The sequence below is a fragment of the Lissotriton vulgaris genome, chromosome 5 (genome assembly GCF_964263255.1).
Source record: "Lissotriton vulgaris chromosome 5, aLisVul1.2, whole genome shotgun sequence".
In the NCBI taxonomy this organism is placed as follows: domain Eukaryota; kingdom Metazoa; phylum Chordata; class Amphibia; order Caudata; family Salamandridae; genus Lissotriton; species Lissotriton vulgaris.
Genome location: NC_141693.1, coordinates 1,498,706,386 through 1,498,778,474, shown reverse-complemented (window position 1 = coordinate 1,498,778,474; position 72,089 = coordinate 1,498,706,386).

Here is a 72,089-nt window from a genome sequence, read left to right as displayed (position 1 = left end):
TCAGGGACACACCTTTATAAATTGTTCTGAAGAATTCTCACCACTGTAGTGGCCGCCTTCTTCAGGAAACGGGGTCCAGTTAGAACACCTTCCTGACGTTCTGCTTGCGGGTCCCAAAGTATCCAACACGCAATCCAAGGTTCTGGAATCTCCAAGAGGGTCCTTGAAAGTGTGAAACTTCAATACCACAATCCACTTGAACAAACCCCTTACAAATCCACTGGTACTGCAGGCTTTGAATTCTTTGTGGGGCTGTCCAGGTGAGCTCTGTTAACCTGTAGCTTACAGTGAGTTCACTGTTAGTCCTTTGGCAGCAAGGTAACCCACGGGGCTGTAGTTTCAGATGGTGCAGTCTTCATAGGTCAGGCCTTAGAGTTCCTTGCACAGCAAAAACAAACTTTCCAGCAGGGCACTTCTTGCTTCATTCAGTTTCAAGCAACAGATCTGGAGGGCTCTGCCCCTCTCAGATACTTATTCAAAATTCTCTGGGTCAAGCACCAGGTCACTGCTGACCAATGAGAGCAGGGCAACTCCTCATAGTTATGACCACATCCTGTAGAGTGTGGCATTAGTTTGTCCCAGAGTGCATCATTCTTCCAAATCCATAGTGGCTGAATTTCCAGCAAGGAGGTAAGAGCTGACTAAACACACCCCCTGGGAATGCTTATTTCCATGGACTCTCCCCCTACCATCTGCACATACCTTCCTTAAGCCTAGTCCTGACTCTGGGTCAAGACTGTCCGAGTGGACTGAAACCCCGGCCTCCCCTCTACCTTTGAAGAGCATAGTTTACAATGCCACCTCCTGACCTGTCATTCATTTAGACCAGCCCACTGCCCTCCCCGCAGTGTGATTAACAGTTCCTTATCAACTGTTCAAAGCAGCCTGGCTAATCCACTTAACTCTGACCAATCGGGCAGACCACTGGAAGGCTGTATTTGGACTTACAAACAAGAAAGTCTTATAACTTCTTGTATGTACACTTTAGGAGAAATTCAACAATATAATATTGTTGGATTTACTACTACCATTCTGGGAAGTCTTTGAATGGTCCGGCTAGTCCTCTCCTATCAATATTTATTAATCAATTACTTCCTACTATGTTAACCTATGGGTTGTGGGGTTTGCAATGGGGAAAATGACTGGGGCCACTTTTGTAGCACCAGGGCTTATAAAACCATATTTTATAAGTATGTCCCTAATTTCTACAGGACCCCCATCCCCTGTGCACCTAGGGGACACTTCGGGGGTTCCGAATCTGCAGAAATCATACAGATTATCCTTACCCAATTCTTCTAGCATCAAAGTCGAATTTGAGCAGCTCTTTAACACAATGTGGGGAGTGAAATGTAAAATGTCACTTTACCCAGGAATATACAAACTCATTTTTATAAAGGCGCTCCTTATAGATAACTGACCCCCCACCCCTGGGATACCTAGGGGTGACCCTGGGGGTCCCTATTATGCACAAACATGGTAGGTGTTTCATTTTTAAGGGCCCCTACCCCTAAAGTCGACTTTGGGCACAATTTAAGGTTTAAAAGCTGTCCTGGCCATCAGGGATGATTTTAAACTGACCTCAGGCTTCAGCACTGCACACATGCTAGTGCAGAAAATCTGCTGTCCTCCAAACTGCCATGCCCCAGGATACTGGAGACTTCTAGGTAGTTTCAATCCCCTGCCTTATTACATACTAGGGGCTTATGGGGTAGGTCATGCCAACTACAGGGGCACCCCACCATACCATAGTGTACCCTAGTGTATGTTGGGGGTCTCAACTGTATTCTAATGTGTTCCTTTTAGGTTGGCACTGGCACTGGACTTGGGCCTGGTTAAACAGAGCCCAGGGTCAGTCAGAGTCAGTTACCACCAGTTCCAGTCAGCAAAAAGTTGGGGGGTGCCCAGGGCACAGGATGACTTTGCAACAGTGTCCAATATGCTCTATGCAGAGTAAACAAGAAGTTCTTTTTCAAGGGTGCGGATTTAATCACATCCCCGCATGCAACCACAGATAATTGCCATAGTGCTGATACATCCTGTGACTGCAGCGCCTTCCCTCATATCTCGTTTGGTAGGGTGAAATCCTCTTGTCCCTCATTGATAAGCGCCCAGTACCAGTAGGCTCCTTCTTTCTTCTCAAATTTTTGTTGGATCTTCGCTTCTAATTCTAAGTTTCCTGGCCCATCTTTTCCTAGGGTTTTAGCCCAGCTTGCTAACTGGTAGTAATTACATTTTTACAGAGTTCCGTTTGTTAAGTCTACAAGTTTTTCCCAGTCAGTAATGTTAGTACGAGTTAATATTTGTCCCCATTCCACTATTCCTTTTTCTTTCAGTGGAGCTTATAGCACATCCTTTCATTGAGGCATGCCAGGTGAATCCCAGATGGGGGCGTAATGACTATGATAGGGAATCTTCCATAAGCGTCCCATCTGGACCCTCAATCTAATGGCTGCTCCCAAGATTTTCAATTTAATCTTCTTGAAAAAGTTGGTGTGACCGAATTTGTACAAAAAATAGTCCCCTTCTAGACCTGTAATTGCTTCCATATACGCTGGAAAACAGTTGAGTGTTTTAAACAGCACTCTAATATTCTTAAAATGGAACACCCTATAATATTGGAGAAGGTCTGGGCTAGCTATCCCTCCATGTTCCTGTTTCCTTCTCAACTTCTTCCATGAAATTCTGACTCCCATGGAGGCCCAAATAAAGCTATTGATTTCGCCCTGTATTTTGGCTATTGAATCTTTTTTAAATTCTAACGGTTTTGAGTTGAAAAGGTATGTAAATTTGGGTAAGATCATCATCTTTACCAGATTAGACCGACCTCTAAATGACAGAGGGAGCGAACATAGTTTTTTGACCTCAGATTGTACCCTATTAAAGTTTATCTGAGCAATCGTCTTGATTTCAATTTTACAATTTTACTTATTTTACAATTAAGATCCCTAAGTATTTGATTTGCAGTTTTTCTAAAGGGTAGTTAGCCTGAGTGTTCCAAAACCTGGCTGTTTTCTTCCATTTAGAGTTCCGCGGTGAATAGATATCCTGCCGCATTCCTCCGGCTGTTATGTGATTGGACCTGTCTGCAAGCGCTGGGATGCCTCGTTGCTGGGGTAGCCATGCGCTATATAAGAGTCACGTAACATAACATAACATAACATAACATTCCAACACATTATTTCAGTCTTTTGTTGGTTAATTTGGTAGCCTGATAGGCTTCCAAACTGCTGTAGTGTACCTATTATTTCGGGAAGACAGCCAGTCAAGTTGTTTGTGTATATCATTAAGTCGTCTGCGTAAAGCGCGACTTTCTTTTCCCATTTCCTACAGCTAAAAGGAGATATGTGTGGGTTGCATCTTAAGGCACAGGCCAGGGGCTCAATGTAGAGATTAAATAATATAGGGGATAACGGGCACTCCTGCCTAGTACCTCTTTCTGTATGTATTCTCTCTGTTAGGGAAAAGTTAACCAACACACATGAAGTTGGAGAGCTGTACATAGCTCTAACCGCTCTTGAAAAGTTATTGCCTAAATTATAAGCTTCCAATGTGTTGTGTAAAAAACTCCACTTGACCCTGTCAAAGGCCGTAGCGGCATCAAAGGTAACGACCGATAGGGGAAGGTTTTCCTCACTGGCTAGGTCTATGGCTCCTATCAGTCATGTGTGAGTTCCTGAATCTGTCTACCCCTTATAAACCCTTTCTGATCTGTGTGGATTAAATGTCCTGCACATGTTCCTAGTCTCTTTGCCAGTAGCTGCGTAAAGATCTTGGAGTCACAGTTGAACATAGAGATCGGCCTGTATGACTCGCAGCGTTTAAGGTCTTTACCTGGTTTAAATATTATGCAGATAGTAGCTTCGCTCCATGATTTAGGAGGTATTTGTCCTCTTATAAATATGTTGTTGCACAGATTGGTAAGTTCTGGAACCAACACCCCACGCAATACTTTATAGAATTCATTAGGCAAGGCATCATGCCCAGCTGCTTTGGCACTTTTCAGACCTTTAATCACCTCGTCGACTTCAGATTCCGTAAATTCTGCATTTAGTTTCTCCTTTTGATCTTCTGACAGAGTTTGTTTAACCCATTGCCTAAGATATTCTTGAGTTAAAGCCTCGCTATTTTTTGTATCATCCTTGTATAGTTCTGAGAAAAATTCAAAGAAAGCATTTTTGAAATCTGCTTCTTCCACAAGTGGTCTAATACTCTTTGTCTCTTGAATGCTTGTGATTTTGTTTTAGTTAGATCGATCTTTGTTTTCCAAGCTAAAAGCTTGCCACACCCCTCCCTGTATTGATAATGAGCTAACTTACTCGCTTCCCACCTCTTCTTAATTCTAGAATCTAGCATGTTTATTAGGTTATTTTTTGCCTTAATCAGTTCCTTCCTAGATGTTTCTATTTTTTCAGCTGATGTTTCCTCATTAATATTGTTTTCCCACCTGTGTATTTCACTCTTTAAACTCTCTATTTCCTTCTTCTTTATTTTATTTCCGTGGGCCGTTAGGCTGATCATTTTACCTCTAAGCACCGCCTTGTAGGCCTCCCATCTAATCTGACTAGTGGTCTGTTCCTGATTGAATTGAAAATATGATAAAGTTGCATCCTTAAGAACCTCTATTATTTTGTCCTCTAAAAGTATTACTTTATCTAGAGTCCACCTTGGCTGAGTCCAAAGTTTGTCAAACTCAATTTCCAATATTACTGCGGAATGATCTGACAAGTATTCAGGTAAATGCCTAACCTTTTTAACTTCCCCCAATAATGCTTTATCTATTAAGAAGTAGTCAATTCTAGATGAATGTCCCAGTTTTTTTTTATTTTTAAATGTAAACAAATGGTTTGTTTTTTCTCCCTTATCTCTCCATATATCTATTAGCCCTAAATCTTCTTGGTAAGTCTTAAGCCACCTCCTAATTTTAGGCAAAGTGTATCTATTTTTTGGAGGACTCCTATGTAATACCGGGTCTAACAAAATGTAAAAATCGCCACCAAGGATGATGGGCCCTGGTGCATCCAACAGGTGTGCATAAAGCTCCTGCAATGCTAAAGGATCGTCGATATTGGGCCTGTAATACCCTCCATTCACTAGTGTTCTGCCTTCTAGACGTATATTTCCAACATCCCATCTCCCTTTTACGTCGACTTTATGAGCCTCCAAAGTTGCCTTTGCTGATTTATTTTACAAATAATGATTACACCTGTAACACAGCATGTTTGTTTCGTACAAATATAAAAATCTACCCAGCGATGGCCTTCCATTATTCCTTCCCATTCGGATAACAAGAGATGGGTTTCTTGAAGAATAATTATGTCCCAATCTTATTTTTGAGGTATTCTAAGATCCTTTGCCTTCTTGATCTAACTCTCAAGCCATTCACGTTCCATGAAAGAATTTTGATTCCCATGATTTAAGGTGGTAAGGGCACATTCCCTCTTAGCTTTGCGTGATCGGGACCAAGATTTTTAAAAAAGATTTTCCCCAATATGCTCCCACACCATGTGCACCATATTTTATACAAAGACCGTGTCACCCCCCCCCCCCTCCCCATTTTCCCCTCCCCTGGAGAACCCTCCCTTTACTCTTCGGCAGGCCTGTCCTGCCTTTTCGAGAACCCTAACCCATGGGCAGATTTTTTATTTTACAGTCCGGCTTTTCGCACCTTAATTTAATCTATCAGCGCTTCTACCTCTTGTGCTCTTTCAGGTTATACATGTGATTATCCTACATGATCCTCAGCATTGCAGGAAATTTCATTTGGACATTCGCCCCCAGGGATTTTAGCTCCTGTATGTATTGACCTAACTGCCACTGGCGATCTTGTATCGTCTTAGAAATATCAGATCTTAGTCTAAATGACCACTCATCCTTTTTTTTTTTTAAACATTTTTATTTGCATTTTAGTGTAATTCCACAATACAATCATGTCATCTTCAGAGCACATTTCCCATTCTCCCATCCACCACCCCCCTCCCCACAATTCTCGAACTAGTTCCGTGTCCGTGCAATCCGGCGTCCAATGCGCCAAAATATAGTAGTCTCTCCTGGTCGGCCTGTGGCATTTCCCTAGTTGGCTTAGACACATTTCTATTTCCCCTCTAAGTATATGGCCTTCAGAGTCCCGCATCCAACCTGTGATAAGTTCTCCATTTACCCCGAACTTTACGGAACTTCTTCGGGCATCCCCTCGCCTTGTAAGTGACCCTTTCCGCAGTCATGTACAGGTCCATCCCTCTCCTCCATTCCTCTAAGTCTGGTGATTCAGGCGCACCCCAGTATTTAGCTATGTCTCGTTTGGCCACTACCAACGCCAGGGTCAAAAAGGTCAGGAAGGGGACGCGTCAGATCTATATCATTTGTCATCCCTAGAAGGGCTAATTTGGGCTCTGGGGCAATAGGGGTCTCCAGCACCCCACTCAATTCCGTAAATATAGTAACCCAATATGCATGGATAGTAGTACATGTCCATATGGTGTGGTAGAAGTCGCCTCCCGTTGCCCTGCACCTAAGGCATCTAGTGTCTTCCGTTCGTCCCATTTTATGAAGCCTCACTCTGTCGTAGTATGTTCTGTGTAGCACATTAAACTGGATAAGTCGCAACCTAGACTTAATGGCCACCTCCCTGGGGTGCATTAGTAGCATGTCCCAATCAATGTCCTCCATGTCTCCCACCTTGCTCTCCCATGTTCTCCTTAGTTTCTCCATGTCTCCTAGCATATTATTTGTCAGTGTTCTATATGTGAGGGACACCATTTTTTCCTGCACCTGTTCCTGTAACAGTCTACCCTCTAGAGGTGCGTACTCCAGGAGTCCGTCTAGTGATATTCTTTCCGCTCGCCAGGCGTGTCGCAACTGGGCGTATTTGAAGAACTGCGTGTGATGCAGTCCGAACTCGGACCGCAGTGCTTCGAACGACTTCAAGTCTCCTCCTGCCACTATGTCGCCCAAGGAGGAGATCCCAATATCGTCTCATTTCCGAAAGCCATTTAGCTTATTCAATTCCGTGAGCCACACACAGTGCCAAATCAGCGTCTGGCGGGTGGGATTCTCCCCCCAGCCCGTGCGGCTCATCGCCTTTTTCCACAGCTGTAGGGTGGTACACGTAGCGGGTAGAAGCTGTCTTCGTCGATCTCCCCCATACAGGTAATACAACAAGGGACGGGCTGAGAGCTTATGTCTCCCAACGGCATAGGTAGGGTGATGAGCCGGCGCATGCATCCACTCGTTGATCGGGGCAATATGTTCCGCCCAGTAGTATGCTTCTGAATTCGGGAGCGATATCCCTCCGCTGTACTGATGGCGTTGAAGCGTGCGGAGTGCCACTCTGGATTGTTTACCTAGCCACAGGAAAGACCTAAATTCCGCATGTATCCTCCCGAAGACTTTGGACGGGATAGGGTAGTACTCATTCTGTAGAGCATATAAGAATTTGGGGAGTGTGATCATCTTAAACATGGCCGCCCGGCCCAGTATGGTGAGAGGGAGCTGCCTCCATCGGTACGCGTCTTCTACAAAATTCGATATTATTCGTTCTACGTTTCGTTGGTAAGACTGAGTGCGTTCTAGGATGACATATACTCCAAGGTATTTAAACCTCTCATCTGTTGTCAACAACCTTCCAGGAAGGTCCGGCCAGCTTCCCTGACCCTTAGGATCATAGAGGACCGACTTGTGCCAGTTTACCTGGTACCCCGCATGTCTACCATACCGCTCCAGTTCCAGAAATATTTCCGGAATTGTGGATTCCGGTCGAGTAACGTATAAGAGGATGTCATCCGCATAGAGCGATATTTTTTCATCTGCAGAATCTAGCTCACTCTGCCTAAATCCCCTAATGGTTTCATTCTGGCGCAACCTAGCAGCCATCACCTCTATCGTGAGCGCAAACAGGAGGGGTGACAATGGGCAGCCCTGTCTGGTCCCGCTTTGGACCAGGAATTCCCTTGAAATAGCCCAGTTCACTCTCACTTTAGCTCTAGGTTCTGTATAGAGCAATTGAACCCACTTCCGGAATATGGTGCCAAAGCCGAACTTTTGTAGGACGCCCTCCAGAAATCGTCAATGCACCGCGTCAAAAGCTTTCTCTGCGTCAAGGGAGAGGAACCAGTGTGGTTCTTCCCTTTCCCTTACTTCCTGCAGCCAATTATGGGTACGTCGGAGGTTTAACCTAGTAGCCCTGTTCGGGAGGAACCCTGTTTGATCGAGATGTACTAGGTCCGATACCACCCGGCGAAGGCGCATAGCCAGGATAGTTGCCAGTAGTTTCGCCTCTATATTCAAGAGGGAGATAGGGCGGTATGACGTGCAATCGTCATGAGGCTTCCCCTCCTTATGGATCGGGACTATTATTGCCGGCCTCAGATCTGGGGGAGCCTCCCCTCCTCCATCGTCCCTTCGAAAAGGCCCTTTAGATGACGTGTCAAGAGGTCCGCCATACGTTTAAAGAACTCGGCTGGGAACCCGTTAGGGCCCTGGGACTTACCCGGCCTGAGCCTAGCCAAGGCCTCGGTGATGTCCTCAAGAGTTATGTCATCCTCTATGCTTTGCTGGGCCTCAGCGGATAGTGTCGGTAATTCAACTGATTCCATGTACCGTAGTGCCTCATCACAAGTCCCCAAATCTCTAGCTCGGTAGACGCTTTCATAATGGTTTGCAAATGTCTCAGCGATAATAGAATCCGACCGTATCAGTATTCCCTTAGTGTCTCTGAGTTGCTCCACCCATCTCGCAGCGCGCTCTTTTTTACTGAGCCACACCAGCAATTTGCCCGACTTATCCCCTATATCATGTAGGCGATGCAACGTGGCAAGCGCCTGGGTTTTGGCCTCGCCCATGACCAACTCTGGGTACTGTCTCTGCGTGTCCGTCAGTCGCCTGAGAATCCCCGTCTCGTTCGAGACCAGATATTCGCTCTCCAGATCCAGGATGCTCGTCTCTAGTGCCACTGTGTCAGCCTGGAGTTTCCTCCGCTCAGCCGCTAATCTATTCTGTGCCCTATCTTGCATGACCGTTTTTAGAACCTCCCACAATATGGACCGTCCCTTCATTGTCCGCCACATAAACCTTCACGTCTGCCCTCATGCCTTTCAATATGCTCACATTTTGTAGATCCCACGCCGTCAATCGCCATGAGCCTCCACTCCTATCTCTCCCCAACCCCACTTTAGCTAAGAGTGGCGAGTGATCAGAGATCCCCCTTGCCTTATATTCCGCCGTGTCGTCTATTGCCAGGTGTTGCCTGGACATAAATATGTAATCCAGCCTCGATAGCACTTTATGCGATCCCGAGAAGAAGGAGTAGTTCCTCTGGTCCGAGTGTAACCATCTCCCGTCAGTGAGTCCCATGTTTGTAATCATTCGGGACAGGGGGGTCCGGGTCTGGTCTCTGGTCGTCAGTCCCGTCCGATCCAACCCCGGGTCCATCACATCATTAAAATCCTCACCAAGGATTTGTATAGTGTCAGCCGTGTCTAGGAGTATGTCTACTACCTTCTTAAGCGTGTTGGCCTGCAGTTTCGGGGGGCGTATACCGAGATTATCGTGTATTCAAGTCTATTCCAACTCCCCTTCACCCCCACGTATGTCCACTGTGTATCGATCCATGTTAGGGCTATGTGGAACGGTGTAGTCTTCTTCAGAAGTATGGCCACTCCTCTCGAACCCATGGTGTAACCTGCATGTGCTAGAATCTTGTTGTGTCCCCTAGCTAGGAATGCACAGTTCGTCCCTTTGAGTTGTGTTTCCTGCAATAGTGTTATGTCAGGCCCTATCTGTTTAATGTATGAGTTCACCAGCCCTCTCTTCACTAAACTGCCTAGCCCGTTCATGTTCCACGTTAGAACACTGAATCCCCTTTGGTCTATGGGGTTCCTCCTATTGTCGTCTGGGAATCTGGCGTGTGTGCGGCGTAATGCAGTCAGCCTCTTGCGAGGAGGTGTCGTCCGGAAGACTTGAGTGTGCAAGTAGTATGACATGATCGTTACCCCCCTTCCCGTCCCCCCAACTCCCCCCGCCCCCAAGTACCTAGGACCCAATCAATAGGAAATTTTGAACATCCCCAACTGTCCCCCGCTCCCCCCTCCCCACCTTCCTCCCCCCTCAGTCCCTCCATCCACCTCTCTCCTTGTTAGGACTTATTGGCAGGAAAAGGTCTGTCGCCCCCCCTGGTGTCTCTCCCCTCTTCTGACCTTCCACAACTTGGCACCCTACCAAACTCGGAAGGATACTTTCTTACAGTGTCCACAGTTCTGAGGTAGTTCGTAGTCAGAAAGGGAAAGATACAGTAATGATTAACCAAACAGTACTTAAAGAAAATTAACAATTGAGAGGCGTGGGAGCCACTTGCGTGCTGTCCGCCGGTCCAGCCGATATCTCGTCCATCCAGCATACTTCCGGTTCAAGGATTGAGTTCCTTGTCCTCGCCCTGCACTGGGGCATTGCCTGTAGGCGGGTCCTTTTCCATCTTGTTGATAGCAACAGCTATCAGATGAAGTGACTGATCTTCCTCCTCATCGCTCCCTGTCATAGCCCCACACGTATCATCCTCTTCCTCAGGACGATCCTTGGTGGCTAGGGTGCGAAATCTCTCTGTGTTGGTGAGCGTTCTTCTAGCCAGTGCCATGTGTCATCCGGATGAGTAAAGAAGTGGGTCTTTTCCTTATAGATCACCTTAAGTTTGGCTAGGAAGAGGAGCATATACTGTATTTTCAGATCCCTGAGTTTAGCTTTCACAGTGTCAAAGGAGCGCCTCATCTTCTCTACCTCTTGGATGTAGTCCGGGAAAATCATTATGTGTGAGTTTTCTACTCGCATCTCACCCAACTTCCTGGCTTCTCGCAAAATCGTGTCTCTATCTGTGAAGTTGAGGAACCTCACTATGATCGGTCGGGGCCTTCCCCCAGCCAGAGGTTTCGCCATGAGTGCTCTGTGTGCTCTTTCAACGATGAAGCAATTAGAAAACGTCTCTTGGGGTAGCGTGTCGATCAGCCATTTGCGCAGGAACTCCGCCGTGTTAGACCCCTCGATTCCTTCCCTAATGCCCACAAAGCGGAGGTTGTTGTGCCTTGGCCTGTTTTCGGCATCATCAACCTTCCACAGTAATTGCTTATGGGAGTCCTTCAGATCTTTGACATCCTTCCGTAGGGTATGTATGACGTCCTTCACTTCGTTCAGCCTCGTTTCCGCCGTAGTGACTCTCTCCGCGAGGTTTCGGAAATCCTGCCGTAGTAGGTTAACCTCCACTCCCACCTCTCCTATTTTCATCTCTAGGGCCGCCCTGGATGCCTGGATGTCTTCCCTGGACGCTTGTATTGCTCCCATCAGAAGGGCCGTGTCCGAGTTCGCCGTCGCTCCCTCCATAGCGTTAGTGGGGGGCGCCACTACAGACTTAACGATGGGTCCCTGCTTTGGGGCCCTAGGGATTGCGTCCTTCTTCCCCATGCCGGCCCGGTCTCGCAGCCGGGGGAGGGGGAGGGTGAGGCCTGTGTTCCTTGGGGCGCTCCGACTTCCACTCCGGCCCTCCATTGCTCTTCTCCTCTGTGGGCTTCGTCTGCCCCTGTGGATGCCTGCCTTGTCCGCCGCCCCCCTCCTTCCCAAGATGCCAGGGTCTTGGCCCTTCTAGGGGTTGCTCTCCGCAGTGCCGTGTTTCTCGCCTTGTCCAGGACTCGCAGTGCAGCGTGGCCTTCGTGAGATAAGGGTACTTCAACACCGGGATTTACGTAGTGCGGCCAAGTTCGTAGCCCTTTCGTGGTCCTGCTCTGCCAACAGTCCCTCTGCCTTGGTTGCAAGAGTGACTATAACAACTGGAGGAGACGAGAGGAATTATTGCGTCCCAGTGGTGTAGCAAGGCCTATTCCACTTCCCCCTCTGAGTTGCAGCGCTTCAGTGCCTCTAGGCTCATCGCCAGTGACTTTTGCGGGATCAAACCGCACTGTGGACCAATCATCCTTTTTGTAAGATCCTGCACTTATCACCTCTTTTAGAATTCTTTCTTTTAGTGCATAGGTTTTAAAGTTTACAAGGATCTTCCTGGGATTTGTCCTGTTTTTATTTTTTGCGAAAGGGTCTCTGTGGACCCTCTGAATATCCTCGGAGAGCTCCTCAGTTTTAATCCAGGGGGAAAACTCTTTTAGAAGGTTTATCACAAAAATATTTATGTCTCCTACTTCTTGGCCCTCTGGAATGTGCAGGAGCCTCAAGGTATTACGTCAGGCCTGATTTTCTAGTGACTCGATTTTGCTTCGAAGTTCTTTTTCACTAGCCTGCAGGGCACCCATTGTTTTTTCATTATGGGCGAGACTTCTGTCTAGCTCTTCCATATTGGTCTCCAAGGTGGTGACCCTTTCCATCATAGAGTTAATCTTGGTCTCTAATGTCTCACATACCCCCTGGATTCTGAGTTGATTTTTTTCTGATATCGCAATGCTCAATCTCATCTCCATGATCAAAATTTTCAATGAATTGATCTGTGCTTCCCAAATATATGTCAGATATTTCACTTACTTAGGTAATTACAGGGCCCTTTTTTGTTATTTTCCCAGTCTTGGTCCGGTCCCCTGGCTGGGGGCTGTGTATTCCCCTGGCTGGGGGCCTGTGTATCTGTGTATTTTCCAGTATATTTTCCTCACTCTCCACTTCCTTATCTTGCTATGTTGTTGCTAGCTCACTGAAACGGTTGGGGCTGTGTGGGATACCTGCAGTTCGATTTTTCTCTGCCATTGTAAGTTGTGGTGAGTCCCTTTCTGCGTAGATAACTACACTCTCCTTCTCTGGGTTTTGATATTTTGAGTCTTTAGGAAGGGTATTCTTTACCTTAAAGTAGTTGCGAAGAGAGGGGGTAATTTTAACCTTTTGTGCTACTACTTTGGACTGTATTGGAACTATTTTTGACTCCAGGGTTTGTGTTGGAGACACTACTTTGGTTTTTTCTTTAATTTTCTCCCTGTTCTCCTTCTCTTTTTGTATTGCTTCAGAATTTAATGCGGCTCCTGAGAAATTCTTGATTCTTAAACAATATCTTTTTCCTCTCTTAGGCAAATTGTCTACAAGGTCAGTAGCACAGTCAGTAACCAAGTTATCAGTAACCGTAACAGTGGTCTTACCCCCTTCCACACCCTCCTTTACAGCCAATTCCTCTATTTTTACTGTTGTGCTTCCCAAATATATGTTAGATATTTCACTTACTTGGGGAAATACAGGGCCCTTCTTTGTTATTTTTCAAGTCTTGTTCCTGTCACCTTTTGAGGAATTAGCTGCCCTGCTGCCGTCTGGTTGTTCTCCTCTGCCTGCCAGCTCTTCCCCCTGTGTCCTCTCCTTCTCAACGGCCCCCTTGCTGCCGGGGCTGGCTGATGCCTTTGACCGATAGGAAATCCTAATAGCAGACTTCCTGCTCTATCTGAGCACCACCCCTGCCTCACTCCACAGCGTGTCCCTGGGTCTCTCCGCCCTCCCAAGGGTTACAGCCGGGATCTGGCTCGAAGCACGGAGCCGACCCCACCCAATTGCTGCAATTCGAGAATCCACAGTCTCGAGAGACACCGAGACCCCCCCCCCCCGCAATCCGCGTTGATTGCAGCCGATCGGCGTTCCCGGAAGTAGCCTGCGTGCAGTACAAGCTGCGAGGCTGACCGAGCTGACCGAGCCACCCGAGGTAAGCTGCTAATCTTTCCCTTCCTTTTTGCACTATATCAATTTAAACAGTTTACACTTGCAGTGCCGTGTTGGTCCAGCCCCTTATTGTCGCTGCCGACCTGGTATTCTGCCCATGGGAGTCGGGAGCTCCCGACTGGCGTCCATATCTAGCCGCCATGTTCTCCTCTGAAAGCAGCCCACACTGCTTATGCCACCTCAGACACTACTTACCTATTCTAGAAAAACCAGAAGGTTGAAATTTCAAAGAAGCTGGACTATTGGTGGTACTCTAAAGAAACAAAAGAAACAAAAGAAACAAAATTTTGTCTCGTCTTTAAATCGCATGCTAAATTATGAAGGATGTCAGAGCATGCCTGCTTCCACTTACTTGATGTTTCCCAGGTTATTCGATATACAACAGCCACTGCTGAACTAATTGCTTCCAATTGCTCCAAATCATAATCGATGTTTTACGGCGTTCCTGTCCGTAACAAAAGTTGAGAAGACTTAACTAAACTGATGCTGTAAAAAACGAACTCGCACTCATCCTCTTTTAATTTTGTATTAACAACGTTGACATACCTCAAGCGCCTTCCGCCGCTAGTAAGCAACACCCCCGTACGGCTTCGACTTCTGTAAATCAATCTGCTGCGCACTGCTGTTTGGAACGACATAAACCCCCTATTAACAGGCTTGTTTACCTAGTTGTAACATACAATATCCTCTATTATTCCCCATAAGGCATACCGGTTTTAATCACGGCATTCCCTTCACCATAGCTCGAACGGATAGTTTAGCAAGCGTGAGTGACGTACAACATAGCTTCATGTTGAAACGTGTGAATACGTTCCCGGATGTCAGGTATTCTGGGATTTGAAGTTCAGAGCGTAAACTCCTCCAAAAATTTGGGCATACTCTTGTCAAAAATTAAAATTAAAACGACAACTTCCACGGACTTTCTAGATATGTTGTTCATATCATGCGAGCCTGTAGCCATATATGCCTAACTCCTGCGTGTTCTATCAATATATCAAGCGCATAATACCAGCACAACCTCACAAGTAAATTGAATCTGCACCCAGCACAGACCTGCAAACGCAATTATGCCAACTGGACCTGGAGGGGGCACAAATGGTGTTGTCCTGTCCCCTCTAAGTTCTACACCCACATCTGTATATAAACATCTGCAAATTTGAATCTAAACACAAGGGGACCTTGATTCAAATGCCGAATATTGAGGACTGTGGGTTGTTTTTTTAGACCATGGAGTCATATGGAAAGGCCACATAAAAGATGTGATGTATCTATAGTTTGTATAATTCTGAGATTTCATTCAGACCTGATACTGCTGTGTCAAATTTCACAATAAGCATGGCCTCTCTGTGATAATTCTAATTCAATGTCGCCCCCCTCAAGGGTCACGTTCCACTTTGTATAATGTTGTCCAACGTAAGTCTCCTTCCGTATGGGATTTTTTTTGTCCAGTGGTTCACCAGAGGCGCAGTTTCCACCTTCTTCCTAATGCGGGACTTATGTTGTGAGATCCTCTGGCTTATTTATTGATTTGTCTTGCCAATGTATAACAATTCACATGGGCTAGTTATTCCATAAATTACATATTTTGTCTTGCAATCTATGAATGCTTCACGTTTCCAGTATACACCCTTATGTGAAAATAAGGATACCTGAACCGTTTGATCACAGCAGACATATGTGCCACACTCATGATGTCCTGTTTCTGGTGCGAGTCCCATTAGTTCCCTTAGTGATGGTTTGGGAGTTTTTTTGATCGCTACCCTCACTACATGATTACAGATACTACTTTCTTTTTTGAAAGCAAAAAGTGAGGCAGACGAGAAGTCCTGATCCAAATTCTTAATCAAGTGCCAATTCTGAGTGATCACTTTTTTTTAAAGGTTGTTTGAGTTTCAGTAAAAAGTTGTAACACATACTTGGCGTTGCATAGGTGATTTTTCTCGTCTCTCTAGAAGTGTTTCTCTAGGTGTACACCATGCGAGTTTCATCGCCGTTTTAACCAATTTCTTGGGATACCCGCGGTCCCGCAAATTCTCAACCAAATTATTGGCTTGCAGGCTGTATTCATCCCTGTAAAATCAATTTCAGCGGATCCTTAAAAACTGCCCATACAGCAGATTTTCTCTCAAACTTCTCGGGTGGTTACTAGAAAACAAAAGTGCTTCGTTCCTGTTTGTAGACTTTTTATACTGAGTTGTCACCAGACCCCCTTCAGCTGGGTATACTTCCACATCGAGGAAAGATATTTTGTGTGCTGAATGGGAAATACTAAATTTAATATCCGATGTTCTTAGATTAAGTCAGTTGTAAAAAAACATAAGTTGTTCCTTGTCCCCTGCCAAAACCAGAAAGATATTGCCGATGAAACGTAACCAAGTTGTTATATATTGAGAAAATGGATTGTTATTATAAACAGATGTGTCCTCTGAACATAGACATGAATAACACAGCTAGTTCTGGAGCACAAGGGCACCCCATCGCCACACCTTTTGTCTTGAAAAAGAACTGAACTCCAAAGGGAAAATAATTTTTCCTGAGAGCAAAATAGGCCAAATCAACAATAAATTGTGTTGGAACTCTGACAGGTTTATCTCTCTTTTCTAAAAAATGAGTAAGGACTGCCACTGCTTCATCCTGTGGGATTTGGGTGTTCAATGCGGTGACATCAAGGGTCACCATTAAATCTTTGCCATGTTCAAACGGTACCGTCTCCAATTTATTAATGAAATCTGTTGTGTCTTGGAGGTAAGATATAACATACCCAATAAACTCTTTCAAAAAGCAATCTTAGAGATTGGCTCAATCAGGGACCCGCACTCAGAAATTGGTCTCCCCGGTGGGTTTGTCTTGTTTTTACGGATTTTTGGTAAAACATAATAAACTGGGACCCGAGGATGTTTATTCTGCAAAAAGTTGTATTCTTTCGGGCCCAAAAATCCTTGTTCAAAGACCTCTTTCAAGATGGAAAGTAGATGTCCTTGAAGCTCTAATGTGGTGTCTTTTGGAATTATTTTATAGCATTCCGGGTAGTTCAATTGTTTCAAAACCTTATTGGTATATTCAGTTGTTCCCCATATCACAATTAAACCAACTTTATCCGCCTGTTTGATGGTAACAGAGGAATCATTTTTGAGTGAGACAAGCGCCTCCCGTTGGTCCTTTGAGATGTTATGTTTTACATGTTTTGTTAATGCAAATTATTGTGAATATTTCATGACGTGCACAAGGAAATCCAGGATTAACCATTGCTTTGTTTGGCGGTTGTTTGGGGCTTTCTACAGGTTGTAGAATTGATCTATATTTTCCCCTAAGACGACTATTGTGTGTGGCGATTGAATGAGGAGATTGGATTGAATGAGAGTGTTTGAATGGAATTGGAGTGAAGTGGACTTAAGTATGATGGGTTAAAAAAACTTTTGTGCAGTTTTTAAATTGTGTAAAGTTCTCACTATTTAAAATCATTTTTGTCTATCACCTGTATTAGTATGTTTCCTTTTTGATATAAGAAAACGAAAGAATAATTTGCGTTATTGAAATAAAAGCTATTGATGAGCATATGGATGCATTGCTCTATGGTTCTTGCGCCATTTTTTAGAGTGATTTAAATTGTTGATCAGTATTGGCATCTTGGTTGTTGTTTTGGTTATCTGGAGCCTGGCAGAAGAAAAAATTGGTGCAAAACTCAAAATGGTGGACAACTTGATCAATCGAGGCAACCATACCACCAAAGCAGTTGCAATTCAACCTGTTCCGGCTGACTCTCCTTCTGAAATTGTTTCTCAAGGTCCATTGCCATTCTTCTGATTGGTTCATACTTTTTTCTTAACCCTGAAGGCCTTCCTCTTGTGTTTCATCCCCACTGCCTGGTCTTTCACAGCATCCAGTCTTTAACTCTGTATTCTCATAATTCCTTTACACTGTACAGGAGGGCCATTGTTACCTCTCTTGCTCATGTGTGGCCAAGACACAAAGCCCTTGGATTAACCTAAAATGTGCTTAGATTGCTATTTCTGATGGAATCACGAGTGCATTCTTTCCAGTTTCGATAATTATGTTCTCTATATCAGATTACCACACTTCCTTCAGTTTAAATGGTAATCATGGATTTTTTAACTCAAGTTTACCCACAAATTTCTTAGCTTCTTAAGCAGAGCTCTTCAATCTTTTTTGCTCTGAGACCCTGTAGGCAACCTTGTTTGAAATCTGGTCACCCTCCAAAGTTTTATGGCTCGAATCGTGGGAATGTGAAGGGCAGAGATGTGTGCATAATGTGGTTTTTAAGATCATTTCGGAGGTACTTTTTCAATAACTCAAAAAATCCACACAAAATATCATACTTGAAAGCAAAGTCCATTACAACCCATACTCGGGTGTTGGGAGCCTGTTACACAGCTGGGTGCCAATGCAACTGCATCTGCTGTACTAATGATAGCTGCAGCCCTGAGTAGCATGCTGTCTCCTCTGCCTATTTCACCCCTTCTCCACCATATATGACCATCACTCCAATCTTGAAGCAGACTCTTTGTCCCTTTCAGAAAAAAAAATAACTCCTTGGCGTTGCCCTCCTCTTTGCAGCAAGGGTTCCCTCTGCGCTAATGTTAACATGGAAAATGAGCCCCCATGCCACTTTGGTAAAGAAAGTCATAACTGTGATTCAGTGAGCCACTCACACCTCTTGGAACTAGTACCATTGCACCTACTTTGCCAATGATAGCTACTCCCTTGCAAACTGTACAGTCTCCTCTGCCTTTTGTTAAAAACAAGAGCGCCTGTTTTGCCACATCCCCCTCTTTGTCATCTCTCAGAGGCCCAGCCAAGGTGCCTTTTTAGTTTCCCCGCCCTTGAGCCATTAGTCCGAAGCCCAAACCAACACGGGCACAGAAAGAGGACAGTGTGCCCCAATACAAGCAGGGAACGTTTAGTAAAAGAGAAAAACAACCTAATTGGGGTTTGGTTGTACCCTCACTCCACTGGGCACCAGGGCGACTGCACCTGCAGCCCCACTGGTATTCGCAGCCCTGTGAAGCAGGCTGTCTTCTCTGCCCAGTCTGAGGCCCAAAGCAGGTTTCCTGCCCCTTTGTACAAACAAGCATTTGCAATGCAATAGGTCTCGCATTAGGAAAGTTTGAGCTATTGGTATTGTAAATGACACATTTTTTATTTATGTTTTGTTTTTGAAAATAGCGAAATTAATAGCTTTGTCATTTACAATGCCAATAGTTATAACTTTCGCAAATGTGACACCTATAGCATTTGTAATACAATATGTGTTGTATTTACGTGACTTACATGTATTGATATTACAAATAACAATGGCTTTTTTTTTTTTTCAATAATTAATACTTAAATGAAAGTTATTGTAATTTATAATGGCACTAACTTAAAGTTTTGTAAATAACTTTTGTGACGCTTACGTTCAGTGTATTTTATTGTGACGAAAATCCAAGAACAGAAGTGAAATATTAACATCTTTTTGTTACATTTGTAATAAAGCTTGAAACATTGATAGAACATATGTAAACCAGGTGTTGTTGAATGGTTGCACAGATTGATGCTGTGGCGGCGCTGAGTGATGTTGTGATGGCGAACAAGTGAGTGATGCTGTGGCTTCAGTGATGCTGTGGTAGCGCTTAGTGATGTTGTGGTGCCCCTGAGTGATGCTGTCGTGGTGTGGAGTGATGCTGTATGCTATGCTTTGTTTTGCTATGCTATGTTTTGTTATGCTATACTATGTTTTGCTATCCTATACTTTGATTTGTTATGCTATGCTTGACAGTGTGAGGGTGTGGGGGTGTGAGGGTGAGGGTTTGAGGGTGAGGGGGTGTGAGGGTGAGGGGGTGTGAGGGTGAGGGTGTGGGGGGTGAGGGGGTGAGGGTGAGAGGGTTGTGAGGGTGAGGGGGTGAGGGTGAGTGAGGGTGAGTGAGGGGGTGTGAGGGTGGGTATGGGTGAGTGATGGTGTGTGAGGGTGTGAGGGTGAGGGGGTGAGGGTGAGGGGGGTGAGGGTGAGTGAGGGTGAGAGGGTTGTGAGGATGAGGGTGAGTGAGGGCGTGAGGGTGGGTGAGGGTGAGGGGATGAGGGTGAGTGAGGGTGAGTGAGGGTGTGAGGGTGGGTGAGGGTGAGGGGGTGAGGGTGAGTGGGTGTGAGGGTGAGGGGGTGTGAGGGGGTGTAGGGGTGTGAGGGGGTGAGGGTGAGTGAGGGGGTGTGAGGGTGAGTGAGGGTGTGTTAGGGTATGTGAGGGTGAGAGGGTGTGAGTGTGAGTGAGGGTGTGTGAGGGGGTGTGAGGGTGTGTGGGGTTGTGAGGGTGAATGAGGGTGTGTGAGGGAGGGTGAGGGTGAGTGATGGTGTGTGAGGGTGTGTGAGGGTGTGAGGGTGTGAGGGTGAGGGGGTGAGTGGGTATGAGGGGGTGAGAGTGGGTGAGAGTGGGTGAGGGCGAGTGAGGATGAGAGGGTTGTTAGGGTGAGGGGGTAAGGGTGAGTGAGGGTGAGTGAGGGTGTGTGAGGGTGGGTGAGGGTAAGTGACGGTGCATGAGGGGGTGTGAGGGTGAGGAGGTGTGTGAGGGTGAGGGTGAGTGGGTGTGAGGGTGAATGGATGTGAGCGTGTGTGGGGGTGTGAGGGGGTGAGGGTGAGTGAGGGGGTGTGAGGGTGGGTGAGGGTGTGAGGGTGAGTGAGTGTGTGTGAGGGTATGTGAGGGTGTGAAGGTGAGTGAGGGTGTGTGAGGGTGTGTGAGGGTGTTTGAGGGTGAGAGGGTGTGAGGGTGAATGAGGGTGAGGAGGAGGATGAGGGGGTGTGAGGGTGAGGGTGTGAGGGTGAGGGGGTGTGAGATTGAGGGTGTGTGAGGGGGTGAGGGTGAGGAGGTGTGTGAGGGTGAGGGGGTGAGGATGAGGGTGTGTGAGGGTGGGATGTGTGAGGGTGAGGGGGTGAGGGGGTGTGGGGCTGTGGGGGCGAGAGTGAGAGGGTTGTGAGGGTGAGGGTGTGTGGGGGTGTGAGGGGGGTGAGGGTGAGTGAGGGTGAGAGGGTTGTGTGGGTGAGGGGGGTGAGGGTGTGAGGGTGAGTGAGAGTGTGTGAGTGTGGGTGAGGGTGTGAGGGCGAGGGTCCGAAGTTAATGGTGGCAGGGCAGACATCATAAGACAGAGAGAAGTGGTGACTGCGTGGTGACTACGTTAGTCAGTTTCAGAATCAGGAGGGACAAAGTCAGCACAGTCTGCGAGGGATCAACGTGTCTAGAGGCAAAGCATAGCGGATGTAGCATTGCAGCTAGCAAGTCGAGTGTTTTCAAGCTGTGTCCCTAGAGAGATGGCAACACAGCAACAGCATTTGAGGAGCTAGGCTACTGTAAACAAGCACGGTAGACTTTCACTTTCGTCCAGAAACAAGCTCTCGGCATTGCTGTGGGGGGTGCTGAGCAGGAGCGCATTCCTTTGAATTCTGATGCGAGGGACGGGGGAGCGGCAGCCTTTGAAGTCTGATTGGGGGAGCGGCAGCCTTTGAAGTCTGATGCGAGGCACAGACAAATGGTGGTGTGACGTGGCTGGCTTGTGCACACGCCTGTCTCGGGGAACATCCTTTACAACACGGTAATGACACCGCAGTGCCATTACAACGCAGGTTTCACAACGCAAGTCGTTACCACGACTTGCGCTGGAGAGCGCTCTAGGCTAAGGAATAGTAGATTTCCTATTCCAGCACCTTCCCTACTGTAAGTAGGCTGGTGTTGGAATAGTAAATCTTACTATTCCTAAGTCCAGCACCCTACACCGCAAGTCGTGGTAACGACTTGTGTTGTAAAACCTGTGTTGTGATGGTCTGCGGTGTTTTATACTGCGTTGTACCGTCATACATCAGCCTGTCTCACATGCACTGTGTTTAATCCACAGTTTTGGTAGAGTTTTCGGACCAGTTACTAGAATATCACTGCAATGCTTAGGCATTGCTTAGCGAGACCTAATAAGAGGGGGGGGGGGGGGGGGGTCCTCCTGGGACATTAATCTGAAGTCCTGGGGGCCGGACAACCAAGTCTCTGTGTCTGAATATGACTTTGATGGTCTCCCTGCCACCGTCCTTCACATCTCAAAGGCCATCTGAACAGAGTTTGAAGTGGACAGGATTTATGGGGATCGATAGGCTTGTGCTTTGGAATATATAGTACCGACTGTGCACATACGTTTTGTAAAAAAACAACCTTGTTCTAGGCAGCTACACAACCTTTTACCTAAATGTGTCCTACCTTGCTCTGCATAACAGTTCCAGCACTGACCTTTTACCTAGTTATGTGCTAAATAAATGTCGATCAGTTTCCATGAAACCAGCCTCATTTATTAAGCATGAGGATTCTTAGAAAAGTCCCTGCACATGACGCGCATAACAGGATTAACATACTCTGTATAAAAGTCATGCTCATCTTCATCGTAGGCGGAAAGAACTACTTTGAATAATTGCAGGTATTGATTTAGGCTCATTTACATATTCGTACTCACAACATATCAATTGTGTAGGGAACCCAGAGTCTATCTTTAAGGTATAAAAGAACCATACCACCACTAGATAGGCAGAGGAGAAGCTTACACGCTGACACTAGACGCTGAGGTCCTGGCCTGCAGAAGCTACAACACGCAACGGTCTGCCATCCCTAGTGGGTTGTCCATCTAGAGACCAAGACGGGGTCCTTCGATCTCTCCCATCCGGTAATCGGATTGGCTCTTTCCTGGGGGATTCTTGGCTATACACCCACATACATGGTAGGTACACTTATATAGGGTTTGCATCGTAGGAGTGTGCTTAATTGCTGTCATGTATCATATGTCTGCATATATTCAGTCTTTTAGCACCATGGTAGAATTCTACCTTTTATTTACCCTGTTGGTGCTTGTAATCTTAAACATCTGTTTCTCTCGAATGATTCTCGCAGCAAGAATGTTTTATACAAAAATGACGCTGGTTCAATAAATACTTATTGAAAACGTTCCCATCATTAATTCTGTCTATCTCTCTGAGACTAAGTGAGCACGGTTGACTGAGCGAAAAGTTCTGCACTGTTTCCACGATCCCTGAAGGATCAAGGGGTGTCATGTTCGATAGCTGCCAGAAACTATTCACTCCTTGGTAAGGTTAGGGGGCTTATGGTGGCGCTGTGAGGTAGCTGGTCTAAAGGCTAACATATCCTTTGTGGGTGTCTGGACTCAGGCTGGACACCAATCCCGTAGTTTATTTTGTCTAAACACGCAGATCCTATGAGTTTTTAGGAAGTACACAACACTCCCCTGAATGGTTAATGCAAACCCTGATGTGTCTCTGGGTGAAAGTGAAGGGAGAGTTGATGGGGAGAGGTTTGGGGCCTGGGGAGTCTACTGTGCTGTGAAGCTGTAGGAGGGACAGTGTTCTAAAGAAGAAACAGACCTTCTCACCAGGGTGTCTGCTACCTGAAAGAAATATTAATGTTACCTCTGTTCTAAAGTACTGAAATCAGGATGCCCATAAAGTGTCTGCATGAGAGTTTGACTCAATCTTAACCACTGGGAATTACTCAGGACAGCATTCCATGTATGCAAAAACACAGACATGCATTAGTCTTAAAAACTCCTACATTGAATGTCATTCACTTAAAAATCCAAAGATAAATAAGACAAAATGGAATGATGTCCTGAGTAATTCCAGGTGGTTAAGATTATGATTATGTTATATACACATAGACACATAAAACATTATTTAATTCCGGAATAGAGACAGCTTTAGCTGTTCGTCAGCCTCATGTCATTAAAAAACTCCTCTATAAACTCTGGATATAAAATATATATACAATAGACATGCAGATCTAGGACTTTGGCTCAACCCTCTCGATCTACTGGTCAGTCTGACTGGCTTTCACTTTGTGCTTGCACCCACCAGAGAAAACATCACGAGGCAATGAGTCAGCCCATTCCAGCCCTTGACTGTCTCATATTGTGAACAACAGCGTTTTACCACATCACATGTGCACCCACCTAAGCAGTAGTGCATTTCCCTGTCATGGATGGTGTGCCAATGTTTTTCTTAGCCAATGGTTTTTCTTTCCATGCTTTATACCTTTTTATTAGGTCAAGCTGATGATCTGCATGCGCTGATCTGTGAGGCATGCAGTAATCTCTCTGTGGGGTTAAACCAATCCCACCACTTTCCATTTGTTGTTTAATGTGCCTTTCGAAATTCCTTTCATTTTATTGGTGAAAAGCTCGTCTTTGATCTGCCCCTGCCTCTTGAGCGCTACTCGTGTTGTCTTTGCTCCCGCCCCTCTCACTGTTTTAACCCAGCTTCCTCTCTCTTTCAGCAGATCCCTCTGCAAGGGCTTTCTCCTTTACACCCCTGTCTGTTTTACTGTGCACAACCGATCCTGATAGGCTGCCCCGGGACACCAAAGGTGGCCACCTACGAGGGCGGCCACCCTTAGTGCCATAGGATGGCACAGACCCTGAGCGGTCTAGTGGTTGGGGGGACCAGTGGTCCTCCTGTGATGTCACTTCCGGTCTTGGGGGGGAGGGGTTGTAGGGCTATATAGTCCTGGGGGCGAGGGTCTAGCGCCCTCTTTGTCCCTGGCTGCTGCTCACGTTACCCTCGCCCTCCCCTGCCCTGACCTCGGACGGGTGCTGCCCATTGCTGTTTTTTTTTTCTTTTTTTTTCGCATGAGGTGAGAAGGGACTTTGGGGGTTCGTGGCAGGGTTAAAGGTGGTTGGTTTCGAAGTGGAGTGCGCGGGGGTCCGTTCTGCAGGGTCGGTGGGTGGGGGGCTCACATATGTCGTGTGTCACCCTGCTGCGCTGCGTAGCTGCTCTTGTTGGGGGGGGGAGGGATTGGTGTGCTGATAGGGATGCGAGGTAGGCTGCTGGTGCAGCGGAATTTTGTTCTTCGTGTGGGGGAAGGGGCCGGGGATTCCTGGGGCCCTTGTGAGTTGGCGGGCGGGAGGCCCCCCCTCACCGATGGTTCCGTTACGTTCTCCCCCCTCTCGTGTGCGACTGTTATTTCGCACGCAGCCTCACTTTTCCATCAGGCATTAACTCTGGGGCAGTTTTGGGTCGGCGGCGAGCCTCCGCGATCTTTCTCCTACCTTCCGTGCTGCTATCTTGCACGCGCCGGCCCTAGGCCTCCTCTTCTTCCTGGGGCGGGCGGCGGGTCACGGGGGTGGTCGGGCTCGGCCCCCTTGCTAATCCCTCTGTCCCGTGCCGGGAGGGAAGGGGCGGCGTCTGCAGTCGGGGCCCAAAGAGTGTCTTTCCTCCTGCCTTGTGCTCGCTCTTTGCTCCGCGGCCTCGCGGGTCCCTGTCCTCGTGGTGGGGGCCCACGCTGGACTTTTTTTAGGCTAATTATTTGCCGAAGGCCAGTTTTGCTTGCCAGGGGCCAGTCTTTGCTTCGCGCGTGCTCACCCCCCACGTGCGTGCTCACTTCCCCCCCGTGCGTGCTCACCCCCCCCCCCACGTTACCAGCGCGGAGGGGAAGGGGGATTCTTAGGCGTCGCGATCCTGGTGGTCCGGTGGGTTCTCTTTAGCATTTTTGCTGTTATGCAATTAAGTAGCGCGATGTCGACATGTAGGCGTCGGTGCGCTTATGAACTATAGGTGTTACGCTTGGATAACGGTTAAAAGGTATTGATTGCTTTCAATTTCTATTACTGCAGGACTTCATCCAGATGAGTGTAGGATCACACATCACGACAAAAGCGCAGAGTAATTTGGTTTGTCCCACTGCGGGCAGTGGGCCGGTTTTAATGGATACTGGCTGCAGGTTTCCTCCCCAGGAAGTTCTTTTGCCTTTTAAAATGTAGTCATATTTATTCTTACTTTAGCTTGTACAGTCTGTACTTGCTGCACTTGAGATTGTGTGCCTTCTGCCGGTGTTGCTTCAACTCCACGGCTTGCTAATTTTGCTTGTTCCTTTCCTGTATCAGTTATCTCAGGCAACTTATCTGGTTAGATAGTCCTATGCTCTGACACTTTTGGGTATATTCGTGAATGACCGAAGTACTCTAAATAATAATTAACAGTAATGGAATTTGGAACATCTCTGGTACTACCTCAATTAGTAGTACATATTTAGTGGATTTATTATGGATAGCTAAGGTGGTACACCCACGGCTTAGATCAGGTAGCCTAGGTGGCTATCCAAGGATGAGTTACTGATGGGTGAATTGGTCTTACTTTATTCCTCAACTGCGACGTGGCAAGATGGAGGTAAGAGAGTCGGGTTTTAGGTCTGGAGCAAATTAGGGAGCATAACTATAGGCTGAGTTGATGCAACATCCATGCTCCAGTTGGGTTTGTAATTTACATCCATAGTTACACATGTTGAGCTATTTTCCACCTAAGGTCAACACTTTCCCATCCCAGGGAGCTCTCTTTCCAGCTTCCTAGATAGAGGTAGGAGAGTTGTGTTTTAAATTTGGAGTAAATCAGGGAGCTGACCTAAAGGTTGAGTTGATATACCATCGTTGCTCCTGTCGAGTTGAGATTGGAGAAATACATTACAGGAGTTACCAACCTACATCACAAAGGGGATAATGTGACTGGGGTACTGGTAACTAAGCGCTGAAAGTCAAGTAGAGGTTAATTACAGTGACACATGGCAGACAGTCTAAAACATGAACTAACGCTATGCGGCGACGGTGGCACTTGTGCAAGTACCGGAAGCAAACACATAGTCAAAGGTGGCATACAGTGTGTTACAGGAGTATTGTATATGGGCATGTTGCACACGTGTACCAAGCACAGGTAGTAAGATTATACTGCAATAAATGATAGACTTTCAACAACATGAACACACTGGGCAGACACTTCCATAGTCAAGTGAAATTTAATGTCATGATTGAAAGGTCTGCATTTAGATATTGGAGAGGGCATGAAGTAAAGTTAGACGTGTCTTCATAGGAGAATAACTTTGAGGTCAGTTTGGAAGGCCCGTGAGGACGACGTGTTGCTGGAAGTAATGTAGGGGGACAAGTTAGAAGTTACTCAATATCACATACAGCCATGCAATGTAGATAGCTCAACTTTGAATTCGATCTGTTAATATCTGATGGTTAGTATCATCATTGATCAGTTTAAGAGTGTACGATGGGTGTTGCCGGATTTGTGCCTTCATCCATCATTTCTGGTATGTTGTGCTGAGGCGATGGTAATATTGCTATCAAGGAATCTAAAGTTAACCCACAACAGCCTGGGACCACAAGGATGTATTTGCTTTGCATAATGTTATTAGTACATGAATTCTTTACATCTTGAAGTGGAACTCGTGGGGAGCAAACATAGATTTATCCCATCTGTAAAGAATTAATGACGGATCTATGATTCAATTAGATGCTTGCCACCGATTAGACTGTTTATTATTACAGAGGGGATAGGAACCTGGTTTGCAGGTCTCTGCAGCTCCATGCTGATGGCGTCAGTTAGCACAGCCTTGGCCAGATGGGTCAGAACACTTAACAGGGGGACAGAACTGACACTACCATAGGTGATCTCATTATTAAGAAAATGCGAAGTTGCGCGTAGCAAGGTGACTACATGAGAGAATAGTAGAAGAGGTCTAATCTGGGCACTGCAGGAAGAGAATGGGTCAGGTGTGCTGATTTATATGGCTTAAGTAGTACGAGTGTGGTACAATTGTACATTCTTGGCAGACAGTCAGACGTAAGAACAACGTATGATGCATTGGTGCAACACGTGCTAGCGCCGGAACACAACTGACTAGAAAGGTAGCAAAGTGTGTTACCAGAGATTGGTGACTAGTGCATGCGTCTATAGAGGACCACACTAGGTTATAGGTCTACACGGCCATATTGGGCACACTCTCAAGGCGTCTTTTCTTGGGAAGACACCTCCAAAGTCAAGGAGAAAATTATCTCGTTACTGAAAGGTCTCCCTTCAAATAATAGAGATGACAACTTCAATTTTGGAAGTGTGCAGGTAATGCAGACAAATTAGTGCTCGTAACTTCCAACCGGCCTGGGTAGCGTGTGAGGCATTGAGGGCCATGTCTCATTGCTGAGAATGCGGATTGTGGATGGGAGGGGTGTGCTTTTGATCAATGTTTTCTGTCTCCAATGCAGGAACCGCGCTGGAGAACATCCCTACCCACAGGGGGGCTACATGAATTATCAACAGGTATAAGGATCATAGCACACTGGGGCAGTGTGCTAGGGTCTGGGACTCCCAGGTTCTCCCCAGTTGTCATTAATATCCATGGGGGAACGCGCCTAATTACACATGAAAGTAATAAATTGGTAGTTCACTGGAAGCCGGGGACATATTAGGTAGCCTGGTGCAGTAATTGGATGTTCCCGCTTACTGTTGAGTCTGGGCAATGTGTTTTACGGCGCAAGAATTGAGGTGCTCTCTCTGGGTGCAGCGGCATAACAAGGACTGATCATGCATTTCATGGGACAGAGAATTGGGAATGTATTTTCAACTAAACAACTGGATCATTTGGGCATCTCTTGTGCATTAATGGATTGCTGTGCCATTTGCTCTCTAATATTTATTAGCTGTTGGTCAACAGAGGCCCCATCCACTGAGGGACTGGTGGGTGCTTGATACCTGTGGCACATTGGAAAACCCATGTTGGAATTACTCCCTTGGTACAGTCTGATTAATTCAGAAGGGTGGAATGTTGTTTTCTTCCACGATACCCACAGTTATTGTTTAACAACATTAGGCTATGACCAAAGAGCTACCAAGTTTTACTTTCCTGTCGGGCCACAGCTCCTAGGTGACTGGACAAGTACCCTCATGGGTAATATGGTTGAAGATCGGTCGGGTCCTCATTGTGGGGTACATGGAGGACTTCTTAAAATCCCAGGTCTCACGGGGCCAGGCAGTTCTGACTGACTGTGTAATTGTGTGATACTCTGTCCCATCGGAGCTACTCAGTCTCTTTCAAGTCCAGGCAATTTTACGTCCAATGTTTCGTGCATAGGTCACTGTCTCACACATGCACACTCCAGCAAGGGAATGTCTGACTAAAGCAGCCTTATATCCGTGGTCTGCCCAGAACCTTGTGGGTCAGATGGGCGTATTTCTGACATTGGGTCTCCATCAACTTCAATGTTGTGTGCTAGCAAGAATGTGTCTTTCTTAGTCTTCCAATGTCTCTCTTCATGCACTGAAATCATGGAAATGTCACACATAACGGTCTTACGCGTGTAGCCCTGAAAAGGGTGGCTAGCTCGTGGCTGGCTATGCAAGAAAGCTTTAACTGAGGCTTCCTTACCTTGGGCAAAGAAGCAGCTTTGACTGTTGTAAGTATAGTGCTCCTTTTGTAAATTACAGGGAGGCTTTTGACAGGTGGCAATACACCAGGCAATATTCAGTACATTACCCGAACTAACTAGACAGCCCGGCAGATTAGTTGGGCCTGCACAAGCCGCACATTAACTGCTGCATCCTGGCCCACGCTGAGACAATCACTTAGTTGTACCACAGCACTGCCAGTTTCATTTACTCTGGCCCATTGGCACTATGGGGGTGCATTATCAGGTTACACAGAGTGTAGGGCCTGCATTAGCCACTCACATACTCACATACCTCCTCCAGTCTGATCCCTCTAAGACCGCTCGGCTATGCCTCCACTTTGAATCATGGCAAAAAACACAGTTGATGGACAGAATGTATGAATAAGGCTGTTACAGTAAGCCTCTAACTTGTTAGTTCATGGGACAAAGGTTGACACATGTCGGGCCATGTAAGCGATTGGTTGAGGCTGGTTTTACATGAAGGGTCCAGAAATGGGCAGGCAATTTTAGCAGCAAAAATCAACAGGGGTTGACACGCAATGGGGGGCCCGTGGCTAGGTGCTTGGGTGAGCTTTCACCTAGATAGTATTTAATTAGTTGTTTTCAGGTTCCAATTAAGGATTCCTCCAGCAGTGTGCACATGCCAGGAAGTAAGAGGAAGGATTAGTTCATCTAGTTGCACTACTTGTGTATATATAGTTGTATAGGCTGCTTGTTACAAGCTTCAAAGGGTCCATCAAAGGCCAGGCACAGGGGGACGTCTTGTTCAAGTGTTAAACATGAAGAGATCCTCTACACAGTGTTTTAAGCCAACACCAGAACGCAGTTCGCAGGCATAGTTGAGAGGTGAGGGTCCTACAATTAGGTTCCCTTGGGTTTGAAAGTACGTGTCTTTCCAGTGAGGCTGAACAGGCGAGGAGTTGGTTAGCCTCCAGTAGGGTCGGCGTCATGGGAGTGAGCCGACTGGCGTGACCTGGATGGTGAAGATGTCCCCAGTAGGTCTAAGTAAGGGTGTGAGGCCATATGCTAGACAGGGGACACCAGGCCAGTGCTCGTGGTGTCGTTTACCTGATAGAGGCTTGTTGGTTGCTGGTCAGCCAGCTGTACAGAATAGCAGAGGAGAACTTGTTTCATCAGGCTTGGGTTGCTACTGGCCAAATGCACTGTGTGCTTTGATGTAGACGGGGTTCATTTACCCGAAGTTGATATGGCGATCTTTGGTTGGTATAGCGGAAGACACTAGGAGCATCAGGTTGTACTAATAGGAAGCTAGTTGGTGGGGGGACTCTGGGGCGGCGGCGGCCACACCCAGAGCCTTGGCAGAGTTACAGGGCGATCCAATGCAGAAAGGTACAGAGGGGTACCCTCTACAGGAGCACTGGTGGGTGCGAGAGCAGAATTATCCTCCAGGGAGATCCACGCTGTGATGGATCCTGGAGGACCGACGGCGCCCCGTTAGTCCTTTGGGCGGTTGTAGACCTGAGCAACCGGGGGTTGCCACAACGCTCCGCCCCCCGAGGGGGGGGGGCATGAGCAAGGGGCGGAATAGAGGTCCGCCGAGGGGAGGGGTTAGACCTTCCCTCAAAACTGACAACGCCCCCGTGGTTAACACCCCGGGGGGTTATGGCTCATCAGGTGGGCGGGTCGCGAGGGGCAGCCTGCTCTTGGATCGCCCATAAGATACCCCAACATGTTGGCATAATGTATGTGCTAATAAAGCTGCAACAACTTTCTCCATCAACTTGTGTCGTGTCGGTTATTGGTGGAGGGGTATGTTGTATGAAGAAAGGTCTGGGTCTGGGCCGATATTGGCACTAAGCACTGGCATGGGCCTCCCTCGGCGCTGGCATGGTCCTGCCTTGGCGCTGGCACGGGCCAGCCTCAGCACTGGCACAGACCTGTCGGTCTCAAAATAGCTCCGGGATCTGTACTTGTTTGCAAAGTTTTTTTATCTCAAGCCAAGCACATGGGACGAGCAAAACAGTACTTAGTAGATGCCATGTCTGACGTCAGCGAATTAGCCTCAAACATACACCGCGTGCGCACCAGGGGCTCAGCAATGTCAAAAGTTTTTACGTAAAAAGATTAGCCATTTATTGGTTGAATGGACTGAATGAATTAATTTGAAGTCTATTTTTCCTTTTTTGAACTGCCTACATTCAACTGTAGTTCATTGAGTTATGATTGTCATCAAGTTTATACTTTTGACTCTGGTCTTTATGGAATTACGGATGATTTTTTCTTCGTAGTATGAATATTTGAGTGTATATATATCAGAGCAATTCACTTTGTATAATACAACTAGTTATGTGTATGTGTTTGTGTTGTAAATAATCGCGAATTGTAAATAATTGTAAATAAGGTGTACAAAACGATAAGGTGTCCCTTTCATACATCAATACTTAAGAAAAGACAAAAAACAAATAAATAATAAAAGGGTTTGAGTGATATACCCGTACGAACCAGGAAGTCTCTTATGGTTTGTTCCCTCAAAAATAGAGGATTTAAGTAAGTGTGTGGCTGGCAATCTGTGTGCTAAGTTATATTAATGGTCCAGCTAGCCCCACGTCCCAGGACCTGACTCCCCCATTCTTCAAATATTTGCAGAGTATTGGCAGCTAGCTGATAGTGCGAACCCTTCTCATAAACTCTTCAAGCACTCGTAGCAGTGCGAGGGTTATGCACAGTTCAGAACAGTATGACTTGTGTGTAAAACAAGCATTGACAAAGTCAATAGGTCTGGCTTGCATTTAAGGTCTTGAATAACATTTTTTAAAAGCCCGCTGAGTTAAAAATCAAAACATAAAAGAGTGCTTTAGTGTACACTGAATGCGTCGGAGACAAAAAACATAATGTGTGATGCTTCAGTGTGTATGTTTGAGATGTGAAATAGTCCCCTCATGCATTGCAATGCAGACTTCTCAGGAGGCGGAATGATACACCAACTGCCAGTAGTATGTGGTAAGAGGGCAATATTCTTGGATAAAGCCTACTTTATGTATGTTTAAAGAATTCATCATGATAATTGCTGCAACATGTAGGCCTTCCTGGAGAGCTGGGTTAGGGGCTTGAACGTGTAGACAGGGCACAATGCAATATGAGCACCCTTTGGAGTCCGTTCACAGCTGACCACTAGAAGGAGTCAGGCTTAGCTTTTTAGGTCTCGCATAGACAGCAAATGCTTTGTCTCTTCAAGATATTTTGTTTACTGGTAATGGCTTGCAGCCATCCCATTACTTACCATTGGAGGATTTCAAATCCTCTCTCAATTGCTTGCTTCCTTCTGGCCAGCTCTACGGTCTGTACTGTCCTCTCCTCGCATGTGACCATCCCCTAGAGCATTGCCCTAGTATTTGTATCCTAACACTGATTCGTGATTTTGGGAGCTATTTGTTTCTTTTTGTTCAGCCACTCTTCAGAGTGCATCTTTCACAGCTGGCTCTGTCATCTGTTTCATCTTAGTGGATGATCCCCCTCCCTCCTTCTCATTGCTGTGCCCCCACCCATTACAATACATGAGCCGGAAGACCAGATGCCTTTGTCCTATCAGTTGACTTTTGCTTCAGCTTTTATATAGCGCATACTCAACCCAAAAGTATAGGATCACTCTACACAAGGACACATACATTTTGTGAAGGTCATGGGGAGATTATGTGATTCGCCCAGAGTCACAGGATGTTGAGCCAGCGCAGAGACTCAAACCTGTTTTCCCAGCTTCAAATTTGGTAGCTTTGGCCATTATGCCACAACCTCTACACTGGCGAGCTTTCTGGGAAACATGCATTTGCATCCATCCCCTTCTGCCACGCCCCTCTTTCTTCTTCTTCCACCGCCAGTCTACTCCACATAATCCCACTCCATGCCAAACAATGCCACTACACTTAATTCAACCCCACTCCATGCCTCACAATTACATTCCACATAATTCAACTCTGCATAATTCAACGCAACGTTACACAGTTAAGTGCCACGCAATACCACAACACACAAATTCACACTGCATAACTCCACTACACACAACACATTTCAACATCTCACAATTCAGTTCTAAACCATTCCACTCCATGCCACATAATTCCACTTCATACAATACCACTCCACACAACATAGTTCCACTCCACTCCACATAATTACACTCCACACAGTACAATTCAACTCCAGATAATTCCACTACACATAGTTACACTCCATGCTACACATTGGCACTTCACGTATATCCACTCAGAGCCAAAACACATAATTAAAATCCACAAAATTCAATCACGCACCATGTCACATAATTCCACTCCAAACCATGTCACATAATTTCACACAATTTCACACCATGCAACATAAGTACACCATATGATTCAACTCCACATAATTTCACTCCAGTCCACACCACATAATTAGACTTCACATAAATCCAATCCACACCACATAGCAACACTCTGCATAAATACACACCACACAACACAACGCCACATAATTCCACTCCACATCACATAATTAAACACCAAAACATATTTCTACTCCACAACACATAGTTGCACTACACACCACACTACATAATTCAAATCCATGCCACTCCTCAATACCACTCCATATCATTGCACTCCATGCCCCATATTTACAGTCCACATAATTTCACTCTATACCAAACAAATAATTTCACTCCACAAAATTCCACTTAATGCAACAATTACATGCCACACAATTTCAACCCACATAATTTCACCCCACACCACATCATTTCCCTCCACACCAAATAACTCCAATCCACAAGAACAAAAGGAAAAGCCAGAGGCAATAGTCTCAAAGGCGAGACCTATTGGCTTTGCCAATGCTTGTTAATTTTTATATTAGTCCTACTTGTGTTTTTAAACTATGTCTTCATGTTATAGTAATTCAAAGCCTGCAATATATTTCATGCCAATAAGAATGATATTTTCGTGTTTTTTTCTGAAAGGAGTCGCTATTCACGTTCCAAATACACTTGTCTCTTATGAAGTACCCATGTGGTTCTATAAAATTCTATACAGTGATACATTTTTTTAAAACTATATATTACATTAGATAACATTTTTAAAAATGATATATATTTTTTCCCCAGAGTTTGATATAGTGCGAACCAGACCTGAAGGTATCAGAGCGCTTTACATAAGCACCAGTTACATTACAGGCAGACGCATTAATTTTTGTTCGGCACCGGGAGATTAAGTGATTTGCGCAGAATGACAGAATGTTGAGCGTCCCTGCTGAGACTCAAACCTGGTTCCCCAGCTGCCGAGGTCGACCGCCCTAGCCGTTTGGCCACACTCTCTCCAGCTTGTGGTCTTACAGGCACAATTTTGCGCAGTTTGACGCATGTGACATAACAGAGGCACTGTTGGAATTGTCATCGCGATAGATACAATAGTGGTAAATTGCTTATTGCTCTCGCGCACCGGTTTAGGTAACTGTTAGACCTGTCAGCTTTTTGGATGGTCTCCCCTTATTTTTGTCCTTTTCTGCCTCCCATTATTTTTTCCGCCAAACCTTTTTGTGTGGCCTTAGGACTCCGAGTGCCACACCACTGCTAATCAGTGCTGTGGCACAGGTGCGCCTTCCTAAAATGGTGGGCAGAATGAGTACCTAAGATGGACTCCTGCTAGAAATTACCTCAGAGCTCTGGCCCATAGGATTACATTAGAGGGTTCCAGAACCTTCCAGTCCACTCTAGTGACCTAGGCCTAGACTATATAAGGGAGGACACAGGGCGGCCATTTTGTCATGACTGGACTGGCTGGAGTGCAGACTACAGAGTATGGGGATTGTGACTCAGGCTGACTTGATTGCTCTTAGGGGCTGCTAGTTAGTAGTGGGTGCTGCCCTCCTTTCTGCTGTTCTGGCCCTGCTGGAGGAGAAGGAGAGAATACCATTCCTGGGTGACCACCAGATAAAAAGGACCAAACCACACAACCAACCGGTGAGAGTGACCTGGCCCTACCCTAGGGACCTCTGAGGGTGGTGCTGTTGGATGATTTTGCAAAGTGGAAGCAGGAACCTTGATTAATACCCCAGAAATAACCCAGAGTCATAAAACTTGCTCTGACTGGCCGATTTGCCTTATCGGAGTGGTGCTGTACTACCTGATGTTGCAGGTCTCCAGCTCTGTCTCCAGTGTATCGGGCAGAGCTCTCATATTTTCCCCTCTCTTCATGCCCTTCCTGAGCTTTTGTGTCGCCAAGGTAGCGTGTTTGAGCGATTCCCGCTCAAGGCGTGAGGTGAGGTGGAGCAGCGCCAGCCGGGGAGAGACACTGGGCGGGGTCGCTTGGCAACCAGACTCCCGCCCAGCGCTTTGCCTCTCCTTGTCAAGATGGAGCTCTTCTGAGGCGGAAGTAGGGCAGTCCGTCAGCGGTGACAGGCTGTCCCGCGGCTGACTCCCCGGAGGATCAGGAGTGTGCGCGGAGTGTGGCCTGTCAGCTGCGAGGCCACAGAGGAGTTACAACGCGGTCCGGTCACAGTCCCAGCTCCACTTTGGGTAGTGTGTTAAGACCCAAGCGGGAGGTATGGGGAAGACCGGGCCGCCGGCTTGATCCCCGGTAAATTTGAATAAAGTGCCGGTCGGGCGCCAAGGTAATTTGGGAACCCCACAGCGAAGGGTGGGGAAGGAAAGAGTGGAACTCTGCAGGGAGAGGGTCTGCCAAGGAACGGGGGATGTGACAGGAACCAGGCCCAGAGAAATGTACTCGTTCTTTATGTGACTAACTCGATTTGTGGGAGTGGATCTCAGACCTCAAACTCCCCCGGAATTAGATCCAGCTAAGCATATTTCTTTCCCAGGGGATAAAAGAGACAGTGCACTCTAATTCAACCTATTGGTGACTCTAGAATTAATGTTTTCTCCAGATTAGTTCAGAATGATAAGAATTGAAAACCCTGCTGAAATGGAATGTCATTAATCTTTTATGTTTAACAGTTGCACATATTTGTTATGATATTAGTCAGTGTACCTACTTGATCAGAGAAATGACAACCAGTTACAGTTAAACCATTCAGAGTATATTGTCTGCTGTAGCTCAAACTGAATGTATTTAAGATTTGGGCGTTTGGTCTGCCATAAGTGATATGATGTACTGACCAGATATTGTATTTAATCTTTGGTAGGAATGACCAAGAACAATTTACTGAATATTGAAATCCTCGACTCGTCCTTCACAATATAAACAGATAAAGCTATTCTGTATTCTATTTAACTAAGACGGCGTGGTGTCATTTTTTTGTGGGTCTGCACTGGGGTGTTGTAGTGTGTATGATGCAAGCACGTCACAATTGCCTTCCAGATTTAGCCTTTCCACCCAGTGCCATGCTACCTTTAGGAGGGCTGGAGGATCCGGTTTCAACATATTGGTGCTCAGTGGTGGGATCGGATCTATGCTTGCGTACACCCTACAGCAAATTAGTGTGCACCACGCACCTTACACCTAATTGTTCTTTCTCTGTCTGATAATTTTGTCTTCAAAGGTTTAGTCTCTTTAATTGGCATTTTTGTTTTTTCCATAATCCTTCTTGAGGTGGTGGTTGTAGGTAGTTCCAATTTAACGCCTTTCTATCAAGCATCCCATGCAAATGTCTGAGGGCCCATCTGGCATGGTGGAGTTTGAGCTGGCTGAGATGGAAACTTACTCAGTGGAGCATCTGAAAGAATTTTGCCAGGAAAAGGGGTGTTCTTTAAGCGTGGTGCGAAGAAATCAGAACTTCAAACCAGCTTAAGAGCATGGGTAGCAGCTCACCCGGATGGGGTGAGGGATGAGGAAGGGATGGAGCATAACATCACAGCGGAATTAGACCTACTGTACCAACCTGAAGGCGGCAACCTGTTACCAGGGCCTGGGACACCTTCTAGGGCGGGCAGTAGTGTGTCTGGAAGGAGCCTGTCCTCAGTAGAATTAGCAGACAGGAGGGAGAAGAGACAACTTAAATTGGAGCTAGCATGGTTGGAAAAGGAGAGGAAGGAGAGGAGGTTTATCCATGAGCTTACTTTAAGGGAACTGGATCTTAAAGCCCTACAGATAGGGAGCCCCTGTAATCCCATTTGTGACATCGTACCTAAGGAAGTTACCAGGGAGCCTAGACTCTACCTGCCCAAGGATGTAATCGCTAGTTTTAGCATAGGGGACGACATTGGCAAGTGGTTGGCCGCCTATGAGGTCTCGTTGAGAGCCCATGGGGTTCCTGAAAGTCATTAGGGGGGGTGGCCTGTATAAGTACATGCCTCCAGCTGGGAGGGATGCCCTTCTAGCGCTAGTACAGGAGGAACAGACCAATTACCCCACAATGAAGATTGCCTTAGTCAGGAAGTTTGGGCTGACCCCTGAAAAGTACCGACAGAAATTCCAGAACAGCCACAAGCTTCCCACGCAAAACTGGGTGGATTCTTTGGACTACGCTCAAAAGGCATTAAAGTGCTGGGTGCAGGGCAGTGAGGTTACTGATTACGAGGGGTTGTTCAACCTGTCCTTAAAGGAGCACCTCCTCGAGAAAATTTTTCCGGAGCTGCGCCAACACCTGGTGGACAGCAAGCTGACTGGCCCTAGGAAGCTTGCAGAGGAGGCCGACACCTGGGCTAGTGCCAGAGTGTCTTCTAAGGGATCTGGGGAAGACTCCCAAAAAGCTGGACAGGGTTCTTCCCAGAAGAAAGAGGAGGAGATAAAAAGAAGGAGTTCTACAGAGGCCCCCAAAATAGCTCGCAAGGGAATGAGTCAGGTCCCCCTGCCAAGTCTGTCCACCAAAAACCCACTTATCCTGACCGTAGTTGGGAGCACAGAATTGTCTGGTGCTACGAGTGCTGCGAAGTTTGACACTATAAAGGAGACCCCAAGTGTCCAAAGAGAGCGCACCCTCCCACTGGAGGAAAACCCCCAGGGGTGGCGAGTGTAGTGCTCGGGGAGGAGCTGCCCTTAGACAAAGGGGGTGAGTGGGCAGGGCTGACTCTAGTATCCTTGGGAGACAGCGAGATGGTTCCTAAGATCCATGTGCTCCCAAATACCACAATACAGAAAAAAATTATACAGAAAAAATGGTCCAAGACCTCTATATTTTCATTTATCCCTGAATTAATCAGTAAATTTTCCAATCAAGACCTTGTCATTACAGATCAGCTCAACACAATAAATGTATCTCACTCTACAAGACATGAGAACTTCGAACGCATTTGGAAAAAAAGCAGCAGCAAAAGATCAAATATATTCAAAATAAAAGTAATATTTAATATTACCAGGTCAGCATATTGCTCATTTAAAAAAAAAAATGTTTTTTTTGTTTTTATAAATAGCAATGGTTGCCCCAATACGAGCGTGCAGATAGAAAAGCTCTGGGTGAAAAGGTGTGTGAAAGATTAAGACAGAAAAGGAATTCACAGAAAATATTTGTGACATAAAATAATCGTAACTGTTTTTATATATACCACATGAAGAACTTAATTAATCGTAGTGCACAACCTGGCCACAATCAGAAACAAATTGGCTCAAATGTTTATCTTTTAATATTCATGACTACTCAGTGTCAACAATAAGGTCTGCACATCAATATACAGAGACAAAATGGTCCAGGTATTTGATACTAAGGGCGTCGATGTTTCGACTCGTCTGTACGGCCTGTTGGTCAGTTAAGCCTTGGCCATGCGAGTCTTCATCAGGACAAAGATATAACGAGGCAACCAAAGGTAATAGATGACCCTAAAACAAAAACAGGGATTCTATAAGTGCTGCCGCAACTACTGTAGAAGTCAAGCCCTACCCATTTCTAAGTGGCTTACCCTTTCTGAAGAATGGGGTGGCGATTATTCCCACGCTCCCAAGAAGTTTTCTTCAATCCTACAATAATAAATATTAAAAGCATGTATATATAGAACTAGTTCTCAATACACAAAGTCCATAAATCAGGCTAGGAACTCAATATTGATATTTACCAGAACGGTGTTGAGAGGAATGACTTCTTCCAAGAATTATTGAATCCGAATGTGTAGTCGATGGGATGATATTTCCATAATGAGTATACCACTGTAGGGGATATAATTATGTCTATCAGTGTCCTTCCCCATGGGTGATACTAATAGGATATTGTATGGAGTGACTGTATAAACCATACCTTTTCGTGTTCAGGGTGTCCCTATCCCTCAATTCACAAGGAGAGACAAATTTACTGGATCAAGCCAGAATCTGCGTAGTAAAACCCTGTATAAACATAACAATGGTAGGAGCCATTATTATAACCTCCCTCTATTACAATGCACTGTCAACACCATGACAAAAAGGAACGCAGGCATCTTGGTGAATTACCTGTGTTTTTGAATACAATCAGATGCTCCTCATCCATCTCTTACTCATCACCATCGAGCGTGGCCATAGTATTGTCCCACCTCTCGTGTCTGTGAAGGAACGGCAACGTTAACGTTAGGCGACTCAACACAGCATCATAGCTGCAATGTCAGCCAAAACCTAGTGACAGTGCTTACCATGTGTATACTCCACGTTATGCAACCAAGTAAGCCTCCTGCTAGGTAGCAGCTGTTGTTCGCGCTGTGTATAACTTCCGCATTTCTGGAAGTCGAGAGAGAAAAAGGACTCACGTGATTGAGACGCGAAAGACCATGCCGCTGGGGCATTCCTGTGTATAAGCCCGGTTGTAGGTGCTACATAGTACTTGAAATTGCATCAAGGTCCAGTGGTGCATAAGTGAAAAATATTGGAAGCGGATTTTGGGCGCAAATCAAAAATTCGAAAAAGTTAAAAATTGACACGCGGGCAACATGCTGTACTTAATATTAATTACTGGCCCCAATTGTTTCTATATACGCCCGTAATTGCAAGGACTGTTGGCCCAAATTTCAATAAAACCCAAATCACATAGCATCATTCACATTCAGATAGCGGCCGCCATCTTGGTATGGGCTCATACTAGTAAGTTCTGAGGACAAATATATGGTCTCTAAGATCCACCAACAATAGTTAATACAAAAAATATATACATTAAATTACATGAAACCACATTTAACAATTTAACAATTTAAACATTACAAGCATTTAACAGTAATTTAGAGCGCCCCAACATTCGTTGTCTAGTTGCCAAGCCCCAAAATTACACAGAAGCTGAAACACAGTTTAAGTTTGAAATATAAATCCATGCTTCACAGCAAAAATATAATGTGGTGTAGGTTAACATGATTATTAATCAATTCATGTAATCACACGCATATTCAGTAGGTGTAATGTCTGATAAATCCTGCTATTGATTAACCACTTATAACCTTACTCAATTACTACAATTGAGAGAATCAAACTGGCACAGTCACTACTTAAACTAGGGACACGATCATACTCTCAACAGTGATGCCTGTCTGTTGATCTCCTCTAATTCATTCAGTCCTTTATTTACTGTGTCGAGCTGGTGTATCCATTTACATTCCCTTCTACTAAGGATTCCACTAAGGTCACCACCTCGTGGGTTCACTCTCACCTTCTCAACAACCCACCACCTAAAGCAATTAGCTTCATGTTTGAACATGGTGAAGTGTTCCACCAATGGGGCACCTGGTATGTTGCAACGTATGCGGCTCATATGCTGAAGAATGCAGCATTTAACTTTCTGTATTGTCTGCCCCACATATAGAAACCTACAGGGACACAAGATGACATAAATGACTCCTGTTGAGTTACAATTGCTATGGTCTTTTAGCATATATGTCTGACCATTATAGGTAAATGACGTACATTCTGTGGTCAAAGGACAGGCCTTGCATATACTGCACTTTGTGTGTCCTATCACTGGTGGGAAACCCCATAACGTGGTTTGCTTGTCAATATGTGAACTTGGTAAAAGGGATTTTATGAGATGATCTCTGATGTTTCTCCCCTTTCGAAAGGCATGTAATGGGGGTTCCAGTCCTCCCACTTCTTCCTTCACCAGATGCCAATGTCGATTTATTGCCTTTTTGATCTCATTACTCTTTGTATTAAAAGTGGTCACACACACCAATCTTTCTGCCCCACTTTTCTTAGGCTGTACCTCCAACAGGTGTTCACGATGGTTATACCACGCCCGTTTTCGGGCCTTCTTGAGTAAACGGATAGGGTACCCTCGTTCACTTAAACGTGCAATAAGTAGTGAAGATTCATCAAAGAATCTTCCTTCTTAGTACAGTTTCTACGTAACCTCAGGAACTGCCCGAAGGGTAAGTTGTCCCTGAGGTTACGGGGATGGTGACTCGTGTATCTAAGGAGTGTGTTTCCTTCGCTACTTTTCCTATACAAACTCGTATAGAGACTACCCGTGCCTGCTTTGATTTGGATGTCCAGAAAGTTAATTGAGACATTATCATACTCCAATGTAAATTGGATATCCTCTAGACATGTATTTAACCACCCATGAAATTGGACCAAGGCCTCTTTATTTCCATCCCAAATCATTAGGACATCCTCTATATACCTGAATATTAAACTTGCCCCCATAGCCACGCCCTTAGTATGCACATAATACGTTTCTTGAAAACTAAAGTAATTACGGGTCATGGCTATTGTCAAGAGTTGAATAATGAACTCCGTAGGAACACTATGGGGAGTAGGCCTCCGACGTGGCGATGGGGGGCACATTTTGCCCCTAATCTGGCGATAATATTCATGAGTGAATATGAACAGGACTATGTACTTAATTTGAATAACCCATATAGAAACCATATTTCTGTATGGGCTAGGTATATAGATGATGTCCTAATGATTTGGGATGGAAATAAAGAGGCCTTGGTCCAATTTCATGGGTGGTTAAATACATGTCTAGAGGATATCCAATTTACATTGGAGTACGATAACCACCGTGAACACCTGTTGGAGGTACAGCCTAAGAAAAGCGGGGCAGAAAGATTGGTGTGTGTGACCACTTTTAATACAAAGAGTAACGAGATCCAAAAGGCAATAAATCGACATTGGCACCTGGTGAAGGAAGAAGTGGGAGGGCTGGAACCCCCATTACATGCCTTTCAAAAGGGGAGAAACATCAGAGATCATCTAATAAAATCCCTTTTACCAAGTGCCCATATTGAGAAGCAAACCACGTTATGGGGTTTCCCACCAGTGATAGGACACACAAAGTGCAGTATATGCAAGGCCTGTCCTTTGACCACAGAATGTACGACATTTACCTATAATGGTCAGACATATGTGCTAAAAGACCATAGCAATTGTAACTCAACAGGAGTCATTTATGTCATCTTGTGTCCCTGTGGGTTTCTATATGTGGGGCAGACAATACAGAAAGTTAAATGCTGCATTCTTCAGCATATGAGCCGCATACGTTGCAACATACCAGGTGCCCCATTGTGGAACACTTCACCATGTTCAAACATGAAGCTAATTGCTTTAGGTGGTGGGTTGTTGAGAAGGTGAGAGTGAACCCACGAGGTGGTGACCTTAGTGGAATCCTTAGTAGAAGGGAAAATGAATGGATACACCAGCTCGACACAGTAAATAAAGGACTGAATGAATTAGAGGAGATCAACAGACAGGTATCACTGTTGAGAGTATGATCGTGTCCCTAGTGTAAGTAGTGACTGTGCCAGTTTGATTCTCTCAATTGTAGTAATTGAGTAAGGTTATAAGTGGTTAATCAATAGCAGGATTTATCAGACATTACACCTACTGAATATGCGTGTGATTACATGAATTGATTAATAATCATGTTAACCTACACCACATGATATTTTTGCTGTGAAGTATGGATTTATATGTCAAACTTAAACTGTGTTTCAGCTTCTGTGTAATTTTGGGGCTTGGCACCTAGACAACGAATGTTGGGGCGCTCTAAATTACTGCTAAATGCTTGTAATGTTTAAATTGTTAAATTGTTAAATGTGGTTTCATGTAATTTAATGTATATATTTTTTGTATTAACTATTGTTGGTGGATCTTAGAGACCATATATTTGTCCTCAGAACTTACTAGTATGAGCCCATACCAAGATGGCGGCCGCTATCTGAATGTGAATGATGCTATGTGATTTGGGTTTTATTGAAATTTGGGCCAACAGTCCTCGCAATTACGGGCTTATATAGAAACAATTGGGGCCACTAATTAATAATAAATACAGCATGTTGCCCGCGTGTCAATTTTTAACTTTTTCGAATTTTTGATTTGCGCCCAAAATCCGCTTCCAATTTTTATAACTTATGCACCACTGGACCTTGATGCAATTTCAAGTACCATGTAGCACCTACAACCGGGCTTATACACAGGAATGCCCCAGCGGCATGGTCTTTCGCGTCTCAATCACGCAAGTCGTTTTTCTCTCTCGACTTCCAGAAATGCGGAAGTTATACACGGCGCGAAAAATAGCTGCTACCTAGCAGGAGGCTGACTCGGTTGCATAACGTGGAGTATACACACGGTAAGCACCATCACTAGGTTTTGGCTGACATTGCAGCTATGATGCTGTGTTGAGTCACCTAACGTTAACGTTGCCGTTCCTTCACAGACACGAGAGGTGGGACAATACTATGGCCACGCTCGATGGTGATGAGTAAGAGATGGATGAGGAGCATCTGATTGTATTCAAAAACAATCACAATGACAAAAATTCCTTTTTGTCATTGTGTTGACAGTGCATTGTAATGGAGGGAGGCTATAATAATGGCTCCTACCATTATTATGTTTCTACAGGGTTTTACTACGCAGATTCCGGCTTGATCCAGTAAATTCATCTCTCCTTGTGAATTGAGGGATAGGGACACCCTGAACACGAAAAGGTATGGTTTATACAGTCACTCCATACAATATCCTATCAGTATCACCCATGGGGAAGGACACTGATAGACATAATTATATCCCTTACAGTGCTATACTCATTATGGAAATTGCATCCCATCGACTACACATTCGGATTCAATAATTCTTGGAAGAAGTCATTCCTCTCAACACCGTTCTCGTAAATATCAATATTGGGTTCCTAGTCTGATTTATGGACTTTGTCTATTGAGAGCTAGTTCTATAAATACATGCTTTTAATATTTATTATTGTAGGATTGAAGAAAACTTCTTGGGAGCGTGGGAATAATCGCCACCCCATTCTTCAGAAAGGGTAAGCCACTTAGAAATGGGTAGGGCTTGACTTCTACAGTAGTTGCGGCAGCACTTATAGAATCCCTGTTTTTGTTTTAGGGTCATCTATTACCCTTGGTTGCCTCGTTATTTCTTTGTCCTGATGAAGACTCGCATGACCAAGGCTTAACCGACCAACAGGCCATTACGACAAATCGAAATGTCGACGCCCTTAGTAACAAATACCTGGACCATTTTGTCTCTGTATATTGATGTGCAGACCTTATTGTTGACACTGAGTAGTCATGAATATTCAAAGATAAACATTTGAGCCAATTTGTTTCTGATTGCGGCCAGGTTGTACACTATGATTAATTAAGTTCTTCGTATGGTATATATAAAAACAGTTACGATTATTTTATGTCACAAATATTTTCTGTGAATTCCTTTTCTGTCTTAATCTTTCACACACCTTTTCACCCAGAGCTTTTCTATCTGCACGCTCGTATTGGGGCAACCATTGCTATTTATAAAAACAAAACAAAAAAAAACAAATTTTGAAATGAGCAATTTGCTGACCTGGTAATATTAAATATTACTTTTGTTTTGAATATATTTTGTCTTTTGCTGCTGCTTTTTTTCCAAATGCGTTCGAAGTTCTCATGTCTTGTAGAGTGAGATACATTTATTGTGTTGAGCTGATCTGTAATGACAAGCTCTTGATTTGAAAATTTACTGATTAATTCAGGGATAAATGAAAATATAGAGGTCTTGGACCATTTTTTCTGTATCGTAAATAACCCAGGTCCAGTACCTTTTGGGTCACCCCATTACTTTAATGGTCCTAAATACCACAAAGTATAGGCAATGGGTCCCCATCAATGGCCAGAGGGGGGAGGCTCGGAGGGACACAGGTGCCAGTATGACCATGGTAAGAAGACAGTTGGTGTCCCCAGAGCAGGTGATTCCCAACGTACTCCTCCCAGTTGTGATGGCTGATGGCATAGTGGGTCACTATTCCGTGGCTGAGGTTCCCTTTGAGTGGGCAGGGGTCGCGGGCCTTCTACGAGTTGCGGTGAGCCCTGCCGTGCCAGTTGACTGTCTGTTGGGGAACGATCTTGAGCACAATGCTTGGAAAGAGGTAGAGTTTCAGACACATACGGAGATGCTGGGATCGCCTGATTGGACTTGTGCAAGCATGCGGTCCGTGACTGCCCGGCTTGGAAATTCACAGGGGTTGGAACCTGGAACAAAGGCCCAGCCAGCTGCAAAAAAAAGGGAACGATCCGGGGTCGGGGAAAACCTGCCCCGGCGTCCACCCACCCTGAGATGGAGGGGACACCTGAGGTGGTGGTCCAGGAGTCCAAGGAGCGGGATGTTGTCTCCCTGGAGGACTTACCTATCCCCGCGGAGTGACAGGTGGAAGGAGGACCCACCAGGGAGGAGTTCTGTCAAGGGCAGAAGGAGTGCCCTACCCTTGAGGGTCTGAGGCGACAAGCCAAAGCCTAGGCAGCAGGTAATGCAACAGGGGACTTTCATATCTACTGAGTGGATGGCCTCCTCTATGGTGAGCCCAAGGCTCCGGTACATGGCTCGTCCCGGGCTTTGGTTGTCCCACAGCGTTACCGAGCCTTCCTTTTGGAGTTGGCTCATGAAATTCCTTTGGCAGGACACCAGGGACAGGACAAAACCTTTGCCCGGCTTGTTCCACACTTCTATTGGCCTCAATGAGGGTTGCGTCCGACACTTTTTATAGGACGTGTGTGTCCTGTCAAGCCAGTGGGAAAACGGGGGTTAAGATGAAGGCTCCCCTGGAACCACTACCCGTCGTTAGCACTCCCTTTGAAAGGGTGGGCATCGACATTGTTGGGCCACTGGATCCACCTACTTCAGCCGGTCACAGGTTCATCCTGGTGCTGGTGGATCATGTCACCCGGTACCCAGAGGCTATTCCTCTGAGGACCATTACTGCACCTGCGGTGGCCCGGTCCCTGATGGGGATTTTTACCTGAGTGGGTTTCCCCAAGGAATTTGTATCTGAAGGGGGGATAACTTCATGTCGGCATACATGCAGGCTATGTGGAAGGAATGTGGAGTCACTTACAGTTTCTCCACCCCTACCATCCCCAGACCAATAGTCTGGTGGAACGGTTTACCAAAACCCTAAAAGGTATGATAAGAAGTCTACCCAAGGACCTACGGAGGAAATGGGACATCCTCTTACCCTGTTTGTTGTTCTCAATCAGGGAAGTGCCACAGAAGGGGGTGGGCTTCAGCCTCTTTTGAGCTTCTGTATGGGCACCCTGTTAGAGGACCTCTCAGCTTGGTAAAAGATGGATGGGAAAAGACTCCCAGGAGGCTTCCCCAGGATGTGGTGAGTTATATGCTGGCTTTCCGTAGCCAAAAGGCTAAGTTGTGGAAGCAAGCTTCTGACAACCTTGAAGCCAGCCAGGCAGTCATGAAAGAGTGGTACGAACACAATGCTCACCCCGTGGAGTTGGAGCCTGGACAGAAGGTGTGGGTCATGGAGCCTGGAGAGCTTAGTGCCATCCAGGACCGCTGGACAGGCCCCTTTGAAGTGGCTGAAAAGAAGGGCAAGGTTACCTGCGTGGTAGATCTTGAGACCCCCAGGCAGCCCCATCGGCTGATCCATGTCAACCGCCTCAAGCCCCACCATGAGAGGTCCGAGGTGACCTTGAAGATGGTGACTGATGGGGCAGAGGAAGAGGAAAGTGAACCTCTCCCCGACCTATTTGCGTCCCATGAGAAGGATGGTTCAGTGGAAGGAGTGGTCCTCTCACCATCCCTGACTCCCGAACAGCAGAGGGACTGTCACTAAATCTTGGAGCAGTGCTCCTCGCTGTTCTCCCTTATCCCGGGGAGGACCCACCTGTATACCCATGATATGGACACAGGGGACAGCCGACCTGTGAAGTCCATGTCCTACCGGCTGTCAGATAAGGTGAAGGCCAGCATCCACAGTGAGATCACTAAGATGCTGGAATTGGGAGTGATTGATCCCTCCGACAGCCCCTGGTCCAGTCCAGTGGTACTGGTACCAAAAGCTGCCCTACCGGGCACCACACCGGAACGCAGGTTTGGTGTGGATTACAGGGGACTGAACTTAGTGACTAAGACTAACATCCCATTCCTAGGGCGGATGAGCTCATTTACCGGCTGGGAGCTGCCCAATACCTTTGATCTCATGTTAGGGTACTGGCAGATCTCCCTGCCAGATGGGGCGAAGGAGAGGCCTGCCTTCTCCACCCCTGAGGGACAACACCAGTTCCGAGTGATGCCCTTTGGGCTCAAGAACGCCCCTGCTACCTTCCAGCGGCTGGTGAACCAGGTCCTCTCCGGAATGGAGACCGTTTCTGCTGCTTACCTTGATGACATCGCTGTCTTCAGCAGCACCAGGGAGGACCATTTGGGTCACCTTCGGAAAGTACTTCAGGCCCTGCAGCAGGCAGGCCTGACGATCAAGGCTAGCAAATGCCAGATCGGGCAGGGGTCGGTTGTGTACCTCGGCCATTTGGTGGGTCAGGGGCGAGATTGAAACAATCATGGCCTGGGAACCCCCCAAGACACAGACTGAGGACCAGGCTTTTCTGGGCCTCACCAGTTACTACCGCCGCTTTGTCAAGGGATATGGTACCACTATGACTCCCTTGACTGAGCTTACATCCAAGAAACACCCTTGACAGGTAATGTGGACCGAGGCGTGCCAACGAGCCTTTGACACCGTAAAGAAAGCTATGTGCCCGGCTCCGGTGCTCAGGGCCCCAGACTTTTCCAAAGAATTCATCGTCCAAACAGACACGTTTGAGTATGGCATTGGGGCAGTGTTATCGCAGCTCAATGAAGAGGGTCTGGACCAACCTGTGGTTTTCCTTTCCAGGAGACTGCTCCCCCGGGAACAGAGGTGGAGTGCGATAGAGAGGGAAGCCTTTGCGGTGGTTTGGGCCCTGAAGAAGTTGCGGCCATACCTGTTTGATTCGCACTTCCTTGTTCAGACCGACCACCGGCCCCTCAGGTGGCTTATGCAGATGAGGGGTGAGAATACCAAGTTGCTAAGGTGGTCCATCTCCCTACTGGGAATGGACTTTAGGGTGGAACATCAGCCTGGAGTGGACCATGCCAATGCTGATGGTCTCTTGAGTTTTTCCACCTTAGTGACGAGAACTCCCAAGGGATTGGGTAGCTCTCCCCACTTTCAGCTGGGGGGGATGCGTGTTAGACCTGTCAGCTTTTTGGATGGTCTCCCCATATTTTTGTCCTTTTCTGCCTCCCATTATTTTTTCCACCACCCCTTTTTGTGTGGCCTAAGGACTCCGAGTACCCCACCACTGCTAATTAGTGCTGTGGCACAGCTCCGCCTTCCTAAAATGGTGGGTAGAATGAGTACCTAAGATGGACGCCTGCTAGAAATTACCTCAGAGCTCTGGCCCATAGGATTACATTAGAGAGTTCCAGAAACTTCCAGTCCACTCTAGTGACCTAGGCCTAGACTATATATGGGAGGACACTGGGCGGCCATTTTGTCATGACTGGGCTGGCTGGAGTGCAGACTACAGAGTAGGGGGATTGTGACTCAGGCTGACTTGATTGCTCTTAGGGGCTGCTAGTTAGTAGTGGGTGCTGCCCTCCTTCCTGCTGATCTGGCCCTGCTGGAGGAGGAGAGAATACCATTCCTGGGTGACCACCAGATAAAAAGGACTAAACCACACAACCAACCGGTGAGAGTGACCTGGCCCTACCCTAGGGACCTTTGAGGGTGGTACTGCTGGATGATTTGGCAAAGTGGAAGCAGGAACCTTGATTAATACCCCTGAAATAACCCGGAGTCATAAAACTTGCTCTGACTGGCCGATTTGCCTTATTGGAGTGGTGCTGTACTGCCTGATGTTGCAGGTCGCCAACTCTGTCTCCGTTGTATCTGGCAGAGCTCTCATATTTTCCCCTCTCTTCATGCCCTTCCTGAGCTTTTGTGATGCTGAGGTAGCGTGATCGAGCGATTCCCGCTCAAGGCGTGAGGTGAGGTGGAGCAGCGCCAGCCGGGGAGAGACGCTGGGGAGGGTCGCTTAGCAACCGGACTCCCGCCCAGCGCATTGCCTCTCCTTGTCAAGACGAAGCTCTTCTGAGGCGGAAGTAGGGCGGTTCGTCAGCGGTGCCAAGCTGTCCCACGGCTGACTCCCCGGAGGATCGGGAGGGTGCGCGGAGTGTGGCCTGTCAGATGCGAGGCCACAGAGGAGTTACAATGCGGTTCGGTCACGGTCCCTGTCTGCTTCAGGTAGTGTGTAAAGACCTGAGCGGGAGGTAGGGGGAAGACCGGGCCGCCGGCTCGATCCCCGGTAAATTTGAATAAGGCGCCGGTTGGGCGCAAAGGTAAATTGGACCCCACAGCGAAGGGTGGGGAAGGAAAGAGTGGAACTGTGCAGGGAGAGGGTCTGCCAAGGAACGGGGGATGTGACAGGAGCCAGGCCCAGAGAAATTCACTTGTTGTTCTTTATGTGACTAACTAGATTTGTGGAAGTGGATCTCAGACCTCAAACTCCGCCGGAATTAGATCCAGCTAAAGCATATTTCTTGCCCAGGGGATAAAAGAGACAGTGCACTCTAATTCAACCTATTGGTGACTCTAGAATAAATGCCTTCTCCAGATTAATTCAGAATCATACGAAAGGAAAACACTGCTGAAATGGAATGTCATTAATCTTTTATGTTTAACAGTTGCACATATTTGTTATGATATTAGTCAATGTACCTACTTGATCAGAGAAATGACAACCAGTTATAGTTACCATTCAGAGTATATTGTCTGCTTTAGCTCAAACTGAATGTATTTAAGATCTGGGTGTTTGGTCTGCCATAAGTTATATGATGTACTGACCAGATATTGTATTTAATCTTTGGTAGGAATGACCAAGAACAATTTACTGAATATTGAAATCCTCATTCGTCCTTCACAATATAAAGAGATAAAGCTACTCTATATTCTATTTAACTAAGACAGTGTGGTGTCATTTTTTTGTGTGTCTGCACTGGGGTGTTGTAGTGTGTATGATGCAAGCACGTCACAATTGCCTTCCAGATTTAGCCTCCCCACCCAGTGCCATGCTACCTTAAGAGGGCCGGAGGACCCGGTTCCAACAGTAACCATAAAAGACGCAGTTCTTAATTTGTGCTGGTGCTTTCCGTTGCTCAGCACCGGCACTTAATTGCCAGATCCGGGGCTTAAATCTGTCTGCCACATGATAGTGGTGTCTGCCAATTTAGGTAGAAGCATAACAACGTCTGTTTATTATAACAATTTACATTTCCAATTAATAGTATTTGCCTCAAAAACCATTCTTATAGCTTTGGGGGCCTGTAATAATATGAATTGTCACACTTTTAAGAGTGTGATTATTAGTAGTGTGTTGGTGCTGTCCTTGGCTGTGCTGCCAGGGGCAATGGATGGTGCAAACTCTAGTGTCTTCCTATCGAGGGCCCGGCACTACGTTTTTTACAAATGAAACACTGCAAAAGAGGGTCAGTTATATACTACTTTGGGGCAGATTAGCTCCTAGGACTCTCTAGCGAGGGGAGACGCAAGCTAGCCCTTTCCCCCTCTTGGCGCTCGGTTGGCCTCCTTGCCTCATCAGGGTTAGTAAGCACTATATAAATACAATTACAAGGAAACAATACACGTAAGCAGGAAGGCCTGGATCCGAGGGGACGAACGTGTGCTCTGCTGCATGTCCACTGATGTCTTCATCCAGCCCAGGGAAGCGATGGTGGTGGGTGGAGGACTTGAATTGATTCCAGCCACTGGTAATTACCTGGGCCACATTCCAGACCATTATGTTTCACCCACTATGCAACTCCAGCCATTGCTGAGAGGGATTGAATAATTCCACCCTTCTCTTTTGTTTTCCTGACTGTGATGCCCCAAGTGTGTGAGCTGTGCCCAGACATTGGTCTGGTGCTGAGCAGTGCTTAATTTGAGCCAGTAGTTTGTGGTGCTTGGGACCAGCTTTTAATTGTCAACACCTGCGACAGCTGCCACATAGTGGCGCTGTTTGGTTTAATTTAAAGATAAGCAGCACCAACAGTTGAATATTATTTCGATACACTTTAACTATAGCGGCCGCGCTTATTTATTTCCTTCATAGGTGCTCCTGACAGCCTTGCTTTTAACAAGGAATAGTAACGAGCGGACACATTGTTCATCATCAGTACAACCAACTGCAGAATTACAGATTTTCTCAGTTGTAGAATTGGAGCAGCAGATTTTTTTAATATCGAATTTTTACTCTGTGGTTCACGTATGTTGAGCCTTCAATTAAATATTCTGAAAGTTCTATCTTCATGTTCAGTGTTTTTTCACATCATTTCTGATTCCTGGGCGGCAAACAGTGGGATCTTCTTTCCTTCATACTGCAGGCCGATCTCAGTTCATCCTCATTTCATGTAAAATTCTTTCTTTATATCTCTGTGTCTCGTGTGTCGACTGTGGTAGTATGAGATTTCACTACCAACAAAACAGCCGCTGGTTACTGTACAGCATTTACATGTTAGCCCCTTCAGTGCTCATGACGAGCTCGGCTCGTCATGAGGCACAATGCTCTTGTGCTCATGACAAGCTGAGCTCGTCATGACCACACCCAGTTCTATTAGGGCCCAGAACACGAGAGGAATATCTCAAGCAGCGAAGGTGTTAAGGAACCTGATAATGGAAATAAGGGCCAGTTGCTTTGGCAGCTTCACTTCTGCAGGTCAGCATCATCTGTACCACCATATTATAGCCTTATAGCCCGCCGTAGAGGGCTATACCGGCTATTAAAGGCCCTCTCCAGTGTTTAACAAGGGAGAGGAACTTTAATAGCTGGTAAAGCCCAGCTACGAAGGATAATAAGGCTAATAGAACATTCGGCCACTAGAGGGCAGAATGTTCTAAAAAAAAAAAAAAAACAGAGCCTTATGGGAGCGTAAGGGGATTGGAATCCCCCCAGGCTCCCTGAAGCTTTTGTTCACAGCCAGAGCTCTGAACAAAGAAACATTGGAATGTTATAGCCCCAGGCTTATACCAGCCATTATAAGCCCAGAGCACTCCATTGTTTTTCAATGGAGCTCCCAACATTCCTATGTTCTAATATAGCCTTATAGCCCGCCGTAGCGGGCTATACCGGCTGTTAAAGGCCCGCTGGATCGTTTTTAGCGAGCCAGCGGGCCTTTAACAGCCGGTATAGCCCGCTACGGCGGGCTATAAGGCTATTAGAGCATTGGACCGCGGTAGGCATTACCTGACACGTAATATTAAAACAGTAGCAGCAAGGTCTGCACATCGTGCGCGCGTGCAAAAGAAAATTATTTTATCCTTACTTTCAACTGACGCCATGTTCTGCTCCCTCCGTGATCCAAGTGAAGAACTGACGACATGTTGTGGAGCAGATTTCGGTTGTTCTGAACCAGAGATTTTAAAAAAGGTTTAGCAAAATTAAACGGCAATGACGGGGCACTCATGAAATCGACGTCTAGAATGCCAGGCTTAGGAAAGGTCATAACAACCTTTTAAATTACGGGATTTGGTTATTTTTTTGCGCATGCGCCCGATACGAAATTAAAAAGGAAGAGCCCACCCCTTGATGAAGAAATCCGGAAGCTAGAAAGAGCGCCGGTTTTTCTTTCGATTTATGTCAGAAGGGGCTTTGCCAATCGTTAAGTTTAGTATTCTTCAGCTGCAGACGATGCTTCGCACATGGAAGGAAACTACCGAACAAGTGCTTAATTTTTAACTTGGGCTCTCGTCCGTGAAATGTGCTACAAATTATTTAAATAATTTTAAATGTGTCGCAGACCTTCCCAGGCTGCATATTTGTTTAAACCTAGTTTTAGATCTAGATGAAAAACATTACGTGTGTTGGTAGTCTCTTAGTAACTGTATATTTCAATGTTTTTATATTTGTAATTTAAAAGGGAATGTGAGATATTAGGCTACATAACAAGCCCTATGCCTGACCTATATATCCAACTGTGAAAAAAATAAAACATAATCTTGAAGTTGGAAAGTAGACTGGAGGTTTAAAATACTGAGGGGCATTTGACCAAAGAAGACATTTAACCTGTATATTACCATAATGGCAAGGGAGGGTTCAAATCTCAGCAACGACGCTTAGCATCCTGTGATTCTGGGCAAATCACTTAAACTCCCTGTGTCTTACAACAATGAATGTGTCCATCTGTAAAAGAAACTGGTGCACATGTAAAGCACTCTGATACCTGATATTTTCGGGTCTAGTTTGTGCTATATAAAACTGTATTCAAATAAGGAGAATAAAAAAAAACAGACAGTTAAGTTTGTGAAAAAATATTATTTATTACAGCATTAACATCACCTTGTAATACAATTTCAGTACTAAATCATGGAATAACAAGTTTCAAATTTAGGAGTTATACATGCACATTAATACTTTTGGAAAAGAAGGAACTTTGCAAAGCATGACAACCATTAGAAATAATTTGTTACAGAAAGTTTTCAATTATAAGGTTTTATTTCATTACAAATTGTACATTGCCATTAAATGTGATGTTACAGTGAGAAAAAACATCTTTAATAATGTTTTCCTTATTGTGATCTGCTCTGCTCCCTGGCATCTGCAAAGAAGGATTGCCTTCTATTTCTGCACAAGTTTCAGGCCCATTTATGTTTTTGACGGATATTTTTTTCTTGGTATTGTCACCTGCATTTGCTAGTACAGTGAACCATATATTTCGATCTTCAGATGAAGCTTTCCAGTAACTCTGTACACTGGTTTCGCTTTTGTGTGACCAGTGACTGCCATAATCTGTCGAGTTTCTAGACCATTATCTGCAAGCAATTGCACAGCTGTAGCACGCAGACAATGGTTTGTGTAAATGCGACTTAAACTTGCTTTCTGCTGATTTCTTTCATTAGTCCTCCAATTGTGTTTTTTCCTAGTGGGTTTTTGAAATACCAAACAGTGGCACATGCAGTATCCTCCACAGTAAGTTTCATTGGTTGAACATAGAAGTATGTGCAATCTCTGGGCAATTTTGAAATATAAAATTTCAACGATTTCACAGGACACATATCATTGTCTGGCTGGGCATAGATGCGACCTCTGTTTTGGTATCTTAATTTCTCATCTATTTCTTTGTGGATTTTTGTTTGTTCGTTAAAAGTTAAGGTTGCATACTCTTGGTTGTTTTAATCTATTTGGAAGGTGAAAGCATTTTTAGGCAACTCCTGTAATCCTTCCCTGCCACGTCTTGCAAGGTGTAGTTGGGTATCAAAAACAACTTTGTACTGCAGTGAAATAGGTTCATCACATTTCAAGATACCACAGTGTTTTATCAATGACAAGTCCTGTGCTGAGATAAATTATTTTCTTATACTGATATCTCTGCCTTCTCTACGTTGTTTTTTTTAAATTGCTACTAACACATTGTTAGCGGGTGCAAATACAGCATCATGCATGATATTAACAGCTCTGCTAAAAGGAGGATTATTAATTTGTCTATTTAGTCCAGCCCTTGCTGATATAAAGCTTTGATTACTGTAACATTCCCCCTTAGCATTTCTTACCTCTGCATAAAAATGTCTCAGAAGGCTACAGAGTTCAGGCACTGGTTTCATCTCAAAGTCCGGCTGATACCCATTTTCTACTAACCAGTCTCTGAATATTTGAGTCTCCCATGTTGTTGCTGTTCTAGTGCTGGTTTCAGCCCTCTGCTCTTCAAGTATATCCAGTTCATGTGCAGCAAAGTTTTGGTGACGTTTTCCAGTCTTCTCCATTTGAACTCCAGCAGATTTATTTACCCATTCATCAATGGAAAGGTGTCCAAATAAATTGAAAGATATTTGTTGAGGCTTTTCACAAAACTGTACATATCTTAGAGGATTTGCCATTGCTACTGCTCAGCTCTTTACCTTGGCTTGACTGTTGAGCTAACTGTGATTTTAAACAATAGAATGGATTGCTCTTGGCAGCTTGTGAAGTTTAGAACACTCAGAAAAGAGGGCCTTTACCAGTGAATACAGATCTCTGGAGCTGCATTGTCTTCAAAGGAGCTCCCAACATTCCAATGATCTAATATTAGATATATTATTAGAGCAAGAGGCCCTTCTGTCCCCCTCAATCCCCAGTCTGTCTTTAAAGGTAAGCTTCCCACCTTTATTTTATTTTTTTTAAATGTATTTTTTTTTTACTGCATTTTTATATAGCGCAGACGTTACCCGAAGGTGTCAGAGCGCTGTACAATAGGACCAGTTACGTTACATGAAAAAAGTGTTACACAATAGACCTTTACAAAAATAAACAGGAGACTAAAAAAGGTAAGGTACACAAACCCAATATCCAACACCGCAAGCAAGAGTGAGGAATGTACAGGAAAAAATTGCAAATTTACAATGATGAACGAACTTTCTAGAGTGGTCTGAGAATGAAAGTATTAGTTCTGAAAGTGTCTTTGGAAGAGAAGAAATTTGAGGTGGCACGGAGCAATGGAGGAAGCGAGTTCCAGATTCTCACTGCATTACCTGAGAAGGATTGTGCCATTGATATTTCCCTTTTGGAGGAGGGGGGGCTCAAACAGAAATGTTTCTGCATTGCGAGAAGGTCTAGAGCCTCCCGACAATGTAAATTTATTCACCAGGTAACGAGGGGAGAAAGTGTGCAAGGCTTTGTGGGTGATGCAGGCAGTTTTGAAAATAGATCGTTCCTCGATGGGAAGCCATCGAAGAGAAGACAGGATATGAGTGATGTGGTCGCTTCGTTTAGACCCTGAAACAACGCAAGCTGCTGAATGGAGGATGGATTTGAGAGGGGAGAGGTGGGATTTGGGTAGGCCTGTCAGAAGAGAATTGCAATAATCCAGTCTAAAGAGAACCAGCGATTGTACCAAGGTTTTTAGGTCTTTCTCCAGGAAGAACTGACGAATCCCCCACAGAAGGCGCAATTGGTAACCTGCGTTCTTAGCAATAGAGTTGATGTGGGAGATTAGGTTGATTTTTTTGTCAAGTATGGCACCTAGGGATTTATCGCTGTCGACAATGATGGGTTTGTTGTTAAGTAAGTTCAGCTGATCCATTCAAGATTGAACAGGAGGAGGGGAGAGAGAGGTACATAGGAGGAGACATTCAGTTTAGGGGGGATTTAGAATGAGTTGGTGAGCTAACGTCCAGTTGTGAATAGAGTTGAGAGTAGAGTTGAGTAGTGAGAGATTGTGTGCGGAAGACACCTTGAGATAGATTTGAGTGTCATCCGCATAGAGATGGTAATAGATCCCAGATTTACTTAGGAGGTTCCCTAATGGTTCCAGGTAGAGATTAAGCAAAATGGGTGCAAGGATAGAGCCTCAAGGGACGCCTTGACCTACAGCTAATTGAGACGACAGACTGTTCGCTATCTTGATCATTTGGGATCTGTCGGAGAGAAATAAGGCAAACCATTTAAGCACTGTGCCTACCCAGCCCATTCTCCGTTGGAGAGTGTTAAGGAGGGAGTTATGAGTAACAGTGTTGAAGGCTGCAGAGAGGTCTAGAAGAATCAGAAGACACGATTCCCCAGATTTGAGTATATGCAGCACATCATCAATCACTTGCAGCAGGGCTGTTTCAGTGCTGTAGTTCTGAATGAAGCCAGACTGGAAAACGTTGAGGAGATTATTGTCCATAATATGTAGGGAAAGTTGTTTTGCAACACAATTTTCTGTGATTTTCGAAAGAAAAAGGAGGTTAGTGATGGGGCGGAAGTTGTTGAGGTTGTTCGCATCAGCTGAGGTTTTTTTTTAGAAGAGGGGTATCCTGTCCTGTTTTAGGGCAACAGGGAAGGAGCCTTGACTGAGGAAGAGGTTAACTAGACTGGTACAGTAGGAGAGAGTGTGGGTGTAGAAATCAAAGGCGATGCCACTAGGGAAGGGGTCAGAAGAATGGTTGGAGGGCTTGGTTTCTAGGATGTATTTGAGGAGGTCATCTTCCGAGATGACGTCAAAGTTCTGCCAAGTGACTAAGGATTCTCGCTCCTCAATGGGGGTGGGGTGGGTGACCTGATCCAACAGTTATTTGACCTTTTCACCAAAGAATATAGCTAATTCTGCTGCTTTCTTTGTAGAATCCTCAGGCTTGATGGTTAGGGGAGAGCAGTTTGGGTTTTTGATGAGGTCAAAAAGGTTTTAGGGTCTGTTTTTGGCTGGGTCAAGGAGGGATCTGAAATGTGATGCTTTTTCGTAGAAAATGTGATTTTGGTATTTGGATCTTGTTGAACGTAAAAAAAAGAGATTGGAGGTGGATAGAGATTTCATCATAGAGAGCTTTATTGAACCAAGGTGCTGAAGGGGTAGGTCTTTTCCTTTTGCTTTGGAGTGGAGCGACATTATCGATTTTGACTGCAAGGACTAAGAGGCAATGGGAAATTAGATTGTTGACATCCATGTTAGGGTCTAGTCTAGGAAGTGCAAGCATAGCAGAATCACAAAGAGTCTCAAGATCAATGTTTTAAGTGTTGCGGAACCATGGAGAAGCTCTTTTAGGTTGGCCAAGAATTATAATGTGCTATTGGTGAAAACGGAAAGGAATGAGGAAGTGGTCTGACCAGTCTACATGGATGGGGGGAGCAATAGTAAGCAGGTCTGCTTTGGATATAACAAGGTCCAGAATTGAGCCCTTGGAGTGTGTAATTTCCGAGCAATGTTGGAAGACATCATTGGCTGAAAGGTGGCAAGCTTGTTGGCAGCCGAGTCTTCCAAAGAGTCCCAGTGGAGATTGGAGTCACCCAGGAAGATCTGTCTGTCACTTTGAGAATATTAGGCATTGATGAAGTTGGTGAGTTCCTCCAAAAAGGAATAGCAGTTACCTGGCGGGTGGTAGATGGCATGGAATCTGAAGGAAGAGCCCTGATGTACTTGAAGTTCTAGGGATAGGCATTTGAATGTATGGAAGAAGGTGGTAGAAAAGGCTTTAATTTGAATTTCTGAAGATGATAGCGACACCCCAACAATTTTGTCTGTTCTGTCATTTCTGAGGATAGAGTAGTCAGTGGGTACTAAAAGATCAAACAAAGTATGAGAGGAGTCGATAAACCAGGTCTCAGTGAGAAAGAACATGTCAAGATTGTGGTGGGTGATAGGGTCAGAAATTTCCAGTTCATGTTTGTTTGCAGATCTGCAGTTGTGGAGCAAACAGTGCAGCTCTGACGCAACTGTTTTGGTAATGGTGGTGTTTGAGCTGGTAAGGGCGATAGGGATAAGATTCTTAAATGAGGGTGTCCGGTAAGAAGAAAGCTGGTTAGTTCTGACTGGAGAGATGGTCTGAATAGTGAATTGAGGGCCATATTATCAAGCCAGGGCGATAAATTATCGCCGCTTTTATCGGCAGGAAACTGCCGCTAAAGCGGCGATAATGGGCTTGATAATATGCCATTGTGAATTCCAATAGAAGCCCAGGTTAACACCAGAACCTGGGCTTCTATGGGAATTCACAAGGGCATATTATCAAGCCCATTATCGCCGCTTTAGCAGCAGTTTCCTGACGATAAATCGGCAATAATTTTATCGCCTGTTCTTGATAATATGGCCCCAGATTCTTACCACACTTCTATGCGGTCATTTTTGTGCTTTTATGACTGCCTGCTTTATTCCCTTTCCTCCTCTTGCAAAGGGCTACCTGATGTGAACATGAGGCAATTTAAATGACTTTCTTCTAGTACACAACTAACTCATTTGAACTGTGCTCTAACAAATGCTCATTCTTTGTTTAAACATTCAACTGAAGTTCACAACCTTTCACCAAATCTTCAACTAGACATCTGAGTTGTCATGGAGTCCTGGACTACCAAAGCTTCTTCTCCTGATCTTGCTTTTGTTTGAACAGCTTTAAAGTGTTGCATTCTCCTGGACTGTAAGGAAGGGTGGGGGCCTCACAATTATCTTTCGGTGTTTCTTATAATTATACCCTCTTTCAATTGATTTAGCTCCCATTGAAGAGGTCTCAGGTTTGTATGTTGTTGTTTGCCATTCTGTATCCATCACTAGGCATCCTTTGTTTCGTGCCGATAAAAGCGGTGATAATGTATCGCCCTTTCCTAATAATATGGTCCTGAGTAACCCTGGGTGGTGAACTACACTCCTCTCGCAGGGTTTGCGAAGTTTCGGTAACTTCACAGTTAGCGTACAGCACATAGTTACCGAATACTACGCAATCTACAACGTAGCAACGCTGTTTTTCTTCTTCGCATGCTCAATATGCATTCTCACGTGCCCGGTAATGACTCGATTTTCTATCCGTTCGAGTGCACCACAAGATTTGGAATCCGGTCGCAAGATCCCACGATACTGTGCGAACAAGTCATTCGTACGCGCTATCTTCCTTCCGGCGGCAGTGTTGGTAAGATCGCGACCCAGAACACGCAGAAACTACAATCTGGCAAAGAATATCTCTCGAGCACCATAAAACCTTTATTTTCCTCAGAAAAACTCCTCAGATTGTGATTTGGCTGTAGTTTTCTGTGCAAGGAATCCCATTTTGTTTCTCTTTTTTCAAGAGGAAGGAAGTGCCCCTGAGTCTCCAACTTCCTGTTCCTGTCCAGCAGGCTCCTTCCAGTGCTTTGTCCATGAGCTGTTCACTTTCATTTGGATTTGGCGCTGGAAGTATCACTTTTTGTGTCGGTCTGCTGCATCATATCATTGGATTGGATTTGAGATTTCATTTTACAAGTAAGTTGGAGAATTGGTGTACATGTTTGTTTGATTGAGGCTTGTTTGTAGCTACATTTTTCTGGGGATTTATTGTTGTAGGTGGCATGTAGTTTCAGTAGGGTCCTAGTTGTTTTTCTTTGAAATTTCAGCCGGTAGGCCCAGAGGTACCCATGGGTGCATGTTTCTGTGGTGTCTGTTGAATTTAAACATCATGTAGGGCATGGATGGCATAGGATTGAATTGCTAAATGTGGTTGTGGTGTATTTCACTGTTTGGGTGTGTGTGTTAAATACCTTTGTTGGATGTGTGTGTCTGCTTGATGTGTAACTTTCCAACCTTTCCTAGCCCCATTGATTTTTGTTTTTGCATATTTGTATTAAAGCTGTGTTGTTCAGCAGGCCTCATTTGTCAGGTCATATATAGGCCTGCTTCAGTTCATTGTTTTCCATGGCCTGTTGTGACTTTGAGTGACCATGTGGCTTGGGGCCATTTTGTGGTGGCAGTTTAGTAGTGTGCTTCTTTTTCCATATAGGTCTGCATGTCTTTTCTTTGTTCCCATTGGCTTCTGCTTGTTGTTGTTGCCTGGCCATGTGGGTGGCGGCCATTTTGTGAAGGCAGGCAGTGTGCTTTTGGCATAGGCTTGCATTGTCTGTCTTCCATTACTTTTTGTTGTGGGTGGCTAGCGGCCATTTTGTGGAGCCGTCCAGGCAATGTGCTTGCTTTTGCCATAGCTTCAGTTTCAAGCTTGTGGCCTAGTCTGCCGGTAGGCCCAGAGGTAGTCATCATCATGGGTGCATAAAAACTGTTTCTGTGTTGTCTGTCGAATTTTAACATCACGTATGGCATTAGAATAAATTGCAAAATGTGTTTTTTGGGGTGGAATTTCAGTTTTTGGGTGTATGTTGAATAAATAGGGCTTTTCAACCAGTAGGTAACCAGGTAACCGTAGGCATTTAGCTTGCGTAGTTTTGGCACCTCTGCACAGCGCGGCAACTCGGACTTACCGTTTTTGTCTTTTTCACGCAGTCAATAGGCGTGTTCGCGCACGCGATAACGACTTTTTGTACAGATCGCGATGCCGAACATGCAGAATTTGCAATCTGGTGAAGAATATCTATAGAGCATCATAAAACCTTCTCGAAAATTATGATTTTGTTCATTTTGCTAAAAACACTCCTCAGGTTGTCATTTCGCTGTAGTATTTCGAGCATGGAGTCATTTTTCTTTTTTTTACAATTTTTTAAAAGAGGAAGGAAGTTCCCCAGAGACTTCAACTTCCTGTTCCGATGGTGGCCATTTTGAGAAGCCAGGCATTGTGCTTTTGCATAGGCCTGCATTTTCTGTCTTGTTTTCCTTTTCTTGTTTTTGTTGATGGCCTGGCCAAGTGGTGGTGGCCATTTTGTGGGACCAACCACTATGCTTTTGCCATAGGCCTCCAAGCTCTTGGCCTAGTCTGCCAGTAGGCCCAGAGGTACTCATCAATCATCATGGGTGCATGAAAGTTAAACAACTGTTTTTGTGTTGTGTGTTGAATTTTAACATCATGTATGGCATGGATGGCATTGGATTGAATTGCAAAATGTGGGGGCTTTTCTAGGGTATATTTCAGTTTTTGGGAGCGTGTTAAATAAATACATTTTTTGCATGTATATGTGTTGTTATTGCTCCCTGATGCTGCATCCATCCCACGTGATGCACAAATTTAGGGCAAACAGGCTCTGTAGCAGGGTTTCCGTTCTCCCACAGAACTGTGCACAGAGATCTAGAACCTGGGTGAGTTAGGGTGACCCAAAACTCACCTTTGTTTCAGAAATCCCCTTACCAAGCTAGCTACAGTGTCTCATCGGTAGTAATAACTTACCAATAACTTAGACAATCCAGAACATGAACTTAGAATACCTCAGGTATCGTGGAACACATGAACACTCTTTCGTTATATAATCATTCCAAACCAAAACTGGGAGGCAAAGAACACACGTGCAAGTTTGAAATGTTTATTTTTCAAAGCAACATTCTCAAACGCAGTATCTTGTATAATATCAACATACATATTATAAAAATCAGAGTTAGCAGCATAGTCACTAATCCATAATAAGCAAAAGGTGATAGCATGTTATGATACAAAGATCTATAGAATTCTGTATCAACTATATTTCGCGCACCCTAAATAGCATATTGTATTATATCTAAGAAGGTCTCATCTGGGTTTTAGCAGGGCGGACCCATACCTCTAATTCTCAGTAGGAGGAGATCACATCAACAGCTACCAGCTCTCTGCATGCGAAACATCAAGTGTGTTGGTTCATTCCCTGTAACTGTATCTTAAACCCGCGTAGAGCCCAATGTTGGCAGCAACATTATTTGTGTTATGTCTAACGTGGTGCGAGGATCAGGCCTTCAGCAACCTTGTGTTAGGTTATTCTTAGAGTGTGCAGTTCTCGGTGTACAGACAGTTGTACCAAGTGTACCAAGCACGACTGATACCAGGGCAATAACATATTATTCTCCAATAAATCACATCTTTCGTCTAGGTTGAAAGCAACAATAACAATTAGGTGTCGTGTGCAAACTCAAGCTGAAAGAAAATATTGCATTTAAACATTTAATAAGCTCATGCTAACTTAACACAATATATAGAAACGTAGTAACCATATGACACCCCCCCAATGATCCGAGGACAGTTTAAAAACGAGAAAACACAAGCTAATACCATATGAAAGGTAAAACATGAAAGCAGAGTTCAATGATATTGAGCCAAGCTAAATGTATGCAAATGTATGTAAAATTTAAAAACAAAAATATGTATGAATGCCTATAGTGGCCACACAAAATATAAAAGTCGAACTTAAGGCCTACTCTCAGTTCATAGGCCCAGAACATATGAAAATCGAATGTTCGTATTGAAAAAGGCACCATTCAGAATTACTAAAAAGTCACGTGCCATAATAATGAAAGTCTTTAAAGTCACTCATGGGTTGAATGAATATGCAAAATAGGTAGCTACAGCTTCCAACATGAAATCACTGTCATCATCCGAAAACAGTTCAGCCATCCAATTAAGCAATGGGAAAGAACATACGTGCTCCTCCAACACCGATTCCTCTAGCAACATCAGAGGACAACTCAGTGGGTTCTCGAGAACACCATGTGCCAGAAAGTCATGCGCCGCTGCGAATATGTCCCACTGACCCATTAGTCCATGCATCGCTGCCACGGCCATAACCCTTTCGCCAGAACAGACCAACTCGTGAGCCACTACAGGGTTCATCAGCTGATCAAAATCAACGTCAGGAGAAGTCGGTAAACAGAGACACAAATCAATGGCTCAGTCGAAATCACAGCTCAGGCAATGAAACACGGGCTGGACACATGTGAAATAGGAAAATCTGAACGATAATCCAAAAGCCGTGCTTAAAGTCGCAAGCGGCAAGGAGCCATAGTAATCAAGCATCCGGTTGCGAAACTGCATCAGTAGGGGCTGAGCGTTTCCTTGCGCAGGATGGGCATCCATGTTTTATAAAGTAAAATATCACCAGAACGCCTGCAGCCAAAGCCAGCAAAACAGGAAATCCGCCAAACAGGCAAGCGAATATAGAATGAAAGAACGCAGGGATAATACCAAATACTTTTTCAAATGTAGTCACGAGACCACTGCTAACCATTTTAAAAAAATGAGCCAGGCCGGTCGTGGAGGAGGCATTGAAGATTTGATGAACCAGCTCGGAGAAATGAAACGGCAAATCAGTACTTAAAAGTGCCTGTACCTCTGTGCGTGTGTTTGCTATGTGAAGGACATAAGTTTCGCGGGCAGAGCTCAGGGCCACCTGCTTTTGAGACAATAGGGCTCTTATACGGCTTAAACCATTGAACTCAGCTTTCAAGGTTGGTATTCGTGGCCAAATTGAAACATCTGAATTCCCATGCGTGGGTGGATATAACACATTCTTGCAGCAAACCACCCTCTCTGAAACGGTTACCACATAAGCGATACCGGCCTGTAACCCACAACACAGCTCGTTATTCAAAAGCAAATAACTACCGTTGGACAATAAAGTGAACGTGGGAACTATTGCAGGAACTGGTGTCCCTTTCAAAACACAGGCCAAATTAGGCTTGTCCTGATTACAAGAACCATGCAACTGGATGTGTCTGCATATTAGTGAGCGGTCAGGCGACTGTGTACATTCTTCACCATTCAGATTCACTTCATTTCCCTCTTTTAGGCATCTGTAAGTGTATGGTAAAGACCATGTCTCATGGAGGAAAGCACTGCCTAATGGTTCATATCGCCCTATAGCCATATATTTCATACAATTTGTAAATTTATACAGAGCAAAAGGTAAGGTAATAACACCATGGATAAGCCATGTAGCAGTAGTCACCTCAGCCACAGAAAAGGGCAAGGATATTAATTTCTCAATGTGTAACATAGAAAAGGATGCATCTCTCATTGATAGCATACGCTGTTTTTCAGTCAAATTAAATGAGGCAAATAGTGATGAGACGTTCAAAAAATTCCAAGGCACTCGACCAGACTTCAAAGTCTGTAGTGTCCAAGCAAACTGCATCACAGAACGCAATTGATTTTGACCATGATATAACACTGACACTTCATCATGTACAATGTCAACAACAGAAGACACAATATTGTTCAACGTGTAAATTCGGGAAGAAAGCGTGTTAATACTGTTATCGACAACTGCAAGCACCTTTTCCAAATTTGCTTGATCAATAGCTCTCAGGCGTTTAGCAGCCTCAATCTGGGAAATTTTCCAAATTTCATTGTAAATCGCACACAGCCATCGTTTAGATCTACCTTTAGCTGGGCCTTTTATAAAATCATTCAAATCCACATTATCATTCAATTGAGACAGATGAAGTTTAACTGCAGCTAATGTGGAATGTTGTAACCAATTTTGACACAGCTTCCCCACAGAATAAGTTGTGACAGTATAGTCTTCTTCAAAACGGGGATCGGGTCTGACTTCTGTGAACCCTTTAGCCAAGCCCAGAAAACGGTGTTGGCAAGAGTCAGCACTCTTCTGCCATATCAGCCAACCCTTGGAATCCAAAATGGAAATGTTAAAGGAGGAATTGTGCAAAAGAGCTTGCAACTCATGAATGGACAAATCAGTAAAATTACCCCAACCTGAATATTCCTCTAAATCTGGGATGGTCGGTGTATCTAATTTTTTAGCAGTAGCCAATCCAAAGCATGCTGTTTGGAAAATGGAAGAATTTAAAAACAACATGTGATTCGGGACGAGACATGCACGGTGCAAAGCCTCAGTGCCTTGTACCTGCCAATCTTTGGTACCCCAAACCGATTTAAGGTCAATTGTTCCTTTCCAAAACTCGTAGCCATTTACAGCCAACCTGTCCAGAAAGTACTTCGAATACAGCAATTTTGTATCGGTAAGTCTAACTTTGGACTTGGACTTTTGTGTCATTTTAAAATAAAATGACTCGGGATTAGATTGATTAAAGTCTGTAAAATAAGTGTATTTTTTCAGAAACATATTGGAGCTGCCACCTAATGGAGCAGGGCAATGTTCCCATTGTGTATAATTTACAGCAACCCGCCTGGAATTTGTCTTATGTAAACAATGATAACCATAGTGTTGAAAACAAAACAAATCACCATAATTAGTGGAATCTGAATACAGATCCTCAGCATCGAAGGCAGCATAATACTTCAAATCAGAAAATAATGCCTCTACGGCCTGAATATCCCAATCATCAGAACGTATATTTTGTTTAATCACATCTCCCATGTTTACTCTAAGCACATTTGGAACATTAATCACTTCAGTGGGCCCATGTATCTGAAACCTAACCGCATCCCACACAATCCCATCAAGGACAGGCCAAGCAGTAATGTTGACTGTATTTAAGTTTTGTTTCAGTCTGTACGCTGAATGTGAAGAGGAAAGAGGGGCCAATGTTCCATTCAGGTACCGAATTCCTGTTCTTTCTTTAACGTAGTGACCATCGATCAGGCAGAAAAAATAAAACACTAAACCAATTGACATAAAAAGGTAAAATGAAAATAGGATCAACCAAATGTATGTCCATGGAGGAATCAAAAAATGTTTTTTAAATAACTTGGTATATTTTGAAATGTTTGAGGGTTTCTTTGAAAGTTCCGAAACAGAGTCAAAAGAGAATCTGGATGGGTCTGCCAAACGGGTCTGTAAATCAGGCATCGATAAATCAGCAGGATAAGTGTAGTTCAGCTCATCAATGTTAGTAACAGGAATAGTATTTAGTAAAGGACTGGATATGGCAGGCATCTCGAGGGACACCTCCTGTTCTGCACCAGATCTTAACGCTAGCACAGAGTGCCTCACCATGGAAGGACAGGATACAGCCGGTGTCATGCTATGAAGAATCGGCCACCCTGTGTGTCTTGACATTGTCAATAGAAATAAATCTGTTTTCCTTACGACCTGGAAGTGGTGGTAAAATGACTGTTCTTGTGCCCTTCACTCCAAGAACTCGAACTGGTGCTCGATATGAGGGACCAAACTCTTTCTTGTTATCGATCTTCTCTCGAACCAATTCTCCAACTTGGGGTAGCCATCCAACTACCGGGATCTGCAGCGCATCATCCGATGTGGAGGGCAAATGTTCCTTTGCAAGACTGTCTCTGGTCTTTTGTAGATTCTGTAAAACATTGCAATGTTCATCTACGTCAAAGGCCGTGGCCTGGGCCTTGCAGTCCAGCCCATCGAGGTCAGGGACATACATCTTGATACCAAAGAGCATTTCGTATGGGGTCCGCCCACCCAGAGACCTTCTAGGGAGATTATTAAGCGCACGCTGCACGCCTATGAGGTGGGCTAACCAGTTTCTGCCAGTGCCTATAACTCGAGCTGTCAAAGATTGCTTTAAGTCGCGGTTCATTCGTTCAACTACACTGTTACCCTCAGGTCTGTAGGGACTCGAAAACTTGACTTGGACCCCCATCGAAACCATAGCATCCTTATACGCCTTAGAGGCAAACGCCGGACCCTGATCTGAATGGAAGGTACCACAGGCAAAAATTCCCACAAAGACTCGCAAATCCTTAATGACAGTACGTGAATCAGCGCTCCGATGTGGCCATACCCACACAAAGCGTGTGCATGAATCTACCGCTACTAAGATGTACTTGTATGCAGTATCAGAAGAAAATGGACCGCAGTGATCCAAATAAACGCATCCAAGCGGTTTATTCGAGATATACAACTGTGTCTGAGGCGGACGCGCAGCAGTTGAAGGCTTAATCTGCTGGCAAATGTCACATTGAAGAACATATTCGCGCGTCTGTTTGTACAGTCCCCGCCACCAGAATCTCTGTTGTAGCTGAGTTACAGTGGCTGAGACGCCCAAATGCGCAGACGCCACACCTTCATGAGCCGCTGCAATCAAAACAGCCCTGCGATCCGAGTTGGGAACTAGACGTTCGCCAACATCAGGGATTTTCACATAAGGAACCTTATCGGGACTTAAGTGGTATGTGTATTTAGAAGGGAACCCCGCAGGATATTTAATTCCCTTCTCTGTCGCAGCAACTGCTGCTAAGATGTCATCATCTATTTTGCTTTTGAACCTCGTGACTGCTGCAACTAAGTATTTTGATACCGCTGACTTCGCTGCTTCATCAGCAAGCGAATTGCCAACAGCGTGGACCCCCACGCGCTGATGACCGAGAGTATGAATCACAAACACGAGTGGCAACTTCTCTTTAAGTTCCGCCACTCGGACCCAGATCATTTTATGTTTTATTGTGCTACCTTTGGAATCACGAAATTCATTCTGAATCCAAAAGAACAAGTTTTCATTGTAAGACTGGACACAGTAGTAAGAGTCACTTACGATCAAAGTTGTCAAACTAGCATCTGCGTACTCCAATGCAAGCATCAGAGCACGGAGCTCTGCTAATTGTGCAGTGCAGTCCCCAAGTGTCTGCGTGTGCACGACACTGGACTTGAACTCATCGTTCACCATGGCACCGACCACAATGGCGCAAGCGGAAACGTAGGCATATTTAGAGCCATGCGCAACCTGCGCCGAACCATCAGTGTAAATGATGCAATGGAAATCCTCCAACGGCCGCATTGCTTAAGGAGCAGGATGAACAAATTCATACTGTAAATACTCCTGCGAACGTAAAGTGGCGTCAAAAATAAACGTGACATCTTGTGACGTCAAGGATGCAGCCCATTGAATCCACCGAGGGTGCAAAGCTTTGGAATTAGGTACACTGGCCTTCGTAACTGCCTCTAAGGCAGGACACGGGGTAACAACCAACATGCGCTTCCCTTGTGACAGGGCACGTTCCTCAAGAATCGCCATCTGCACAGCCGTTAAAACTTTCTCCACAGTGGAAAAACGCAATTCAGCCGAAGTGTACAAGTGTGACTTGTAAGCAATAGGTACTGTATCTCCCTCATTAAAAGTCAGGTACGTGAAACCCACCACCCCAGGGATAATTCTTATCACTAGGTTGGTTTGGTTATCACGAGTCTGTAAGTATTCAGAAGCGAGCAAATCAGCCTGCAAAGATTGTAGAATGGCTGAATGCTCAGGCAGCCAGCATGATTTGGAAAAAGATGGTTGTATCAAAGCATACAAAGGCTTGATACGCTGGGCATATTCCGGAATGTAAGTCCTCCCGAAATTCAAAAAGCCCAGCAGAGATTGTAATTTTTTCAGTGTTGTCGGAGAAGGCAACTGTGCGCATTTCTCCAGGAAGTGGGGTGCTAAACCCTTCCCTTCGTTGTTAAGCTCGTAACCTAGAAACAACACTGTGTACTCTGCAATGTGCGACTTTGCAAAGTTAAACTTGTAACCTATGTCAGCAAAGTTACAAATTATGCTATTTACTCGACACAGATGCTCCCAAAGATCGTCGTCTGTGAGATAAATGTCATCCACAAACGAACAAGCAACTGGGTCGAAGCTCTCCAGAAGAGAGACAATGCGTGCGGAGAATACTCCAGGACTGTTCTTGTAACCCATTGGGAGTCGCCGAAACATTTTTTGCACACCGCCGCATGTAAAACTGGTCCACTGGGAACTTAGACCGTCTAGTCTATGGGCATAAAAACCATTGGAAATGTCAAGCGTGGTTTCGAACCGTTTACGCTCAAGACTATTCACTAACGCAGAGCCATGAGTATTTTGTACTGCGCAGTTACGGCAATGCGAGTTCAAATGCCTATAATCCAAAACCAAACGATATGAGCCATCCGGCTTGTTTACAGTAAAAAGGGGGTTATTCATCGGAGACACACACGTTTCAATTACACCTTGATATTCTAATTGTTCAAGGATAGCCGCGACTGAAGCTTTGGCTTCACGCCGTATGGGATATTGAGGTTGAGGCTGTGGCTGAGACCGTAAAGGAATCTCGTGGCTCGGTGACAATTTATCCCAGCCACACTGATTGCGGTACACAGCCGGCGCAAGCGCCAGAGCCCACTCTTCTGCAAACTGCAGCGCTTCCACTCTCGGCACTGTGTGCGCGAAACTGGGTAGGATTACCTCCTCCCCTCGCGGAGCTGCGAGAACAAAAGGTGGGGGCCAGTCAGTCTCCGAAAGCAAAATGTCATACGTAGACGAGAGATTTTCCCAAAATACCCCTTTTACAGTTCGCTGCATGTCACCTTCAATTAACAGGACAATTTCAAAAAGACGTTCAGGGGGAGCAACATGCGTATCAGCAGTTTCAATCACAACATAAGTATCAGTCGCTGTCACCTTCAACAGTGGACGGAGGGCCTCTCTCACTATGGTAATCTCTGCTGCGCTGTCCAGCAAGGTCAGAGCCCACGTCAGATTCCGAAGCCGCGTTCTCACTATCTGGGGCATAACGATGCGCTGTCAGGGCGGCGACTTTCTTCGTGGCAAACTGTGGTCTCTTGGGCGTAGAGCCTTCCTGCTGCTCTCCACTGTTTCGCGGGCGGGGCTGACCACGTCCTTGCTGGCCACCCCGGCCCCTGCGCCCCCCTCCACCACCGGTTGACGGAGCCGATGAGTCCTGAAATGAACGAGGAGAGCGTTGGTCAGAAGCCTGAAACCTCTCAGGCGATTTAATCATCGCGCGGTCGCGCAAATCATAAACACGATCCGACTGCGCAGGCAACGGAGACGCAGGAGCAGAAACCTGTGTTTGTTGTTGTTGTTGCTTACCCTGATTCTGCTTTTTAGGCCAATTTTGTTTCTTGGACTTTTGTTGACCACTAGTTTCCGATGTCTGACCCTGGGGCTGCTTCTTCTCCTTATCAGGAAAAGCTTTAACCCCCATTGCATTGCGGCCAACCATTTTGTAAGCAGCTACAATTATCCTTGCCAACCGTCTGGGTCGTTCGGCCTCGGGAACCAACGCCAATGCGTTAGCAACCTGAAAGTTCACTGCATCCCCCTTGACATTCGCAAGGATCAGATCGCAAACCACATCAAAGGAGCCACACAGGCGCATACCCAATTCAACAGCCGACTCCGGTCCGTGTTCGTCTTGAACACGTTTAAGGACCCCACCTAGATTGGTCACAGACCGGGAGCCATAGCACCTCGAATAGACCGCTGCAAAAGTCTTGCCCCAGGTCTCACAGTCAACAAGTTCAGGAGCCAAATCTTTCGGCAAACTTAGTGTAAGAATCCGGTGTTTATCACCCGGACTCGTGTTGGGAAACACAGCTTCCAGCTGGCCGAATTTCTCAGCAAGCCAGAACGGAAAATCATCCGTTTCCTGGGGCTTTTTACCCATCACGGAATTTACCATGACCGGATTGATTTTCAGACCAGCATGTTCTGCACGAAGCTGTGCGCCCCTAGGGGCCGCGTCCTGAACATTACGGCTCTTCTGAAGAAGCCCTCCCTGGATCCCTCCACCCGGTCAGCTATAGACCAACTGCCTGTCTTCCCTTCCCGGCCAAAATTTGCGAAGCTCTGATGAATATACAGCTCTCAGAGTTCGTCGACACGAACCAACTCTTAGACGAAACGCAGTTTGGCTTTAGGAAGGGACACGGGACGGAGACCGCTTTAATAAAAGCTTCTGATGAAATCAGAACCATCATGGACCAGGGAGGAACGGCCATCTTAATTCTTCTGGATCTATCCGCTGCATTTGACACGGTCGACCATGCTATTTTGGTCGACCGTGTCACAGCTCTGGGGATTGACGGTTCGGCTAGAGACCTTATTTCATCTTTTCTGGCCGACCGCACCCAGACAGTCAAGTTGGGCAATTTCTACTCTCCCGTCTCTGCACTACCATGTGGAGTACCACAGGGCTCCTCGCTAAGTCCCACGTTATTCAACATCTACGTAGCGGACTTAGCGAGGGTAATAAAGGCCTATGGGGTGCGATTAACTTCCTACACAGACGATACCCAACTGGTGCTGGCGATCCACAAGAACGGTACAGCAGTGGCAGCCAATTTTCAGGAAGCAATGCTTGCTGTCAGTACGTAGATGTCCTCCAACTGCCTAAGGCTCAACTCGGATAAAACCGAGGTTATGACCTTTGGCAACCTCGCCCCAGAATGGTCTTCCATCTGGTGGCCCAAACAACTGGGCTCTCCACCTGTCCCAGTGGTAAAAGCGAGGAATTTGGGAGTCATCTTCGACAGCAAACTAACTTTCAACCTTCATGTTAACAAGGTTGTCTCCTCTGCCTTCTTCACGCTAAAGAAAATAAAGAAATTACTGCCTTATCTCCCCTCCTCTGCCGGGAAGACTTTAGTTACCACTCTGGTATTTTCCAAAATGGATTATGGAAATGCCCTCTTCCTCAACACCCAGAAATCTGTGCTGTCAAAGTTACAGTCGGTACAGAATGCGGCTGCCAGAATTCTTTTAAACATCCCTCGCCGCCAGCCTACTACCCTCGCCATCCGCCAGCTTCACTGGCTCAGAGTAGAGAGCCGCATTAAGTTCAAGGCCCTCTGCATTGCCTATAAGACAGTGCATGGTACAGGACCCAAATTCCTGACTGAGGCATTCCAGCTGTACACCCCCAAAAGATTGTTGAGATCTGCCAACACTTGCCTTCTTCCTGTACCTCGCACTAGAACGGCAACTTGGGGAGACCGTCGCTTTTTAGTGGCCACACCAAAACTCTGGAACCTTCTTCCACTAAATATCAAAACTGCCCCTAACCTGATGAGCTTCCGGAGGCTCGTAAAGACATGGCTGTTTGACCAGTGAACTCTACTAATATGGTCCTGCTAGCTCACACATGCGCCGAGACACCCTTGGGTATTTGTTTGCGCAATAAAAAATTTCAAAAAAATAAATAAACAAGCGCTCTAATCACTTCCACCGCGACTTCATGAAGCCGGCGCAGATCTCCCACGTTACAAGTGGCGCGATTAGGGTGAGGAGTGAATCCAGCCAAAGCGGGCCAAGGTGTGCCCGGAATGGACAAAGGACCTAACCTCGA